The 72,089-nt window shown below is 46.5% G+C and overlaps 1 protein-coding gene across 3 annotated transcripts; it reads left to right on the top strand.

Annotated features, from left to right (window-relative positions):
- The first annotated feature begins 30,292 nt into the window (after nucleotides 1-30,292).
- On the top strand, nucleotides 30,293-57,641 carry LOC144142727 (uncharacterized). 3 transcript variants are annotated; one of them, XM_077674402.1, is made up of 9 exons: nucleotides 30,293-30,552; nucleotides 38,747-38,866; nucleotides 38,947-39,058; nucleotides 39,307-39,976; nucleotides 41,561-41,795; nucleotides 45,503-45,569; nucleotides 49,874-50,036; nucleotides 54,693-54,816; nucleotides 57,489-57,641. In XM_077674402.1, the coding sequence occupies exons 2-9, from the start codon at nucleotides 38,747-38,749 to the stop codon at nucleotides 57,498-57,500; spliced, it is 1,503 nt and encodes a 500-aa protein (XP_077530528.1). In that variant the 5' UTR covers nucleotides 30,293-30,552; the 3' UTR covers nucleotides 57,501-57,641. The 3 variants fall into 3 exon arrangements, with proteins under 3 accessions (XP_077530528.1, XP_077530527.1, XP_077530529.1); XM_077674401.1 differs by lacking the exon at nucleotides 30,293-30,552 and having other exon boundaries at nucleotides 37,474-38,866; XM_077674403.1 differs by lacking the exons at nucleotides 30,293-30,552; nucleotides 49,874-50,036; nucleotides 57,489-57,641 and having other exon boundaries at nucleotides 37,476-38,866; nucleotides 54,693-54,802.
- Nucleotides 57,642-72,089: the final 14,448 nt, after the last annotated feature.

Genomic DNA, 72,089 nt, shown 5'->3' with positions numbered 1-72,089 from the left:
AAGGTGGCCTCGATCCCATGCATTGTCAAAGTGTGTGCGTCCGTGAATTCCTCAGTCAATTGAGAGATAGTCACGTCCTTACATAATGCCAGGACTGCAAACGGCCTTATCGGACGTGACTTACCAGGCAGCGAGTTCACGATACTCCAAATTGGAGGCCCTGATGTGAATGCGCTTAAGGAAGAGCAAAAACCTACTCATTCAGAGCGCCCTAATAGGATCGTACAAGGCCGGATAGGAAAGTTTAGTCAGTTGAAGGTGGTCTTCAGTATTAACCATTCTTTCTCGCCTAAGCTGCCGGTCGGCTTTTCCCCTCGGTGGCACACAGGTTCTCCAGCTTCACGTCTGGCGCTGGGAAATGGCACGGTATATAGCTTACCTAGCGTTGTTGCCTTTTCTTTGCTCTGTGAGAACAGATCGCCTGATACGACACTCATCTCACGTCTGCACCGGTCGCAGATGACAACACGAGCAATTGTTAATTCGCTGTGGTGAAAGCCGGCAGCGTTAATGAAGATTGAGAAGTGATCTATGCAAATGCGGTCGGGTGCTGTGCAACACTCGGGTTGTATATCCCTGTAAGATCAACAGTGCTTGCCGACGCAGGCAGCCATTAAAAAGTAGGAGCCCAAACATTTGCAACACACAGGTTCGCACTGTCGGTGATGTTTATCAGATGCTTTCCCCTGGCATCTGCCTTTTTGACGCCCCATAGAGAAGGATTGGCAGTGAAATCTCCACAGATGTTCCTAGGGGCGGGAAAGCGATTACAGAGCTCTTCCAACAGAATTCTGATTTCGATTGTTTTTTCTGGATACATGTAGATAAACCGATGCGACGATGAGCTTGGGCCTGCCCAGTTGGATGCTTACCGCAACCTTCCGCTGCGTTCGATCAAAGATCCCTGACGGGAAAAGATACATGAGTGACCTCACGCCGGGTGAACAGTGCGGCACTGTCATGCGGCAATGTTTGGAGACTTGGATTTTTGTGAGCCCTGTAGCCAGATATTGACGTTCTAGCTAGTAGTCGCGTTTCCTACAAAGCCGGAATAGGGATAGGGGTCTTTTTAACAAATCGGTTAGTTTATGAGAGGCGACATGCTATACTAGCGCAGTTATTGAATGATTAGGGGCTATTTTCGTCGTAGTCTTGTACAGTTACAGCTTGAGAAGGCCATGTTACTGTGGCAGGGAGGGAACCAAGGATCCTAAAACAGTCGGCTCTATTTCAAGGATGATCTTGGTAGTGCGAGGAGCCATTCACGCGAAGTGCGACTCCAAGGCTGCTTAAAGGGGGCAACTTTCAACGCAGTTTCTGCTTTGGCCTCTTGTTTATCATGGCGCTCTTTCAAGATTTGAGACTAGTGGGGGCATCTACGCTGCCTTGTCTCTATATCCCTAGGAGGCTCTTCGGCGGATTCCATCGCGCTGGGAGGAACTGGCGACGTTGGTAATGCTGAGCATGTTGAGTCTCGTGCACTTACCCTTACATTTGGCGGTTCTATAGGGGCAACGCTGGGAATCGTTGTTCATCTGATAGCTTCAGAGCTTGTGGAGGGGATTTCGGCCGAGATGTGAAGCCTTTCGTAGATGTAAATGCACTGAAATGAAGCGGGAATCTACTGCAGCTTGCCGGGAGATCCCCACCATAGTTTGCACAGGCAACCTTTTCTTTTCAGTTCATAAAATCGTGTGAACCTCCGCAACGTTTTCAGCGCTGCTCACCTGCTCACCTCTGCAGAACATGGCAACATGGCCATAGCGTTGGCACTTAAAACAGCGCGGAGGTGACTCCGTTTATTCGGCAACATCTTGCCGTGTGAAACCATGGGTTGATCTACCCCGGACGTTTGGAGTATGGAGCATATGTTAGCACAACCGCGTCCCCCGGCACGACGTGCCACTTATCCCGCGAAGAATGGTCTCAACGCTCAATGCGCCTCACATGGAGGTCCCTCTGTGGCTTTAGACCAGCCGCTTTGACTCAATGGCTAAGGCGTTGTGCTGCTGAGCACGAGGTCGGGGGTTCGATTCCCGGCCGCGGCGGCCGCTTTTCTTATGGAGGCGAAAAGCAAAAACGCCCGTGCATACGAGATTACGGTTCACGTTAAAGATCCCCATGTGGTCAAAATTAATCCGGAGCCTTCCACTACGGCGTGCCTCATCGCCTGCGTCGCGTCGGCGTGTTAAACCCAACAATAAATCAAACCAATCTGTGGCTTTACGAAGTTTAGGAGCTCCTCGTACGTGTGCCACTTGGGGACGCCTCTAATGACGCACGAGTTCTGCACATAAGAGTGCGGTAATCTGGCAGATAGAGCAACGCCGCCCAACTATTATAGCTGCATCGCCAAACGACGTTTGTTTGTTTGTTTATTGATCTTTTGACAATCAGAAATTGTCAAGGTGCTGAGGGAAAAGGCCACTAGTCGCCTGATAGGCCCCTAGCACCTGACAGCGCAAGCGACAGGTAAAGAAGCAGCTATACATGCCTAAATAAATACAAACATGCATGCACACTTTTAGCATAATGACAAAAATAATACATACTAAAAAGAGATATAACTGAAGAGAGATACACGCTTTACTTGCGTAACAAAATTAAAATAAAATTACCATGCAATCGCTCCACTTTTGCAAAAAAAGATGGCGTAAAGATATACACAAAATAACACAAAATTACAAGAAAGTCTTACACGTCACGTAAAAGATGCATTTTCGTTTTCCTTTGAAATGTGACAACCGAGGGAGTGTGTTCAATCATGCCAAACACTACAGGGTGACCGTTCCGGAGATTAGGAATTTACCATTTAAGTGTTTGAGTGCCACAATTCGGTCTAGTTTGTATTTTTATAAAGTTTTTCTGCAGGAGATTATATGCCACTTCAGTGTTAGTGTAATCTGAAAAAGTTCTGGGTCAGTTTTCAACTCCACGAAAATCGTTCCAGCCAGTCGTTTATTATACAAAGGATGAACATCAACTATACAGTCTTGTTGAAAGTATAGAAATGTGTTGACACAGTTTAAGAGATTATGGATGAACCACAGACCCTTCTTTTGCATGCGAAGCAAGCCTGGCTTTAGCGATCCCAATGCAACTCCCCATACAGGAAGGAAGAATGTAGAAGAAAGGCAGCCTAGTTTGCTATCCTGCACGTGGGAAAGGGGAAATGGGCAAAAAAGAGAGAGGAAAAAAAGAGGACAAGTTGGACCAGACACGTATGCCCAGCACAGAGGCACTGACAGTGATTGACACTGGAGGCTCTCAGTCTATAGCCTATAGTGTTCAAGTTCGTCGCCCGTAGAAAACGTAATAGTTCCTTAGTCGCCTTCTGAGCGGCTGACTGAGAAGGCCAGTGGCACTGAATCTTTCCCTCCGAAAATGGCCGCCGAAAGTCCAGGTTCTTTAGCGCTGACGACAGCTTTTTTCTTTCAGCCGAGTAGCGTGGGCACTCGCATAAAACGTGGCGTATCGTCTCCGATGTGCCGCACGTTTCGCACTCCGCCCTTGCTGCCATTCCTATTAAGTACGAGTAAGCATTTGTGAATGCCACCCCCAGCCAGAGACGGCAAAGAAGAGTTGTGTCAGACCGTGGGAGGCCTAGTGGAAGGGGACGTTGCAGGTGCGGGTCAAAGGCACCAATGCGTGCGCATGTGAAATCTTCTGGAGACCATTGGGAGATAGCTGTTTCCCGGGCACGAATGCGGAGGACCCTAGCTGCGTCCGTCCTAGACAATGGGATGAGTACAGTTGTCGCTGTTTGATGCGCCAGCCGGGCGGCAGCGTCCGCACTTTCGTTGCCGACAATGCCGCAGTGGCTAGGAAGCCACTGTAGGGTGACATCATGACCCGCCTGAGCAGCACGGTCGTATACCATTCTTATTTCTGTCAGGAGCTGTTCGTGAGGTCACCGGGACAGCGCTGACTGGAGTGACTGAAGTGCAGGCTTCGAATCACAGAAGATAGCCCATCTGCGGCACGAACTTTGCTCGATGGTGTGAAGAGCGCTACGGATGGCCGTAAGTTCTGTAGCCGTGGATGTCGTAAGATTGGCTATCTTGAATTTGCTGCACAGTGGCAGTCGTGGTATAACAACAGCTCCGGCAGAACCCGACGATGTTACCGAGCCATCAGTGTATACATGGGTTCGGTCACTGCATGTCTCGTGCATGTACGTCAAAGCGAGCTGTTGCAGGGCCGGAATGGGAAGATCACGTTTTTTTGTCACTCCTGGGATATCTAGGCACACTCGGGGCTGCATCACACACCACAGCGGAACGAGCGGTCTCATCGCCGGCGTGTAGTTCGAAGGAACGCTGGTGTTGTGGGCTGCTACTATACCCTTGCGAATGACGCCCGGGGACGGGTCGCTGGTATTCCCGCGAGGTTATCAGGTAGACGGGCGAGGTGCCTGATATGTGTCCTGAGTATTTCGACGTCCACAAAGGTTGCCAAAGAGTGATTTCGAGCCAGGGCAATGGTCGCTGCTGTGGACGTACATCGTGGTAGGTCAAGACAGGTTCGCAGGGCCTGAGCTTGAATATCCTGAAGTGACCGAGTAGTTGTGCGGCACGCTCCAGAAAGGACAGGGGCACTGTATCACAGATAGCCCAAGAGCAGCACGTTGTAGAGCTGTAACATCGACTTCAGTGGTGTTACCCACGTCTTGCCGCCGATGAGTTTGAGCACATGCACCACTGCAGAGAGCCTCTTCTTTAGAACGTTAACATGAGCGCGCCAAGTAAGGCCTCTGTCGACAACTATGCCGAGAAACTTGTGATTTCTCACATAAGACACCCTTTCATCATTAATGTACAAAGGGTATCCATACATAGCCTTTCATGTAAACGGAAGCACGGCGCATTTGCTGCTGGATAGTTCCAACCCTTGTCCGTGCAGATATGAGGTCGTCAAGTCTGCGGCATTTTGCAATCGGGCGCGCACATGCCGACGAGTCACGCCATCTGCCCAAACACAAATATCGTCGGCGTATATCGACACATGAACCCTCCTTGGAAGGCGAGAAATCAGGCCAATTAGTGTAGGTTGAACAGTGTAGGGCTCGGGACGCCTACTTGGGGAATACCACGGTGAGTATAGTGAGCTGATGTCGGCCCATCTGCAGCCATAACAAAGAATGACCTCTCTGTTAGGTAGTTCCGTATCCACTGGTAGACTCGGCCACCGAGCCCCACAGCCTGCAGTACTTTGAGAATTGCATCGTGCTCCACGTTATCGTAGGCCCCTTTAACGTCGAGGAACAACGTGGCACATATCCGCTTCGCACTTTTCCGCTGCTGCACAAAAGTCACCAAATCAATAACGCAGTCAATGGATGAGCGTCCACGACGGAATCCAGCCATGACACCAGGGTAGACATTGTAACGCTCCAGGAACCACTCCAGACGTGCGAGAATGATTCGCTCCATCAGCTTTCCAACGCAACTTGCTAGTGCATTTGGTCGGTATGCCATTGGATCCAGCATAGATTTTCCAGGCTTCAGGAGCGGAACGAGGCGGCTGGTCTTCCATTTTTGAGGAACGGAACCATCACACCATAGGTCGTTGAAATATTCCAGCAAGACGTGTCGGGAATCCTTGCCAAGGTGACGGAGAGCAGCGTATGTGACTCTATCAGGCCCAGGAGACGAAGATCGCTTGCATGCAGCCAATGCCGCCCGCAGTTCTTCCATGCTAAATGGAACGTCCATCCTTGAATCCCGCGATGCAGGGATGTCACTGGCGAGCAGTAGTCCAGGAGGGCCTGCTCCACTGGCTATCCTCACGCAGAAGTCCTCGGCCACTTCGAGCTCTCGGCGATTCTGGTGAATAGCCAGGGCCTTAAATTGGGAGCGCTGCTGTACAGGAGTCATTAGCACTTGCAAAGTTTTCCATATCCTCGACAAAGGCTTGCGAGGGTCCAGCGTGTCACAAAAAGATTTCCAACGTTGTGCTTGCACTTGGGCAATGCGTCCCTGGATCTTCTTTTGCGTTCGTCTGCAAATGTAACCGTGATTGTACGTAGGCAAAATAAAGTTGCTTTTTTATTCTCGTGGGCAAAAAGGCTCTGAATTTACTCGACATGCCAATGTATTGCGCAATATTACGCGTTATAGACATCCCCAACGAAGGTTCTCACGAAATACTACCTAAAAGCTTGTGTTCAAAAACTCGTTTCGATTCAAAAGCAAGTGTATTAGTAAGAGTAACAATTTTGTAAATAGAGCAAAAACTATATAGGTACACCGCTTTAATAATGTACAGCTGAAGATGATTCGGACTGAGCCATCGCGATAGGCTGTCGAGCCATGAATTCGTCAAGGAAACAAAAGATTATACGTTCCGCGATGAAAAGAAGACATTTGTGTCATCTGCGTAAAGCACAATTTTCGGTGTGTGTTGGATAGTAACTATGTCAGTGATGTACAAAAGAAAAAATATTGGTCCTAGTATTGATTGATTGATTGATTGATTGATTGATTGTAGGGTTTAACGCGCCGACGCAACGCAGGCGATGAGGCGCGCCGTAATGGAGGGCTCCGGATTAATTTTGACCCCCTGGGGATCTTTAACGTGCGCCGAAATCCCGTACAAACGGGCGTTTTTGCTTTTCGCCTCTATTTCACTCAGGGGCGGATCCAGGATTTTTCTGAGAGGGGGGTCAGCTCTTATCAGTGATGATGATAATGATGAGCAAGAGGAGGAGGAGGAGTCTTATTTACTCACTGAAATTTCGAGAAAGCAAAAACACAAGGAATACAACAAGTCATCAATTCACTTTTTTCTGCGACCTGAGTGGTCTTCTTGGAGGTTTAAATTAAAAAATTAAGGGAGGGGTCAGGACATCCGGACCCCCCCTCTGGATCCGCCAATGATTTCACTCGTCATTGTTGCGTTTCACGCAGCCTAACCACTGCTCTGGCACTTGGGAACGTGGGTGACCAATGTAACAAGGTGCCATGCTTCAGTAAGAGTTCAAATAATGGATGTGGTTTCTGTTGCTATGTCTAGGGAACGCATTTGCCATTCCGAAAACAACAGAAATTAAACTGGTGCGTTATTTCGCTTTTCGGCTCCATCATTGGTCCTAATACTGACGCCTGCGGAACACCAAATATCATGCATTCAGTCTCTTAAAGACATTCTGAAGAACTACAAACTGCTTCCGATTAGTGAAGAACAAACTGTAAGGCGCCTTGAGCTGTGAACCGACTGCGGCTGGGTGCCTTGCTCAGCAAAACCAGATCAGCAGAAAAATTAGCAGGTACGAGGGCGCCGCTGTTTTCCCCAGCAAAATCGCTGCTGATGGGCAATGAGAGGCAGAAGATTTTATTTCGACTATATAAAGGTACATTTATTGTATACAATCAGCAATCAAGTAGTTAATCCCTGTCAATATGCATAATGCATTTCTTGGGTTCTTCTCCCCTGTTCTAATGCTTCTGGTGTTGATGAGGCTGCCACGGTTCCATGTCGTAGATCGCGCCGAGTTCAGGTAGAGGTATAAAGTTTTCCGGTAAAGGTCTCGTGTCTTTGAAGCGCGAAGTTTTCTAGTGCGAGACGTTGGAAAACGAGTGTCCCGGTGTTTTAGTTCCGTGAGTCCGTGACTACACGAGACGACGACAGCCCGAGCCCCTGAGGTCCGTCGCCCTTAACGGGGCAATTGTATTTTCCCGCCTCAAAACTTTGCCAGTTTCCACGAGAGGTGACAGAACGGGTATGCCAGTTGTCTGCTTCTGATGGCTCACAACCGTAAAGCCCTCCTGGGCTTTAAGGTTGTGAGACCGGGGGTTAAAAAAAGGTCCCCTTCACCCCGAGTATAGTCGGAGTGGCGCTGGCTACCACCCCCAACCGCAGGAAACAATTACCTAAACATAAATGCCCGAGAAAGTGGAGGGCAGCACAGCCCCACCAATAACGTAGTGGTCACCGCACCATACCTGTAATTTGGAGGTCGGGAGGCAGGATGCCGCCTTAATTTCTTACGGCAGATTTAAGGAACTAGCATTACCTGCACGCGATGTAACAGGGAAGCAGTCTTTGATGAGTATTGCCATGGCAGGCATAATATTTTTTTTTTGAAGCACGCAAACAGTCTTAAGTGCCTAGAGATATTTTATGCTGCCACGAAGCATGTTCTTTTAAACATTTGTTTATGTTTTTTTGCCCGCTCGAGGCCACCACAGGGCTATATTGGCATTGTTTGAGAACGGAACGTGCACTTGTTCCTACGTCAGGCCGCACTCGGCTGCCTGGTTTGAGAGTAAGACATTGAATTTAGCTCTTTACTCGCAGGGACCATTCGTAATGGATCGCCGCCGCTTCCGATCTGATTTGGTGGACGCCTTCATACATGCCCTGCCAAGGAATTGGCCAACGAGCATATATTGAAAGGGTTCGCAGCTCGCCTGCACCTTCTGCTCGCATCCACACACACACAAAAAAAACCTTCTACTAAATTGTCAAATAATGGCTTACACGGGACAGAACGTAGCCTCGATGATCCCTTCGACAAATTTCCCTTCGATGTGCAACGAACCGTACAACCAGCGAGCCTGACGAAGCTGTTCGCCCAAAATAAGATTTACTTCTATGTAAGCCGTCATTCGAACCTGCAAGAGATTCTCTTTCGCTCACACCTCTGGAGCATCGCAGAACGATAGTCATTTTCAGCGGTGTGCAGTGCTGTGCACGTACGCGTTAACACTACTATTACAACAGGGTAACAGTCCCTAAGTGTCTCTAAACGTTTGACCGCGCACCATCATCGGAAAAATAGGGGTGCCCAGATCCCCAACGCTTTCTAAACCCGTATGGCAGGCGAGCGAGTTTTTCAGCACATAGTTGGGCAGACGTTCACGCTGATCCTCTAGCGGGACCCCCTCTTGTCCGTGTTCCCGGCGTTTACCTGTCTCTTTCTCGAGAAAAGGGTTGATGCCTTTCTTTGGCCGCATCGTCATCGCCTCTTCAGGAGGCGGCGTCGGCGAGAAGAGCCATCGCAAACGACGACGTCGCCCTCCCGCGACGTACGCCACCTTCCTCTTTGAAGTGTTCCTACCTGTCTAAGGTGGCGACGCCTCGCTCATGTCTTCCACGTAAACGAGCAGCATCGCAGCGTGGGGCTGACGCCGCCAGACCAACGTCCTGCGGGGATGCGCGGTTTCCGAGTCCTTCCGCGAACCGTAGATCGGGCAGAAGAAAGGAAGTTACAAGACCCCCGAGAGCGCGAGAGCGGTGTTCAAAGGGTTCCGATGCGTGTACGCGCGGGGCGTGGTCGAAAAACAAATGTTTGTCGTCGCCCCGGTGAGCAAAGCTTGACGCCGCGTACTGCCAGTTCGTGCGCGCGAAGAGGGCCCTATTTCAAAGCCTGGAGACGTACTGACGCCCGTTAGTGTGGAGAGACCGCTGCTTTGTGCTTCTGGGGGAGATGTTGGGATGCAAAGTAACGGGGATATGCTCGATGAAGTATACGAAGGATTGGACCAGAGCGATAGAAGTGTACGTAAGGCAGTGGCGGTCCCAAGGGGGGGGGGGGGGGGGGGGGGCGAAGGGGGCGGTCGCCCCCCCCAAAGAGGTCCTCAGTTTCTTATTTTTAGTTTTTTAAGCATTCCACTTGCGCGAAGTTAAATCCCAGCGGGTTGCACCGCATACGCGCACACGCCTCCATGGTTATCACCACCTCCGCAGAATTGGCGCAAGGAGGGGAGCGATTCTTAATTCGCCTGCCCCCCCCCCCCTCCAAAAAAAAATCGCCCCCCCCCCCCCCAAAACCGATCTCTGGGACCGCTACTGACGTAAGGCAACAGCAACAGCCCCTTTTCCGTCTTCTTCATGATCATTCTTTTATCTAACTTTGTTAGATAAGTAAAATAAAATAGTAAAATAAATACAATAATAGGAAGGCAAGCAGAAAATATTCAGCACGTTTCAAAGCTTCAGTTGCTCTTCAGTTGCTTGAGATGAAAAATTTTTTTGGTTGCGAGAAAATATTTCTTTTCATCCAAATAGGTTTAAATGAAAACAACATTCTGAATCTAATTTAAATGAGGCAGGCACATTCTTTTATTTCGATATCACTGCGCAGGCGAAATAATTTCGTTGAACGCAGTTCCGCCTGCTTTAAACGGAGAAATAAAGCAAGTCCTGATTAATGAGAAAGTAAAGGGATTGGCTGGGGTGTGTATATGCAGTTTCAAGGGAGTGGTTCAACTTGGGTGTGGAAGACAAGAAGCGGTAAATGGCGTTTTCTTTGTGGCCGCTTAGTTAACACGTATTCATTGCACCCCATGCTTCCTTCCTGTCAGATTTCATGTGCTTCTGACGCATTGGGAGGAAAGCAAGCTCCTGCCTTTCTCACAACCGTTTAAAACACCGACCACAAGCTTGAAGACAGACAGACAGACAGACAGACAGACAGACAGACAGACAGACAGACAGACAGACAGACAGACAGACAGACAGACAGACAGACAGACAGACAGACAGACACCCTCACGCCCCATCAAGGTAAGAAGTTCACTGGGTACAAAATTCTAAAAAAAGAAGCCTTGAGAACATCGATTTTTATCAGCAACACAAATTGAACAAAGGTTCGTTTAATATAGGAGTTACGTTCGGCCCAAAAGAAGAGGAAAGAAAACGTGCATTGTGAGTAGTAGTGTGTTCGGTTGGGCCATATAAACGCGTTTCCCCCGGTTCATTCATAGCGTAAACTATTTTAAAGGGGTTAAATTGTTTCCGCACTGGTGAGTGAGTGAGTGAGTGAGTGAGTGAGTGAGTGAGTGAGTGAGTGAGTGAGTGAGTGAGTGAGTGAGTGAGTGAGTGAGTGAGTGAGTGAGTGAGTGAGTGAGGGAGGGAGGGAGGGAGGGAGGGAGGGAGCGAGCGAGCGGGACTCTTGATTGTCGTGGGTAAACCAAAGCAACTATATAGATGTTATTCAACTGACTAGCATCAAGCAGTCAGTTAATTTCTTGCTCCCATACAAGGATGTATCCTGTGTATAAGAGGGAGCTATTAACTGACTGCTTGATGATAGTCAGATAGGTAACATTGTATATCTGGTTTGTTTTACCGATGAAATTCTGAAATGGCCACATCTAACTGCATAACTGTAAAATTATCCGGCTAAACCGGCATTCCAAAGGGTCAAATACCCTTCTCACGCAAGATACATCGACTAAATAACCCCATTGACCGAACAGTTTAGATGGCCACTAGTGTAGATATAAAGAGTTCACGCACTAACACAGCACGGAATAATGGACGTCGTGTTACGCACAAATATCTCGTTAACGATATTCACAACGCCGCCACTTTCCTCTCACCCTGCCGCAAGGTTTGAAGCCAAACCGTGTGCGCTAGTACGCACCAGGACCGCGCCATGTGCACCTGTGAAAGCCGCCCAAAACCCAGCTCGCTTCCGCCGCTTCCCTAAGGAGCAGAAAGAGGATTAGAAAACAAAAGCAAGAAAGAATGAATAAGCAGTGAAACAAGCAAGCGGGGCGGCCACTGACGATGAATGAATTAATTGCTAGCCGCCTCCAGAGATACTCCAGCTTCCCGCGCGGTCACACCGGATGTAGCAGACGAGCTTAGCCGAGCGAGACATCTTGCCAAGGAAGCGGGGTAAGACGGTAGACCCTGCGGGGTGATAAAGAGAAGACGCAGCGCTCTGGAATATAGAGTATACGACGTCCGGCAGAAAAACGCGCCAAAGGGCAGAGCACACGTATTCTGCTGAGGCTTGTGGACGTTACAAGCGCCTCTCGGCGGCGAGAGATCTTTTACGGGCTTGAGCAGACGACTCCTTTTCCGCGGCAGGTGCGTCGTCTGCAACGAACCTCCTTGTGTGCCCCTTCACGGTCGCCCTACATTGTGGGGAAGGGGGCAGAGAGTTTTGTTTATGGGCTGATAGAGATCACATGCTTTACTGTACAAGTAGTGGACCCCCTTTGGTTGCTGTGAACGGAAACGCCGGACCGCGTTGGTTGAGGTATACGTGAGCTGAGATAGAGAGAATAGTGTTATGTGGGTTTTAGCTGCCCCAGCGACAACCAAACAGGTGGACAAACAAACAAACAAACAAACAAACAAACAAACAAACAAACAAACAAACAAACAAACAAACAAACAAACAAACAAACAAACGAACGAACGAACGAACGAACGAACGAACGAACGAACGAACGAACGAACGAACGAACGAACGAACGAACGAACGAACGAACGAACGAACAAACGAACGAACGAACAAACAACAAACACAAACGAACGAATGAACGAACGAGCGAACGCCAGACAGACAGACAGACAGACAGACAGACAGACAGATAGACAAGCAAGCAAGAACACACTAAAAATCAGGTGGCCATGCAATTCGCGTAAACTTTTATCGTGTACATTGACCTGAGCACATATGTGGTTGCTCAATGCATTGCCAATGAAGCGGTTGGTCCCTTGCATACCGCATATGTGTCGTGAAAAGCTGTAATTCCTCCCCTGAAGTTAGCTGTAAAATACCTTCTCGGGCGATCAAACATGAAAATCGTTTTACTTGAGATCTGATGCGACCAAAAACTAAAATTCGTAAAAAGAACGCCGCACCTTTTGTTGTTATCAGCTTCTTGTTACTTTACGCCAGAACCGGAATATTCCCGGCTAATGTCGGTGACTAAAACAAGGGTCTCATTGCTACTACTTTAATTGCGGCACACAGCCATTACTTCCACATCCTCTTTGAGTGCCGATGGGGGCACTTATATGCGCAAATGGCGGTATATATCCATGATAGGAACTTTCATACATCTGTTATGAAAAAGAGGATGTTTATATCCAAGCCTCGTTTCCTATCTGCAGTCTGTCTGAATCGGTAAATTGTGTGTTACTCCCGGTTGCGGTGCACATGATATTCCTACAACTATTAAATGAGGAGGCATAAGAAGAGGGTCCCAAGTGCGATCATCTGACAGGAGACGGGCGCTATGAAATCTGGGAACACATAACTGGTATCGCACAAAAAAAAAGCCAGCGTTGAATGTCATGATTGATTGATTGTAGGGTTTAACACGCCGACGCAACGCAGGCGATGAGGCGCGCCGTAGTGGAGGGCTCCGGATTAATTTTGACCACCTGGGGATCTTTAACGTGCGCCGAAATCTCGTACACACGGGTGTTTTTGCTTTTCGCCTCCATCAGAAAAGCGGCCGCCGCGGTCGGGAATCGAACCCGCGACCTCGTGCTCAGCAGTTGAATGTGATGATTACTATTGACAACTGTGCAGCCCTCTGTGGGGACACCCTCAATAACCAAGTTGCCGCATCCGTTAGTGCGCATTGAAATGTCGAGTATTTAGTCTCACTCGTCTGACCCGGAGCATAGTCTATAAAAGCTGCTTAAAAGAGCTTAAAAAGAATTCTTGGACGGGTTCTCAATGCACGCAAGAATTTATTAGCTCAGACGCAAAAAAAAAAAATAAGTTCTCCGCGCATGTTCGTTTAATGTCTTGTTTCAAAAAAGGTGCTTTCCACTATATATGACTACGACTAGTTTATTCTCGAATGCCGTGCTTTTTAAAAGTTTCACGGGAAGATAAACCACATAGCAGCCGGATTTGTAATCGAAACAATCACTAAAATTCCGCTTCCACGAATGTTTATTGCCGGTCAGAGAATCCCTCTGATTAAGTCTGAAACCATCCAACTACTGTTTGTGCTCCATACACATCATTTTTTTTGCAGCGCGCTAATTACCAGAATTTAATTGGTATGTGCAAACTTAACTGCCGGTGTGTATACCGAGTGACAGAGCCGCTCTTCCGACAGTTAGTTCTTTAGCAGGCTACATGCCGAATTTTATTTCGTCATGCTAAATGTATCGTCACTGTGTAGACCATTAAAGAAGCCTCTGATGCACCAGATGTTTTTGTTCAGTATGTTTAACACACCCGCCGCGGTGGCTCAGTGCATGGCTATGGTGTTCTGCTGCTGAGCACGAGGACGCGGGTTCGATTCCCGGCCGCGGCTGCCGCTTTTCTGATGGAGGCCAAAAGCAAAAACGCCCGTGTGTTCGAGATTTCAGTGCACGTGAAAGATCCCCAGGTGGACAAAATTAACCCGGAGTCCTCCACTACGGCGCGCCTCATCGCCTGCGTCAGCGCGTTAAGTAAACCCGAGAAACAAAGTATGTTGAGCACAAAATATTGATTTTCATATGCTTACTGCATCACCACTTTGCGTACAAAAACAAACACTGCCTAATGTCGATCCGTAGATTGGCTTTACTGTTGGTGTGTTTATTAAGTAACTGAAATATGAGCACACTTCATTAGGGTTGCGCCAACAGGAACCGGTTTAACGCAAGGAATCCCACAAGGCGCGCAATGTGTAAGGCGTGCTATATAAGCAAGAAAACACACGACAAACGAAGGGGCGGTCAACAGCTGTTGTCCGTCGCCGTCCTCTTCGTCCAAGCCACCGCTGTGCTCCGCGAAGCGTCACGGCCCTTATCGGAAGGCCGCTCGCGTAAGTTCGCGTCGCACCCCTCTTCCTGCGGGCCCTCCGCGTGGAACCACCGTAGAGAAAAAAACAAAAAAAGGTATTTAGTATCAGAACGAAAAATAACTGTGACAAAAGAATAAAAGAAGCTGAATATCCCAGGCATCACGTACGCGATGAGATGGATGGCCGAACACACCGAGACAGCCGAGCCGTGGAGTAAGCAAGCCGACGCCACACTTTGTCTTAGCGTACGTACGGGTACTTTGGTCGAGTTCTGTGCAGAACAGCGAAACCACTAGCAGTTATTTTTTTCTCCTTCCTTTAGTTGGCTCGTGCAATATATCTGCGTACATAGACAAAGAACTGCAAGTGCTGTCGGGACGTTCATAACACCCTGTACTACAATGTATCGGAATTCAAGGCCCCAACCAAGTACTCCTCAAGACTAACCGCCAACCGATGAAGAATGGGAGGCCAGCTTATGCTTATGCTGGCAACCCGGTCAAGACGACCAGCAGAGGAAACAACCCATCTACGCACTAGAAGACAATGCCTAATCGTTACATAAAGTTTCCTCCGATCGTATATGCGTACAGCTGGGTCGTATTTACGGAAAAAGTGTGAAGAGAAAGAGCGAGCGAGAGAGAGAGAGAGAGAGAGAGAGAGAGAGAGAGAGAGAGAGAGAGAGAGAGAGAGAGAGAGAGAGAGTAAATTTAATAGAAATACAGTAATGTTAGCCGCGCCCTGCGGAAAAGTGAAGCTGTATTTGGCCCTCGCTGCCGCAAGAAACCACTAAATGCCTGCTTGGATAGACCTTTCTGCTTCCTCCTTTTTTAAACAATTAGAAGCCATTCTATTCTGTCAAGGTGCATGACCAGCGATGTTTTTTAGCACAGGACATACAATTGGCAAAAAACTTAGACGAAAAGTATACGACCAAATTTTATTTCTGTCGAGCGTTAACGGCGCGTATCCCTAAGGAAGAGTTTTGCTTCTCGGATACAATACACACGTACGCGACCGCAGTGAAAATTGTTGCCGTGGTTGAATGTGTTTAAACCAAGATTGTCGGGCGGAAGCTCGGCTTTCGGGCGAGAGCGTATAGTCAAAGGGCACAAAATGGCACGCCAAGACAAAAAAGCTGGACGCTGCTCGGCACAGTCGCCACCGTATATAGGCACGAACACGCAGTGATCTTTGATTCAGCCTGCGCCTCCGTGTATTATTTTGAGACGGCATGCGCCCTTACTCTTTCCCCTTGTTCCACTGCACCGTCCCCTCGCTGCCCCCAGTATTCATCGGAAAGACACTTGTTGGCCGCCGGGGTCAGCCGATTGGACAATCAGCCCTTCACAGTAGAGATAATCTTAGGACGCATCTAACCCTCCCATGGACGTTACGGAAGGCAACAAAAGCCCTTCTACGCTTGTTAAAGAACACAAGCATATATGAACGGCTTTAGGACTAAAGGCTTTAGGACAAAATGACTAGGAACGGCTTTAGGACAAAAGGACTAAAGTATGTGCGCCTCCTCGCTCCTGTGCGCTTCTCTCCTCTTATGTGCGCGTCCTCACTCCTGTGCACACGTCCCCGCTCCTGTGCTTGTCTCTGGTTCTATGTGCGTGTCCCCGGCCGTATGTGTGCCCCCCGCTCGTATGTGCGAGCCCCCGCTCCTGTGCGCACGGTTCCGCTCCTGTGCGCGTACCCGCTCCTATGTGCGCGCCCCCGCTCCTGTGCGCATGGTTCTGCTCCTGTGCGCGTACCCGCTCCTATGTGCGCGCCCCCGCTCCTGTGCGCATGGTTCCGCTCCTGTGCGCATGGTTCCGCTCCTGTGCGCGTACCCGCTCCTATGTGCGCGCCCCCGCTCCTGTGCGCACGGTTCCGCTCCTGTGCGCGTACCCGCTCCTATGTGCGCGCCCCCGCTCCTGTGCGCATGGTTCTGCTCCTGTGCGCGTACCCGCTCCTATGTGCGCGCTCCCGCTCCTGTGCGCATGGTTCCGCTCCTGTGCGCATGGTTCCGCTCCTGTGCGCGTACCCGCTCCTATGTGCGCGCCCCCGCTCCTGTGCGCACGGTTCCGCTCCTGTGCGCGTACCCGCTCCTATGTGCGCGCCCCCGCTCCTGTGCGCATGGTTCCGCTCCTGTGCGTGTACCAGCTCCTATGTGCGCGCCCCCGCTCCTGTGCACATGGTTCCGCTCCTGTGCGCGTTTTTGTCCATATGTGCGCGTCCCTGCTCCTGCAGGAGCAAGGAAGCCCGTCTCCGATCCTAGGTGCACGTCGACGCTCCTTTTCGCCTCCCCTCTCTTTCATCCCCTGGACACCCAGCTCCCATTGTGCCAAGTAGCAAACCGGGCTCTACGTCTGGACTGGATATATCCTCTCGACCTTCGCATCCGTTTTTCCTTCCTTCCTCCTGTTTCTCAACCTTTCAGAAAGAACTAGTGATTAGAAGCTTTCACTGCGGGAGCGCACGAAACGCTGGCTTGATTTTGGCTGAGATTGCCCTTATTCTTTCCAGTATCCCATTATCCGCAACCGTCCCCTTGGATCGAATGAGCGATTAAAATTGCTGAAGCCGTCGGCGCCGCGAATTGGTTCTGTCAGTGGCGGAGGAGTGGTCGGTAGCGTTTCCACCGTTTCCGCGAAACCGCACGAGACTTTGCTTGAACTTAGCTAAACTTGAAGGTCACAGGGACCAGGCATTTCATGGGTTTGTACAATAAGCTTGTCTTAAAGGAGTTGGGTGTTTCGGTGTTGCGTTTCGACCATTGCAAATCCCGCGTAAAAGAACAGGCTCACTAAGTCTCCCCACATCACGAAGTAAACGCCTCAAACCTCAAAGCCCGCAATTCGATATGAGAGAACATAATTCGAGGAAGTCTGGAAAATATGGCGCTTTCATATGGACGACCTTGCTTACCAGTTACACCACTCGCCACCATTAGGGATATTCTGTGAAATCGCTAGCCCTTTTCTGATTGCTTTTGTTGCCTACATTGGTATGGCACCCATCTCCACAGCATCGTCTGTAGATCCACGTCATTTTCGTAAATAAAATAGGAAAACTGTGTATAAGTATCCGTTTACACTTGCGGTCTACCGCTATTTCGACAGCACTCGCAACCGGTGCTATCCGCCGTATAATGCCTTCACTTCTGCAGCCCTTGCTATTTTGACGGAAGCAACTGGCGCCAGTACTGCCGCAACTCTGTGGCAGGGCACAAGATAAAGGTTGCACGATGGTTGATCGCTCCAGACACATCGTAGATGCTGGAGTCACGGCCCAGGGGTTAAAAAGAAGGTCCCCTTCACCCCGAGTTGCTGGAGCGGTGCTGGCCACCACAACCAATCGTAAGAAACAATTACCTTAACTTAAATACACAGGAAAGTGTAGGGCAGGACAGCCTTCTGCTTAGCCTAGTGGGCATCGCATCGGACCGGTATTCCAAAGGTCGTGGGTTCAGGTCCCACCCCGAGAGCATATTTCTCTCCACTTTCTTTCATTTCAAAAGACAAATGTTCTTCAATGCGTAAAAAGAATTAACTCCTTCCCCCTTGCCATCGTTGGCGTACTTGACAGCTAGCCTTCCTTTCTGTGCATATATAAAGGCTAACTATAATATATTGCGTACCTACTCGAACTTGTTAGGAGCGCAGCTAGTTCCCATCAGAATGCACTTCAGCCGGTCCCATAACTGCTCACATTATTAAAAGCCCTGACGGTTTCATCTGGAACTGATCGTTGAACAGGGCCAGAACTTCAAAATGTTACGTACTGCCGAAATACAATGTGCTGTACTGTAATACACCCACTTCCTTTTTTATTAAATCCTTAGGATTTTTAAATTCTAAATGGCCATATGATCCCGACGATGATATCGCCGCGTAAGGCATGACTGCTCAGTGGTCGCTCTCTCTCCACCAAACGTAAGTATTTGACACCTGTCCTCTCTGTAAGTGTGACTTAATGTAACGTTTGCACTCGCACGAATCTTACGTTAGGCTGCTACGTGCTAATATGATGTATCTCGCCCAATGCCCTAGTGAATATTCCTTGCTGTTCATGTTTTTGCATGTACCTTCATGCTGGCAAGAGTACGAGCCCTCAATGCCCGGCACTTGGGCGCACGGTGAACCGAGCCGAAAACGATACCCTCAGCACTCCGGCCACGGTGAAAACTAGAGCAGCCGTCAGCGTTGCAGGCCAGGACGAGACAAACCGAAAAGAGAGAAAAAGCGCCAAAAAATCGAAGCACGCGTCGACTATGTCGACAAGGACGGGGAGGGCTAGGGCTGAAAGACAACACCTCCATGCAGCTCTCGGGGCGGGCCGGGTAACCGAATCCGAATCGCGTTAGCCCCGAGTCGACGGGCGTCGGGCGTGACGCCTGGATCCCCCCTCCGAGAGAGTGTCACGCGATCTGTCATCCGATCCTCCCCTGTCCGCCGGTAGGGGGCGTGCGCGAACATTCCGGAGCGCGTGCGCTGAAGGGGCTCACTGACAGCCGAGCGACGGCAGCGCTGCCTGGTGTCCATTGAGCGAGGCGCTGGCTTCCGCGGTGCGTCGTCGACGGCGTGGGATCATTGATCACGCCGCGCCTGGAGCCGCGACTGTGGGTTTCACACGAGGCGTGTGACACGGCGCACCGGAGTGCGGAACAGACACCTGACAGGGCTGCGTAGGGAGAGGGGAAAGTCTCCCTCGCCAAGAAAAAAAAGGGAGAAACACAGAATAAGCCAAACGTAGTTTACTTTTAACACGAAAGTGTTTTATTCCCGGATACACAAACATTTGAGTGACGTCACATCCGTCGAGGAAGTGACGCCAGTACAACGAAGCAAGCGGCCTGTAAAGGGTGCACCCCTGCACACAAGGTCTTCTTGCGGGGAAGCGGCTTTTAGTACATAAGAGTACGTTATAAGGGTTGTTCGTTTTCAGGTTTTATATTTTAACACGAAAGTGTTTTATGCCGCGGTACTCCAAGATTTCACTAACGTTATATCCGTCCCGGAAATGACGCCAGTGCACCTTTGCAGAAGCGACCCGCCAGCAGCACGTCGCTCGCCAAGCCCACCCACAAGACAGCCGCCGACCCGCAAATCATGCTCAGCTGCAGATTTCGCTGCACATTTCACATTCGTGTTTTACCGATTCCTATGACATAGGAATCAACCAGTTCTTTTTTTTTAATTTCCCGCACAATGAACGAACCTTGAACTTGCCGCAGAAATATGTCGTATGGGTGCCAAGTAAGTCTAGCTGATGATGGTCGTGCTTACACCTCTGTTTCATCCCTTTCAAAGCGGACGCGGCTACGCTACCGCTACAGACTTTCCGATATTCGCATATCGGCAAGCATACGTTCAATATTGATGGGGAAGAAATTCTCACTAAAGGCAGATAATGTACTCACAAGACAAAGAGAAAAATGCGCTCAGCTTTCTGCGTCGGCAGCCATGTCTGTTTTGATGTCTCGCACTGTGGCAGCGGCAGGCTGTTGTCACCTCGACCTGTTGTCACCTCGCAGCAAACTCGTTCCGGCGCATTCCATAATTTGAAAACACTGCATTTTGCGTCACTTTGCAAATTGGCTGGCGGTGGTGTGGAAAGTTTCTATTATGTTTTTATTATGTTCATGAGCATTATTGTAAAACTTTTGCCCCACAACTTGCTTGCGTTGTTTGTGCTCAAAACTTTTTCGCAAAAAACTTATCCCGCGTAATGAACGCACCCTTAAAAAGGCATCAAGTTAAAGAAACGGGCGATCATTACTCGAGCAAATATAGTACTTTGAGGCGCCCTCCATCGCAGGTGACATAAAAAAATAAAAGTGCGTGGCTTTGCAGTCTTCTTGGTGTTGCGATGCCTACAAACCAGCTGTTGAAATTTGGTTTCGCTGTCCACAGGTATTCCTTGGCTATGTTTTACACGCACTTTCAATGGTGGCGGTAATGCTCTAGTAAATATTAAGCGTTTTTTTTTACAATGTAGATAATGTAAAGGACTAGTGGTTAGGTACCTGCTCACAGGCATCTGACTAGCGCGTACGTGAGAACCCTGCCGGAATGCTATCCTATAGTACACACCAATGGCCTTCTGGAAACTCCAGGCAGCACCAGGGGGTAAACATGAAGCTGGCTACAGTTCACTAAGGCCTTAATGAAACACCAACCGCCAGTGTTGGAGTGATTGGTTAACTCATCCCAAACGGAAGTATACCGCCCTCCGACGAGGGAGTGCATTAGAGATCAAGCTGAACCCTTCCCCTAGGGCTATTTCCGACAAGCGTGTACCGACCTTTCATTGTGTATATGTCCTGGCATAGTCCTGGCCATCTGTGCCTCACAAAAGCAAAGAAGCCGGTTGAAGCAATTAGCCCCAAAAGGCGATTCAGTAATTGTGAAGAAAGAGGCGCACATTTGCGATGTTGATTGTAGGGTTTAACGCGCCGACGCAACGCAGGCGATGAGGCGCGCCGTAGTGGAGGGCTCCGGATTAATTTTGACCACCTGGGGATCTTTATCGTGCGCCGAAATCTCGTACACACGGGCGTTTTTGCTTTTCGCCTCCATCAGAAAAGCGACCGCCGCGGCCGGGAATCGAACCCGCGACCTCGTGCACATTTGCGATGTTACAGCGAGGTTATTAATAATCACCGACAGGCTGTCGCCTTCAAAGCATGTAAGCAGACTTTAGGACCCCGAGACTTTTCTTTCTTTCTTTGTTCATCTCGTTTCTATAGCACAATTGAATTGCCTTACAAATACCACCCACGGTGGGTGTTCACCACACACCACCACATCGAAATCTCATCTACCGATATTCCCGCTGAAGCGAACGACGGTCTTCTTCGGGAACAAGCCAGATCGCAGTGCACGAACCCATTCCCTAATATACAGGACCGCACCCAAAGCCGCGAGGCCACCGTTAACAGAAGCCGCAGAGCACTTTAGCCTTAACGCAGATCTAAACCAAACAGCTCTTCCGTTCGATCGACTCGGCGTCAGAAACATCAAAAGCTTCCGCGTTCAATGCGGCATCAAGCACGCGCCACGGCGCCTTTAGTGGCGGTCAGGAGAGAGCCTTATGCGACCACAGCGACACCACGCGGCCGAGCATCGCGGGTCAAAAGCGATGCCCGGGAACGGAAAAGCGCCGGGAAGTCCGAATGGGAAGCAGCGAAACGAATACGCGGTAACATTAGGGCTTAAAGAAGTATTTGTAACGCACACGAGCGGCTCAAAGCCACCCGATGAAGCGCTGAACAAACAGACCCGATGGCGACCGACCGGCAGGGGGGGAGTGTTCGCCGACGCGAGACTTGCGCACGCTCCCGTCGAAATCGAGGCGTCCCTCCTCCCACCCTCAACGGTGACAGAAAAGCCGTTCTCACGCGTTTGACTCGCTCCGCTGAAGAGCGAAAGCTTTTACGCCGCAGTCAGAGATGGAAAACCCGCCGGCGTGCATGCACTCAGTGAGAATCGCCCGAGTTTGCTTTTCCACCGTCACGTTTGTTGCGGTGAAAGGACACACAATGGAACGGAGGAGAGTGGCGATCCCTTCACTTCTCCCTGCTTCTTCCGTCCCTCTCCTCCTGCTCTTCCTCTCCTCCTCCTACTCCTCGCATGTTCCCCTGAACTGCGCTCACTCTGCTGGTTCTATCGGTCCACGTAAAAAAAGAAAGAATAAACGGGGCTAGAACGAACGACATCGAAAACGGAGACTGAGAAGCATTCGGGAGCTTCTACACCCAAACCTGTAGAGGGGGGAAGATGAGGCGAGGGGGTTGGGAAGCGACATGGAGTTGGGTCTATTACATGTGACGTATGTTTTTTCCCTCCTTTCCTTTCAATGAACCCGCTTTTTGTTGGGGGAGTACAATTGAAAAGGACATTTGTCGGAGGCCTGAACAGCGTCCATGGTCTCGTGCGCACTGGAGGGAGCCGGGTGGGGTTGGGCGGAGAGAGGGGGATTCCCGAGAGCTTAATCCATCGTTAGGAGACGCTGACGTGGAGGGTTTGAGCTTGAGGACACGTGTCGGAGATAAAGTGGCTCGCTGAAGCCGAAGCGAAGTCATCAGGAACCTGAACGTTTTTTTGCACGTGCCCTAAAGGGCCTAGCGTTAAAAAAATGAGCTTTCTTTTCTGTGTTTTTTGCTTCCGCACGTAATTATAGACGCTAACGTTGCGTTAGCCGGAAAATGGGCAACCAAACCCACGCGTTTCAGAGAGGGAAGAAAATGTGGAAGCAAGATCTTTTTGAGGACTTCAAGAACAACTGTTAGTTCTTCAGGCAAGATCCCCTTGGAAGGCGTTTTTGGTGAAACAACATTTAAGGCGAAAAAATGGTACGCATAAGAAGGAAAAGAAAAAAAGAATGGGAAAACTCCAAAACCGCGAAAACACAGTGTACACCGACGCCGAGATGAATGAGAGTATGAAGGCAACAATTGTCTTGTGGACTATCCTGGCAGCCTTTGCGACTGCATGACCCTGCTATCATACGGGAACGGAAGAAGCGGGCATCGGAGCCACCCTCTTGGAAATACAACTAGCGGAACAATCGAAAAATAGCATCAAAGACTCTCATAGGGCCATTAGACTGTTGGATGCAGGCAGAATACCTTACGTTCCGGAAAACTGTTCCCATCAACAATGAAGAAAGTTTACATCACATGTGGACACCCGGACACGAGTGTCTAGAAAGGAGTAGGGCAGGCTACCAAGGATCCCGCGGACTCACAAATACCGTACTCCTTGTGACCACGGCTACCACACTTCCTTCCTTGAAAAATATGAAGAATGTCTCCTCATCACACGATCGTTCCCCGTGCCACAACTGGCATAACGGGCGATGAATCCCTGCGCAGGATAACCCAACACGTGCTCGGTGGGAAACATCCAACATTAACTTAAAAATGTGTAGAGCGCGGGGGAACATTCACACTGTTCCACGTAACCAGGCAATGCCCAAACGTATGCACGGTGGGGAAAAGAACTCAAACATTGCCTATTCCACTTCTATCGAAACATGGAATGCAGCTTTGACCTGCTCGTTACACCAAGATCAGTTTGAGCTTATTTAGAAGGCAAGGAGAATAATTGCTGCATCTGGGGCCATTCACTTCGGGTTGCACCCTGCCATTTGTTTTACCCCTTTTCCGAAAATCCCACTTCTTGCTCAACAAAGGTATCCTCTACTTCACTTTTGCAGCATAAAGACGTCATCTCTCTCTCTCTCTCTCTCTCTCTCTCTCTCTCTCTCTCTCTCTCTCTCTCTCTCTCTCTCTCTCTCTCTCTATCTATCTATCTATCTATCTATCTATCTATCTATCTATCTATCTATCTATCTATCTATCTATCTATCTATCTTATCTTATCTTATCTTATCTCTCGCTCTCCCTCAGCGAAAACCGGAACTTTGAGTACCGCCACCACACTAGAATTAAACAATTTGAAGCACTGGAACTGTCGCCTCCTGGCTCAAACTCACCAACACTTGCAACCACAACCATTCACACCCACATCTTGACCCACGCAAGCGTAGACGGCTTCTGTTTTTCCTGTGCCACGGTGATTAAAAACGGATACGGCAACTCTTCCTCTCTCCGCTGTCCTTCAAAACGCTCTCTAAATGTCGAAGTAAAGCTATCGCGTCGTACATTTAAGACCTATACAAACGTAGATGCCACCGCGACGTTTTTTTTTATTCTCCCTTTTAGACGAATTCAAGTCCCGCGACATGAAGCAACGACAAGGACCATTAGAGGCAACATGCGCGCACCCGTCTGTCACGCTCTCCTCATTTTAGAGGGTGAAGACAGCCTGTGACATACGGCCTTTATTATAAATTTTAACGACCTTGTTTACCAGCGCAAGCGAGGAACATTAACCGCCCTTGACACGGTGTGGCCGTCGTCTGCTACCTGTCCGTCATGCTTTCTGTCGTCTGCGCCGCACCGTAGATCGTCTGCCAGCTGCGCGTTATACGCGAATGCTCGCGTAGACAGAACGCGGGGACCAGTCTCGGCACGACGACAAGCAGAGCGTTTAGACGTAGCGAGTATACGGCCCTCATCTGCGACATGGGAGCTTGCGTCTGTTCCGACGGCAGCGCTCGAGCGGTCGCCGCCCGGGCGCAGGGAGCGTGACCCGCGAAATTCGTCAGCGCCAGTCAGCCGTGCCTAATGGCCCGTTTAGCGCGTTGCGCAACCCCATGATTCACGCCGCCGGCGGCGTCGCGGTTCGAACCCAAACAATCGCCTGCTGAGCGTTCCCGCGGCCTGCCGTGCGGGCGCCGCATTTCGCCGCCATTTTTTTTTAATAAGGTAGTCCTTCTTGGGCTATTTTATAATTTTGGTCTGTCTGTCTGTCCCTCAATTAAGCCGGACAAAAGATAAAATGAATTCTTGAACGAGAGGTTTATATAGGCAAAACGTTTGCAAACCACTAAATCTGAAAACCCCCTTGATGCTGAGAACTTCTTACTGGGCTAGTTGAAGAATAGTTACCATGATTTGAAGCACAACAAAAAATACAGACGAAGAAACAGAGTAGACGAGACAGGCGCTAGACGCTAGACAGACGCTACAGGCGCTACAGGCGCTACAGGCATGCGCTAGACAGGCGCTAGACAGGCGCTAGAGGGGACATGTCCCCTCGCACGCGAATGTGTGCAGCAGACCTTCAATGAGTCATAAAACCGAACAGTATTAGTGCATTATGGCGTCAGAAGGCCATCCAAGTCATTATCCTAAATCAACACGCCACCAGAGAACTAATTCTAGGGTGCCCCGTAGCCGGAGCTCAGTGACGACATATTTACGAAGCTAAAAGCAATCACGCCATTAACAACCATCACAGCGAGCGGCTTTTGCGACGAATAGCCAACAATTAGTACAAGAGCCATAGTGGCGCTCACCCCGGTAAGCCCCGCAAATGGCGCAAGTAGTGCGAGTGCACTCGTGAGTGGTGAACGGAGCTCACGGCGAGTGGCTCTCGCACTCGCGAGTGGTGAGCGGGGCTCACTGCGCATGGGGCCCGCACTCACTCGTACTCGCACTCGCCAGTCCGAAACGATTGCGAAACTCACTCAACACTCATGCGTGGTGAGTCGTAGGTGTGTGAGTGCACTCGTGAGTTAGCCCGCAGGCTCATGGCCGCAGGTGCATAGCTGCTTTAAGGGGCCATGGAGATAAAAATACACGTTTCGTTCATTACAACGACTGCTTTGTCCCGATAACAACGATATCGACTTTCAAACCTTGAACATATAATGAGAAATGACAGAAAACAGACGAAGCACTGTTGACGCTCCAGCCATGTTACGGCGATGTTTCTATGACGTCACAAAATCTTGTTTGTGCGATTGGCCGCCGCCGACAAAATGGCAAGGCAATTGTAGCGGGGCCATTTGTTCATTTTGCTAGTGATACCTGAGTGCTAACGTACAGTAACGTACTGATCTCAACGTTGGACTGCAGCGCTAAATTTGAAGGTTTGTAAAAATGTCTTCGTTCTTTCGGTTAAAAAGCTCCTTTCGTCACACGTAATGGAGCCCAGTTATTTACCGACGTCTAGCGCTTTCAAACTGACCAAGGTTGTATTTTGTCTTCACGGCCATTCTAAAACACGATGTGTTCATGTCTGCTTCGTACAGTATCGCCTGCAGGAGACCCCGGTTCGTGGTTACAGTCCACTTTATCGATCGGATTAATACAACACAACTCATAAACCAAGAGAGAGAGAGAATGCTCTTTAATGTGAACTGGTGAGGTCAGCCCTGCTATGGACAAGGCTTGCTACATTAGATGGGGGTGACTGGGTTGATGAGTGATGAATATCAGACATTAGGGTTACAGCAGGAAGAAGACAAACATGAAACGTTAAAAAAGAGGACAAGAAAAACAAGAGAATGCTGCCAGCAGAGTCAGGACATATAAAATACAATTGAAAAGAAAACCGTAAATGGAAACGCTACCAAAGACTCGCACTGCTTGAACCCGAACAGAAGCACTGAAAAGCACGCACTTAACAGTAAAATCTAACTAGAATTTCAGCAAGATTTGTTGACGGGCTAGTTGGTCTGATACTTTAAAAGCCATGAGGATTGCGCGGAACGACGACACGAAAAGGAGACAACAGGACGAGTGCACGATGCGCTCGTCCTGTTGACTCCTCTTCGTGTCGTCGTTCCGCGCAATGCTCAGGAATAAATAGAATACAAACTTGGGCTAGTTGGTACATTACGAAAAGGTACTTGGTACTTTTGGTACTTGGGCCGTTGGTACTTGGGATAGTTGGCACATTACGAAAAGGTACTTGGTACCTTTGGTACTTGGGATAGTTGGTACTTGGGCTAGTTTTTACATTACTTTACTTGCCTTGTGTCAAGTTCCCTGCTCCCCGTGTTGCGCTCTGTTTTTTCGCTGTGTTTTTGGTTCTTCTTTTGTTGTTTATCTTCGTTCTGTGCCCTAGGTTATCGTGCATGCGTAGAACGTATTTTGTTCTTAATGTGTTTTTTTACTGAACTAAAAAATCAGTTGCTAGTCTACGCCCTGTATGTCTAGTCGTCTTCTCTTGGGCCCTCGTTTTACGCGCAGTTTTCCTTTTCGTAAAATCTAAAAATTAGTGGTGATACGGTTGGACCATTGAGGAGCCTTGTATAACTGCTGAAGCTTTACGCTGTGACGTCACCTGCCACGTGACATCGGGGCGTCTCCGCACGTCAGAGAATTGCGTATTCATAAATGCAGCGTCGCCACTTCGTGCGGGACGGTGCATATGCAAACGACAAGCTTACATAGCAGGCAGCAACAAAGCGCAAAGCTCGCGATCCGTCGCAGTGAAGCATTACATTTAATTAGCAATTCAAGTTCGTCCTCAAGCTTGCTTGCCGTTCAGCTTGAGCGCCCGTGGTAATAAACAATGGAACGAGACTCTACAGAACTCCACGTGTATACACTCCCCTTGCCTGATGCTCCACAGAACGTTCGTATAAATAGGTGTGTTGATACAATGTTTGGTTCTTACTGGGCCTGATCAGGGTGGTACTCTCCTGTTTGTTCGTTTTGAAAACGTCCATTTTGCGTCCGTTTTATTGTGACGTACTTCCAGGTGTTGGCGGGCATTGGGTTGGCTTTTGCGCAACTGTTCTTGTACACACATTATAAACGAGTAAACCTATTTTAAACTATCTTTTATGTGTTTATTGTTCCGCCAGCGAACCAACAACAATGCGACGAAAAATCTTCTGCTTCAAACCGTCTGCTCCGTGAAGCCGAGGGTCATAGCTCCGCCGTGCTTGAATGGTGTCACATCCGGGTGTTCGCTTTTAGCCGATGAGGGCTTGCTCAAAACGGGCACTTTTGAAACGGACACAAAACGGACAAAACACGAGAATACAGCCCCAGGATGATCAGGATACGATGCAGCTAGAGGCCCTGCCACAGACCTGCTTCACTTGCAAATTGTTTTCTTGAAGCATTTCTTGCCCTGGTTCTACCAGCTCTTCTGGAAGTAGTCCGGATAGGGAAAGATGTGGTGTGAAAGACAGAGTACCTGGTTTCCAGTGCTTTTGTCTCACTGCTTCCTCTTTCTGCTCTTTTGGCAATAATCACGAGAAGTCTAAGGCTCTTATGAAGACTCCAAGGGCGTTATTCTCGTGTTTTGTACGTTTTGTGTCCGTTTCAAAATTGTCCGTTTTGAGCAAGCCCTCATCGGCTAAAAGCGAACACCGGATGTGACGCCATGCAAGCACGGCGGAGCTATGAGCCTCGGCTTCACGGAGCAGACGATTTGGAGCAGACGATTTTTCGTCGCAATGTTATTGGTTCACTAGCGGAACAATAAACACATAAAGGATAGTTTAAAATAGGTTCAGTCGTTCAAAATACGTGTACAAGAACAGTCGCGCAAAAGTCAACCCAAAGCCCGCCTGCAACTGGAAGTACGTCACAAGTTACGAGAATACCGTCCCAGGTGCGGTTCGCAGTCAGATAAGCGTCATATCATCCCCCTTCCCACAAATCTATTTCTTCACGCTGCCCAAGTGTTTTTTGCAGTAACCGGTTCAGTGCACCGATGCATCGTCGAAGTGCCTCCTTGTATATATATATATATATATATATATATATATATATATATATATATATATATATATATATATATATATATATATATATATATATATATATATATATATATAATATATATATATATATATATATGGTGGTGGTAGTGGTGGTGTATATTGTGGTTGCGCAGTATGCTGCCCGAATAATTCCGCGAGCGTGAAATCCTTCATTGCCCTCATGGCTGCATTTCCTTTATGTTCATTAGCTATACGATCCTACTCTAATTTTAGCAAAACAATGTATGTGGCCTAAACTACGCTGTGAGGAACAAATAATTTAAAATCCGTTGGTGGATCTTTAAGAATGCGTGAATATCTCTTACTTCTTCGCGAACCTGAGGTTCATCCCGATTAACGCGCCTTGCACCTACTTCATAAGTATGCAACTTCGCGCGGCGTTTCTGGCATGCGCATCGTATATCATATTTGCACTATTCTATAACGCTTCCCAGGTTGTAACGCGCAGCTAAGTTTACGTAGAAAAAAATGAAAAAAGAAATACTTCGCGCTAATTCTACCGCGCAGATTTAGAATGGGATTTTGGGAGGAATTCGTGTCCATGGTGACACTGCTGGCCGCTTCGAAGCCGATTTCGGCTTTCAGCTATAGTTGTAACGCGCACACAAATTTGAAGGCGAATTTTGGCAAAAAAAAAAAAAGGGTGCGCGTTAGAATTGGGCAAATACGGTGCAGCGTACCAACCGTGCTTAGCTCTCTGTCTCAGTGGTTCCGTTTTATCGCTTTCATTATAGCACCGGCACTGGCTGCCTGTCACTCCTTTTGTTGCCCACCAGTACCGGCGTTTCGTCGCCGTCATTCCCAATGGCTTCTTCTTTTTCCGCCATGCTTTGGTTGTACACGCCATTTTACAACACGTACAAGCGGTGGCGGGAGTCACGGGACCTGTCGAGACGGCCAGCGTGTCGGCAGAGTCACGTGACGAGCAGTGTTTCGACCTGGGGCGGTATTCTCATGTTTTGTCCGTTTTGTGTCCCTTTCAAAAGTGTCCGTTTTGAGCAAGCCCTGATTGGCTGAAAGCGCACACTCAGATGTGACGCCATGCGAGCACGGCGCGCATATGAGCCGCGGCTTCTCGGAGCAGACGATTTGGAGCAGACGATTTTCCGTCGCCTTGTTGGTTCGCTGGCGGAACAATAACCAAACAAAATATAGTTTAAAATAGGCTTAGTCGTTTAATATGTGTTTAAAAGAACAGTTGCGTGAAAGTCCAGCCAAAGCCCGCCTACAACTGGAAGTACGTCACAATAAAACGGACGCAAAACGGACGTTTTCAAAACGGACAAACATGAGAATACCGCCCCTGATGTCTCTCACGTGGGCAGCGGAGCGAATGCAGCGCCACCTCAGCCACGCAGGTCTTCGGTCGCTGTTCTTTCGCTCTGGCTGCGAATCGAGGGCAAAAAGTTTCGCTGTTATTTCACATATTCACTGTTAGAAAAAACCGTAAAATTACAGCGAACTTTACGCCACTGGAGCCGTAAACGCGCCGTAGGCGCTGCGAAACCGTACGTTCCCGCTTACGGTACCTGTACCGTATCTTCAAAATACGGACGTTCAGGCCTTCCGGCACCTTATTTCTGCTTCATTCAATTATTAGCAGACATTGCAATAGCGTATAAGCAACGTACCCACATTTTCACTTTATTTCGGCAACATTCTCATCAAATTTCTCGTCTCTACGTTTCTTCTCGGCGCAACGTGACCGGAGCACCAAGCGGGAACCGCGCGGCTGATCGCGGAGCGAGACACGCATGCGCAGACAGCCCAACGAAAAAGTTTTTCGCGCCGTCCGTGCCGTTCGGAAGCTTGCGGCCTCCATGACTTCAAGTTCGTCAACGGCGCATAGTTTCGATATTTGTTTGACCGCTGCCAACGCTGGAGCAACGATACTGCTTCCACGGTAAGAAGTCTCCCGTGAACGTGGATGATTTAGAATTGTTTGGCTGGTGTTGTCCATGTCGCGAGCGTTTTAAATGCCGCCGAACCGTTGACTGAAGGTCGCGAGCTAACCCTCGCGCAGGCAGCTTGGAGATGCGAGATAAGACTACATGTGGTCGCATCGCGTCCCTTGAGATAAGGAGCTGGGCGTTATAGTAAATAAGGTATACGCGGTCGCATTGCGTCTCTTGAGATAAAGAGCAGGGTGTTACTGTAAATAAGGTATACGCAGCGTGTAAACAGCCAGTTGGCAACGAACAAAAGGCAGCTTAGTTTACTCGCGAGTGTAGCCTCTGCGAGGAGAAATTAATTTAAAAATTGCGTTGTGGGCAGTTCTAATGCAGTAGTATGATATATAGCGCGTTCTGTATTGCAGAAATATGCCATGCACTTTACTCAAGCTGCACGTTTCGTTCCCCTTGCTGCGTCCTGACTCAGCCTTCACCGCTAGGCATCTAGTTTATGCGGGAAAGCTGTAGCTGGGTTTGACGCAACAAAAATAAGAGCGTAGGATGTTATGGGGCTTATTTTTTTTTTGCCTGGTGTTTAAGATTATTTTAAACTACGCAATTTTTATCTAGACCTATTTCCCCCCACAGGCCAGAGTGCCATCCCTTTTATAATAAATTTATTCATTCATTATTCATCTAGACCAACTTCACGAAATAGATGCAACTTCAAAAAAAACTTTGAAAAATTTTTGAACAATGTCATTTCTGCTGGTAAGTATATAGTAGTGTTGGATAACATTAATGTGTGTGATAATTTTATTACAGTGCTTGTTTTTCAGTGTTGGCTTTATGATTTTTATCACGCAATAATTGTTTATGGAACATGTAATTCTACTCGGGCAAAAAGTATGGCTCAGGAGCCAAGACGTTCGCCGCGTCGCTATATTGGTTCTTAGCGGCGCAGCTCTTTTTGGGATACAAGTGTGGAATAAAAATACCTGTCTTGAAATCTCGCTCACGTTAAAGATCCCCACCCCAATCATTAATTTGCTGCCCTCTATTACTATGCAGCCATAGCTTAGTTACTTTAACGTATACAATCTCAACAATGAAACCTACTTACGTAAAAAGCAAATAGGATACCTTATGTAAAGCTTAATGCGACTTTGCAATTTCTAAATGGGCAAGTTATATTTGCAGTTCAGAATATTTTTGTAAGGATGGTGTACACAGCGTGACGACAGATGGGGACAAGTGGAAAGACAAAAAGCATGCTATTATGTCTATTTATGATTTTATGAAAAGATCATACCCCTAAGTTTATTGTAAAAATCCCACAACCAGAATGTAGCTGACCACTCAAAAAATAATCTAGAAACCCAGGCCTGCTTCAGAGCAGTGTTAATCTGCATCGCAATCCCAAGCCGCATATTTCCTGATGACGACTTAAGATTTTGGTTCTTTTATGGCAGAATGCAAGGAGCACTTATTCATTTGTTATTGTCTATCTCTGTTTATTTCTGAAGCATGCTTGGGTTTCTAAGTTACATATTATTTTCCTGTGACAGTGCATGTGCTAAAAACACGATCTCTGAAATATATATAGGTGTGTGATCTTTTTATGATAACATTTTCAAGTCAGACCGTGTTCATGGTTGAAATACGCAGCGCGTGAAGATTGAGATGGCGTTAAAGAGACCTCTTTCACTGAGCCTTTGTCATTTTTCTGCATATTTCATTCATTTGACCCCTTGCCCCCGTGTCTAGTGTAGATTGGTAGTTGTCTTTATTTTTTCCCCTATTGCACTGTATGCATCCATGTTTACACATACCCCAGTACAGGTACCCATGTGCAAGTCATGCTTATGAAATTTGTTCTCACTTTTATGTAGTATATTTGGTAATGGTAGCCGTTCTTTATTGTCTCTTGCTGTTCCTTAATGTGGCATTACAGTGTTGTGAATACAAATCGCTACTCACAGCAGCAGCTGCTGCTTTTTAATCATGAAACTTCAAAAGTGTTCGGGCAGGTATACCTGCCCATTACATGCACTTTCCCGAACTACAATTTCTAACATGAAAATTGCAAATTCATAGTTAAATGAGAGAGGTGAAGCTTGCCTAAGCATTTTTGGAGAACAGCCGCTGCAGCAGGAACGTGTAAGTGTACAGTAAATGGGCCTGGAAGCAGCATGGATTGTAGGTGGTCCAGTTGGTACATATCAGAGCGATTAACAGCACAGAAAAACAAGATGACAGGAGGGCACACAGGCGCACTCAGAGCTTCTTCCAGTGCTGTGTCTGTGTGCCCCCTTTTTGTATTGTTTTCCCACGTTGTTCATCGCTCTGGCACAAACGGGCACAAAATTAAGGCCAGGATAAATGAAGCGAACTTTTGATAAGCTTGCATGGCTGAAAATCTTCCACGACAGTACACCGTATGTTCGTCGGGCTGAGCTTTGCGGAGCGAAGGCAGCGCCCAACGCAGCGGCGCTACAGCATTCAATAAGCAGACCCAGGGAAGAAGCTTCCCGCTTCTATTCACGTCCTTCAACTATTAAGTGCGAATCAAAGGCCTTTCTTTTGCTGAAATATTTCTTTTCAGTTCTGAAAAGCGCCAATGGCAGTAGGAAAAAAAATGCGCCTGGGGAGAATCGAACCAGTTACCTTCTTCACATGAAGACAGCATTTTACCTCTCATCTACTATCAACAGATGGCGCCTTTGTGAAACATAGAGCATGTCAAACTAGGCCATCGATACATACAGCTTGCTGCTTCTAGTTCTTGTCGTATTTGAGAGGCCCTCTCTGTAATGTCACCGGTTCCTTACTCGCCGATCTTGCAGAGGGGCCCCATATTGCTGTTAATACAAGTAATGTAGCCAGATCGCCTTTATTTATCGTATTGCACATGTCTGTCTCGGCGACACAAGCCACGGAATTTGGGCAGAGACCGCGTTGCACTTTCTAATTGAGCTATAAGAATCGCGCGGACTTCACTTGTTGCAACCTCATTTTTTTCGGAAGATCTCTGATCTACTACCCAAGCGCATGGTGATCAAACTCAAAGGCTCCCAAAGCGGCCATTTGAAATCGGTCTGTACACGATATGGAGGGGAAATTAGAAGACGTGATTGGCACCATCAGTTTGCCGCTTCACTGAAGACACTTTTCTGGCCCAGCTAGATCGGCAGTGGACGACCTTTTTTCTGCCGCCCCGTGTCTGCCGGGCGCGGCCGGTTGTTGTTCATCAACTTTTCATTGCACATTCGCTCGATGCAGTCTATTCAAACCTTTAGTTAGCAAACATAAAATGTAATGCTTGAGTATGGCAATGTTTCAGTGGTGATTTGGTTGAAATGTTTTGGTTGAAGCGTGCAATTCATTATGGGTGAATTATTCCAGGCCCTTATTGCAGTAGTGTACAAAAGTTGAGGCTTGTGAATAGCCCGTTATTTACAGCCTTCAGAACAGCCCAGGAATTTGTGTAGTATTCATATCAGCTTCCCTGCCTTTTTTCTTTCCATTTGGGATTCCTTAGATGAGACATCACTGCAAAAAATGTGGGGCCACATTCCCATCATTGGACACTTTCTTCAAGCACACCTTATACCATGAAGGATCAAAAGGCCTTCCATGCAGCATTGTAGGCTGCGAAGCTACCTTCAAAAACTACAGTTCGTCGCGAAGCCATGTCACAAGATGCCATTCTCAGGATACACGACGTAGCAAGTGCCATTCCAGTACTACACAGAGGACATGTACTGTTAGCAGTTGCAGTGAAAAGATGAGCACAGAAACTGCTTTCATTCAGCACCTCAAGGCACATCTTACAGAGCACCCACTCACTACTGTAGCTTGCCCCTTTGATGGCTGCAGTAGCCAACTTTCGACGTGGGGATCTTTGAAGACCCACTTGTCAAGTTACCATGGAAACAGACAGAGGAATGAACCAGATGCCACCGAACCAATAGATCCTGAGCCAGTTCCATGCTGCAGTAAAGATCTCAGCCCCCAGTGTGAAGTTGAACAACCTGGATTTCAAGATGAGCCGTCTGTCTTCCAAGAAGTGAACTCAGCTCTCTTCAACTATGACTCTTTCTGTGAAAGCTTAGCGCTGTTTTCATTGAAACTTGAGTCAAAAAATATAATTCCGAGTTCAACAGTCCAAAATATTTTTGAAGGTATCAACAGAGTACACAGTATCTCGCAGGAGAAACTCAAGTCTGATTTAAAAGAGCATCTTGCCCATGGCATGTCAAAAGAACAAATTGATCAGACCATTGAGCACTTAGTCAATGCAAACCCTCTATCTGCTACACTTTCACGGGATGGAGCTCTTCGCTCAGCCTACAAAAGAAATATGTACTATACCAAAGAGTTTCATCTAAACAAGCCAGTTCAATTGTCTCTAGGGTTAGACCACAGTAATGAAATGCGGCATTATAGCTATGTTCCCATAAAGCAAACGCTTGGTGCCCTACTTTCTAACCCTGATGTGGTCGAAAGACTGTCCTTCGGTGTGGAGCCAAGCAAGGATGGAGTGTATCGTGAGTTTACAGATGGCCAGGTCATTCATGATAGAATGTTCTCTCGTGAAAAGGTTGTTCAGGTCATCTTGTACCAAGATGCTTTTCAAATTGCAAATCCCCTTGGATCAGCTCGAGGAAGATTCAACATGCTGGCTGTATACTTTACTCTTGGAAACCTACCACATCATCTCAGGACCCTGGTTGATCCTCAACAGCTTGTCCTCCTTTGTCATGAGACAGATTTCAAGTGTTTTGGAGGCAACAAGCTTTTTGAGAGGCTCATCAGTGACCTACAGGATCTTGAAGATGGCGTTGTAGTTGCTGGACAGCTTTACATGGTGCGGCTTGCCTTCATATGTGGTGACAACCTTGGAAGCCATTGCATTGGAGGCTTTGTGGAGAATTTCAGCAAGGCGTCATACATATGTCGGTACTGTGTGACAACGATGCAAGATTTTGATGAGAACACACCGGCAGAGCTTCGCACCATTTCATCATACAATGAGGCAGTCATCCGTGCGAGTGAGAGCTGCGATAATGGAGGCTATAAGGGCGTGAAGCATGATTCACCATTCAATAGGCTTTCCTCGTTTCATGTATGCCTTTCAGGACTTCCGCCCTGTCTAGGACATGACCTTTTTGAAGGGGTTGTTGATTATGACTGTGCACTGATGCTAAGGCACTTTGTGATGACACTGGACTGGTTCTCTTATCCCCACCTCAATGCAACAATAAAGTCAAAATTTAAGTATAATACAAGTGATCAAAAAAACAAGCCAGCTCCGGTGAATCCAAAGGGGAAAAGGCTTGGAGGTCATGCAATGCAAAACTACACACTTTTGTTGCTGCTGCCCATAATGGTAGGTGTGAAAGTCGTGGATCCAACTAACGAAGTTTGGCAGCTTCTTTTGACCTTGCAAGAGATTGTGGAGCTTGTTATGGCACCTGCCATATCAGACGAACAAGTGTCATATTTGGCACTACTTGTCCCACAATACCTGTATGAAAGGAAAAGGCTGTTCCCAGCAGTGCCACTCCGCCCGAAGCACCACTACTTGTTCCATTACCCAGAACTGATAAAGCAGTTTGGCCCGCTGGTAAAGGTTTGGACTCTCCGTTTTGAAAGCAAGCACAGTTACTTCAAGCGTTGCATCAGAGCATCTGGCAACTTCATCAACGTGACCCGGTCACTGGCAGAGAAGCATCAGCAACTGCAGTGCTACTTGCAAAAGGAAGGCTTGTTTACGTCTGATACGCAGTACAGCGACCTGACGCCTGCTTCAGATGCTGTCAACATCGACCAGAGATCATGGAATGCTATCCAGAAAAAGCTTACGACTGTTTCTGGTTGCCTAATGGCTGCTGCTTCTGTGACACTGTGTGGCACACACTACAAGCCAGGCTGCTATGTTGTTCTTGGTGGGGACCGGTACAACCTAACCTTTGGGAAGCTGCTGCACATTGTTGTGCAACCTGAACATGAGGCAACGCCACAGTTTCTTGTCAGGAAAATAGCGTCCACATTTTTACCGGATTTTCGTCTCTACAAATTGCTGGCTGCACAAGTGGAGGATTTGCTCGTGGTGACGGCCACTCAACTAAAAGACACGCATGCATATGCTCCTTACAAGCTTCTGGGCCACTCTGTCATCAGACTGCACTCTTCACATGTATATGAAGATTTTCAAGGTGCGCTACCAATGCCTCAAAGTACCTGTTTAGCATTTAAAATGCTTTTGTCAAAACCATGTTAACATCTTTAAGTGAATACTTAGTGAAGTTTTTTTAGTGCGTTTGTCACCCAGAAATAGTTTCATTCATAGTGACAAAAATATAACCAGTTGTAACTTGGGTGGCTTTTTCATAATGAAGTTATGCGTTATAGCTACAAACCCATATACCAAATATACAATTCAACAGATGTACAAAAATGAACTACCAAATGACAAGATCCTTGGCCCATACCAAGACAATGCCAGTAATGCAGACTTCATTCTCAGGTTGTGCTTCAAAGGGCAAGTGCTAATTGTCAATTTCACTTTAACCCTTGCCATCATTAAGGGCACAACTGAAAAATGCCTTGAGCCTGCCTCAGAAACATCCCAAACCATTCACTGAAGCCTACACAACAGTTGAGATACTCGGAGGCATGCAGTTGAGCAGAGCTATTATAAACATTAATTTTTTTCTGATCCATTTCGAGTGTGCTGATAAATGAAATAAGTGCTAAATGCCTGCGTCTGATTTCGGCTTCAAAAGTTGTCGTGTTGGCAAAGCGAGAATTCTCGCTCCCTTAAACCTGTTTTTAAGTCTTAACTTTCTCCCCAGATTAAAAGAAATGTTTTTGGTTATGGCTGCATGCGCACCTGGGCCTCAAGGCACGTTATAGTGGATGGCTTCAGATTAATTTTGGTCACATGGGAATTTAGCCTGCCATGAATTTCAACGCAGGGCACTATTACGTTTCTTCCTCCATCAGGAAAATTGCCACTGCAGGCCAGATAGAAATCGCATCCTAATGGGCAGCAGCAGCTAGAATACCTGAGCCAGTACTGAGCAGCCAGAGTAGGCAAATCAGGCCCAAAAGCTTGTTGTGTGAGGAGCAGAACCCAAGTTTAGGGCTCAGGATCAATATCTGAGAGAATTAAGTTACTTAGTTACTTTAAACTTTCACAAAGCCCTCAGGATTGTAAATTTCGGCTAACATCAATAATAATTCCTCCATTGGGCTAAGGCCATACGTAATGCCAGCTGAACATACAGCACCAGCACAGCACTTAATTGCGACACGAAGTTGGCAAATAATTCAGTGACACCGGTATATTGTTTTAGTTAAGCCAGAAAAAAAGAAATAGAATATCAATGCCCTGTTGTGAAATGCGTGGATGTATGTTGGAGCAATTCAGGCAACACCTTAACATCTGTATCTATTGAAATGAAAATCTTTTCTGTTGCTCCTGTGCTCCTGAAATATAAAGGAAAGCTAGCAGTATATAATGTCAAGGAGGGAATAGGAAAAGTAGTTCATTTTTATGCGTGGAAGGGGATGTTTTCTTTATTTTATTGAAAATGGTGGAAAACACGCCCTTTTCGAGGTGGAACCCGTATTCATGACTTTGGGATTTTGCGACCAATGCCTTTACCAACCCTGCTACCATGAAGGCTGCGTGCCCCTGCATTTTCTTTGATATTGACATGAATGTAATTGCTGCCTACATTTTGTGGCGGTCCCTTTCGCCCCGAGTTCTTAAGGTGATCGACGCTGGAGTGGTCGAGTGGTTGGCAGCGGAGTTGGTGCATCGGGTGCATAATCCTGAGTTCAAGGATCTGAGTCCTGCCCTGATTGAAAAAAGATCGACTTCTACACAAAAAATGAACTACTTTCCCTATTTCCTGCCTAAAGTTTACATTACTAGGTTTAACAAGCTTCTCAATATGTTTTTTTATTGACGGCTTGTTTTAAATAAGCCAGCATCTGTAAGGACTATTAAATGGTTAAGGATGAGTCATGAAGCAGAACAGCTTCGTGGTTTTCCAAGGCTGCCATCATGCCTTTTCTTGAAGCTATTCTTGAAGCTTTTTGCAAGTGCAGAAATGCCCCATGTTCACATTGAAATGTGCAGCTTATAATGCTTTATAACAAATGCTGTTGTGTGTTCCTTTTCTTGACAAGATGATTGTGAAGATATGGAGTGATGACCGGAAGACGAAAAGACTAGCTGCAGTTGACTCGCTAGATGCACTAAAGCAAAAGGCTATTGATCTTGCCATCTGCAGTGATGGGGACGTAAAGGTGTGTAAATCATGCTAAAGCTTGAGGTTTCATTTGCATTAGCAGTCTGCAATCATGATATTTAACTACAAAATTTACAGGTGTACATGCTTGACGGTACAGAGATTGACGAGGAAGGCTTTGATTGTCTTGCTGCAGCGGCAGGACTGGAAACACCCACTTTGATTGCAACCACTAACAGTTTGTGGAAAGGTAAGGCCAAAGAGTTTCAGTTTTATAATTTATGAATGTTATGTTTTACCCGTATGTGGGTTGCATGCATGTATTATGTCACCACAACACTATTTTACACTAGCCAAGACAGTAGGTTGAATGAATTGGTACAGCTTTATTATTAAGTATCAAGAAGAGAGAGGTTATCCCATATTTTTGCTACTTTCATAATTAAACTGGACTTTACACTTACTGTAGTCAGTGAATCATTTGTTCTTCGTTTTCAGGTCAAGGAGAAGCAGCGTCAAACTGCCCGGCTCCCACCTCAGATTTTGTGTCGCGGGTGGTGTTTCAATGGAGCAGCCTAAGCGAGCCGATCATAACAGCACTAGAAGCCGGGGAATCTCTTAATGCACCCCAGAGACGGGAAGTTGTTAGAATGGTGGCAACAGCATCCTACAAAGTTAATAAGCGCCGACCTTCAAAAAAAGAAATCGAGGCCGTTGCCAGCCATATCGTGATGAAGTATCCTGGCTCTCTTGCTGACCCGACTTCCTCAAAGTCTGCTCATTCAATTTCTTCAAGGGGCCTTGCATACAGCATTGAGAATCGAGTGGAAAATAGTCAGAGGGGCTCAAAGCCTCTCATGGAGGCTGTTGTAGGCGGAAAACTCAAGCGTCAAACGTCTGTGTCAGCATATGGCTGTGTTGACTGGCAGCCAGCGTGTGACAAATCCATGGTGCCCGAGCTCCAGTCAGCAAAAAAAACTCTCATGACTGAGGCACTGAAGGCACCCTGCGAACAAAATGTGTCACTTCAAAAACAAGCCATGCATATTTGTTATCCGGAAATCAGGGGGTATATTAACTCGTCACAGCCAGCTCATGCAGCTTCAGATGTGAAGGAAGCCTGGCCTTTATTGTTTAAAGAAGAACATCTTCTGGATCACTTTCAAAGGTACAGGTTTTCATATTTTTAGCATGTTTTTTTAATTGTAAGCCTCATGCAGAAATGCACATGAATTAATTGACTCTGAAGCAAACAAGCAAAATATGAACTCTTAGCTGAAACATTTCGTTCAAATACTCTAAAAGCCCTATAGAAACATTCAGGTCAGCCATTTATGGGTTGTAACTTGTTGACAGTTAACGTAAACTTTGAAATATATGCTTAATTATTGTAATGTTTGGCACAAGTTAAAACTTTGTTATTGACTCGTAAAAGGTGCGACAAATTTACTGTGATGTTCTTTCCCCATACTCTTGGTCACACTGAAGTTGGAAATAATTTGACAATAAGTACAGTAACACCAATTTTAGCAAGTCTAGGGAAACTCGCCTAGTGTTACAGCACGTACACTGTCTTCATTAGTTTGTGCTAGTACAGGAAGAAAAATAAATTAGCGGGAATAGTGTTTTTATCTCAGCATGGTTGCTGATCCCTTAGACCATCTTAGTAACTTGATATCACGCTACAGTACTCGCAGAAATTAAAAACACATTCTAAGAAAAAGAAATCTCAACAGTAGCAAGAGACGTGAGCGCGAATGCCGTGGCTCAGAATTTAACAATTGCGCGCTTGCTAAGCGCCACCTTCTGAACGCAAAACGAACGTTCTTGCGCCGTAAAAACATTCCTGCTTGCGAACAAAGCACATAACGTAAACGTACTCCACACTCCTTCCCTGCTCTTTGTTGCTATGGCTGGTTTTGGCGGCGTGCGAACAAAGCACTCAACGTACTCTACACTCCTCAGCTCTTGAGCTTCCGCGACTTCGCCATCACGCTCGTGGTTTTGTTGCTCAGCTGTGTTCCGACCTTTTTTTGTGTTCCTAGTGCGTGACGTACGATGGGCCAGTACATGAGCTACACAGCCGGATTTAAACTGAAGCTGGTGGAGCATGCGTTGATGCACATAGAAACCGCGCGGCTAGGCGGCACTTCGTGTATGCTTCGGGCAAAAATGAGGTTGTTGGGTGGGGAACAGGGGGATCGCCGTGTGTTTCGTGGGTCTAAAGAAGGGAAGTTTCCCGGTGTCGGAAAAGAAGTTTTGGAGTGCCTTGATAGCACAGCACGCAAGACGGTGCGCTGTGGGCCGACAGCAAATGTGAGGCGGCAAGCAACTTTACTAAGGAGGGTATAGCTCCATGGCGAGTACGGACACACTAGCATGTTGCGAATAAAAAAGAAATTTGATTACATAATTACCTACGTGTTTCCACGAAAATGGCAAAGGCTCTGACAGTGCTTCTCTGAGCAACTTTATTGTATGAAATTTCGACCTTTAAAACTGTGGCAATTTTGTCCTGCATAATCAACCCTCCCCCCAAATTCATGCCGAATTTTCTGGAAAAAAAGTGGGTTCATTACGCGAGTAAGTACGGTATGCTCTATCACCTAAGAACAAAGGTTTTGTATAGTTCGAGTGGGTAAGCTCAAGCTAGGCATAAATGCCTTGCGTGTGAAAAAAAAAAAACTCCAATGGTAAATGCAATTTTTGTGTTATTGAATGTTGGTGCCATGTTATTATATGAACTCTTTAGGCTCACAGGTGTCAGCCTCAGGGGGAAGCTCTGCGGCGTGCCAAAAGAGGAAGTGGCCGAGCTGGTGTTGTTCATTCGGTCCTCCTCCAAGAGCGAGTGCGTTCTGGAGTGGGCCCTGAAGATGGAACAGGCTGGAACTAAGCTTGGCAAGGAAAATGCTGATTCAATCTGCCTGATCCCACTGCTGGTGTCCTACTTTGGTGACGACCTGGAGAAGATAATGCAGCTGCACGAGGTAAGAGTGCTCCCATGTCTTGTATTGTAGCTGTATATCTGTGTGCAGTGATGGTTCAGCTATACAAAACAAAGAAGGCAATGTATAGTACTTTTTTAAGTGTAACCTTTTAATCATATTTATCTGTTACAGCTAAAAGAGGGTGGAAGTGAGATGGGAGAAATTTCTTCTCCCAACTTTGGGTGTGAGGATTCCAATTAGCACAGCCGGTAAATAGTGGTACCTTCTGCTGCACCCTCCACGACAATCGAGAAAATTTTAATAAGTGCCAATCCATCAGGAATGCTTGGTAATTGTTTTAAGTAAATGAGTAAAACATTCTTTACAGTAGAGTACTCTTTGTTTTCAGATCCACATTCATTCGGAGAGGTAAAAGTTGTTTTTCTAACCAGTTTGTGGGCATTCTTTTTGCTCACCAAAATGGATGGGAAGGTGGGAATTGGGATTTCGGAGCTTCAGTTCCTTAGCCAATAACTGCACTTCGATATTGAAGCACTTGGGGTGATCTATACCAAGTACAAATATTGCTATTGGTTCCTGTTGCATTGACGCAAGGCAAAAGCGCCTTGAATACTCTTCAGCTTGTTTTCTCCTGCATGCACAGAAAAATGCTGTTACAGCAATAACAAAAAGATTTTCCATGTTTCTGTGTTAATACTGTCAGATAACTTTTGAAGTTTGTGAAATGCTGCAGCCAAGATGGTGTGGCAGAAAATCATTTCAACATAGGTGTTATAGATTCTACACTCTGGCATTCAACCAGGCTCGTAGCAGCATCTGACAGGTTGGCTTTAAGCAAAATGCTATGTGTTGCTGACGTCATGCCATAAAACACCTCCCACTTTCTTTTCTGTCATGCTGTGCACTAGTGGCGTAGGCAGACCAATATTTCAGAGGTATTATACACCAACAGGAAAAAAAAGGTGACTGCTCTGGTTGCCCAAACAATATACGTCATTTTTCTCTATGCATAAATTTTGGGGAGTATTCTGACATCACAACAGCTGCCCCCCCCCCCCCCCAGGCTACACCCCTACTGGGCACTGTTTTAGATGAAACAGAAAAATGTGGGGGCTGATATCATGTAAGAAGTATAGGCATGTCTTGAAAAGCTGGGATGACTGAAATGCACCAGTCCTTGGGCACAAAAGTGAGATGTAGAGAAGAGAAGAATAATTCTGGTACAAGAAGGAGTGGTTGATAAACGTTAACAAGCCTTCGAATGTTTGGAATGTGGCTAGCTGAATCCTCCAATGACCACATGCGGGCCTTTTCTTCACTCCCAAAACTTCAAGACTCCAGTAACACTAAAGAGAGGCCATGCGTTTCCACCTTAGCCAGGACCTAGGAACTGTTTCTTGGCTGCATGAAACCTCAGTACGACCATTGCTTACCTGTCCACCATTAGGACATTTGAGCCGACTCGGTCACTAGCAATAACCAACAACCTTGACCAGGCAACACTCTCACTCCAGGCCCTCATCTAAGCTTGCACAATGTACATCCCACAGATTGTGTAGTGGGAACTGTTAAAAGCTTTAGTCAAACTTGTTATTTGTTAGTCTACTTGTTATTTGACATTTTAGGATGAAAGCTTTAGATATCTCTGTACCAAGCGCACACGGCGTGAAGTGCCAAAAAGTAATGGTACAAAAAAGTGGAAGCTGTGGGCAGAGCAAGTGCAAGCTGGTGATCACATACCAGAAAAGGGAAATAGCAGCGCAGGAGGAGGTTTGAAGGAGGGCTGGGAGAAGGTGGAATTGAACGCGCCTCAAGAAAGTGGAACACCGAAGGAGTGTGGGGGGGCTGCCACACGTTCTATACAAGCCGCCTTGAAGGGTAAATGTATGGACGGGGACAAACAAGGAGGCTTCTGGCAATAGAGAGCGAGTGGAATGAGCTTTTGAAGATGCAATACATGTGACAGGGTGCAGCCGCAAATTTCAACAACAGTTCAACAAAAGGCCCAAGTAGGCTTTCACATTCTTAAAAAGTTCACCCAATAATTTTTTCTGTGGCTTGTGAAGAATTCATGTAGTTCGGCTCTCCCAATGTGTGGCTACTGCATTGCAGTCATATACAGTTACAAGTAGCAAGGACTTTCCTGCAGGACAGGGGCTATAACGTGTCACCGAAACATTATGCACAGGGATTGTAATTAATTTTTCTGCTTCCGGATGGGCTAACATCAACATTGCGTGAAATGTGGTGTGTGCGTTCTCACCTCTTACATGCATGACAATTGGTGGACCACCTGGAGTAAATTATAAGATGTCTGCATATCACCCAATCTTTTGGCAGTGCTACACATGCTGCCTGCAATAATACGTACATAAATATACAGGTACATACAGTCTATGCTCGTTACAGCGGATCCGGCAACAACAGACTTTCGGTTACGACAGTTCATTTCTGTTGGTTTGTCTGGTCCCCATGCATTTTAAATGGAGTCCACTCCGCTGATAATGGACCCGGCTAGAGCAGAGGCGAAAATTTTTCGACTGTATGTTTAAAGCGGACTTCCGTGAGGTCGGCATGCTTTTTCTTTGTTTAGTTTGGCGAGAAAACATATGTCTGGCAACATTGTTGGCAGCCGGGTATTTGGCGTAGCGAAGTTAAACCAGTGCCAGTAGCCTTGTCTTTTTTTTGTGTCTGTGCGAACAGCAGCATGAGTGGCAGGGTAGCTGATTTCACTGTCGGATAAATTAAGCCCATTTAGCGCTGTCAAACATTGGGAAAAACAGGCCGACATCACGAGAAGTACAGGCCTGTCTAAGCAGACTGTCTGCTCGACCATCAAGAATGAGGCCGCTGCCGATAAACGCGATTCCGGTGAGATTGAACAACAGTGCTACGAGTGCGCGAAGTGGTGCACCTGGAGTTAAGTCTTCCCTTCGTCACAGTTTTTTTTTTATGTAATTAAGAACCTGGGTTCAGTGAAGGTCAGTATTTATTATTCCCATGCATGCATCAATCCCGTTTCGTTCGGTGAAAAAGGTAAGAAATGCCTCGGGGGGGTTGGTTCCCGTACATTGTATGCAATCTTCCGGTGGCCGTGCACAGTCCAACTGGTCTAACTTTCGATTTCACAGCTGTCCGTCGTCAGATTATTTCGTATCAGCTGTTTCAATGACCTGACTAAAATCATAAAAACTGTGGAAGCTGCTTTGGGGGAACGTCAGGCAGCGGTTTGATTTGTCTGACGAATGGTTTCTGGAATTCTGTCTTGTCACGAAGGGATTCAAAGAGCCCAGCTAATTCTGATGGGCACAACTGATTTTTGTAGCTGGTTAGTAATTGCTCCTAGTTATATTCTTGCTTCATTTGTTCTGCTTATCATGCATCTTTACAGACTTGACCGCATGCACTAGGCCTTTTCTAAGTGCTGGTGCTAAGCTTTGGAAATGATGTTTAGGCGATTCTTTGCCCGTGCGCAAACACTAAGGTGCTGCAGGCGTGTAAAAACAACAGTGTTTGTACTATGTATATGCAATATCGGTCAAAGTACCCAATTTTGCACTCATAACCCCTCCCCTTCCCCTCCCGTGTCTGATACTGTATACTTCGGCTACCGCAGACGTTTTTCTGAGGATTAAGAAGGTCCGCTGTAACTGTAAAATAACAGAATAGATGAAAGGCCTCTAGATATTTGGAGACATCTTTAAAATTTGTTCTTATTGCCCTTCTATTTTTTCATTGTGTATTAGGCATCAACAGAACTTACAGAAGAATTCCGGACCAGACTTCCTGAATCGCCAATTATTGTAGCGCTGGGTAAGTTTTCCCAATTCATTTCCTTTAATCCCCTTCTTTATTTTTTTTGAAGGATTTTGATAATTAGTTTTAAACTTGTTGAAACTTTGTATAAAATGTGACACATTTCAAGCCTCCAAGTTTGGCACAGGAAATTGCGGCATTAGAAATGGCTGGCCTGAATTACATATATTGGCCAAGCATATACTCAGTTAGGTTGTAGGTTAGCCACCCGTCAATCAAAAAGAGGTTCAGGTAAATATTATGGCCACCTTGATTGTTAAGAGTATCATATCGTGATCATCAATTTCAAAAAGAACAATGTGGGCATGCAGCACGATTGTTTTCATTGATTCAACTGGTGTTTGTATTCTGCCAGAAAAACGTCTTTTCTCTTTGCCAGATTGCTCATTAAATTTTTTTTTGTGTGTAGTAATACACTACTGATTTTCTGATAAAACACCATATTTCCCCACGCATATAACCCGTCCCTGCATATAATCAGCACCTCCACTTTCAGATGCCGAAAAAGAAAAAAATATCCTCGCGTATTTCCCGGACATTTGATTCCTGGACTACTAAAGAAAACGCGTATATTTAGCAAGTACAATACACTGACTGCAAGCCAAAAGTCACAATTCGCCATCCTTGTGTTTTCTTCCTTGTATGTTTTGTGTAATCGAAGGCTTAGCCTGTGTTACACCACGCACATTGCCGTGAAACTGCACTAAAGGGAAAACCCCATGCATTATCTGCACCCTACTTTGCCAATAGAATTTGGGCATTTTTGGTGCGGGTTATACGTGCGAAAGAACGGTATCTATTTCAAATGTATTCTTTGCTTCCATCTGTTTTTGCTCTGTAAGGTAACCTACACATTAAGGTAAAAGAAAAAAGCTTATGTGTACCTTTTCTCAAACTTTTCTAGGCCAATCCTAAGCCCTCTCGACCACAAACAATTCAAAGAATCGGCTTTACCTTTAAATGTGACAAACATATTTTATAACAGTAAGAAAGAAAGGTGTCTTGTCTATATATCCGACAAAATATTTCAGCCTCACCCGGGACACAAGCTTGTAAATTTTTTTGCAGCCTGTACACTTTTGGCTTGGCCTAGAAAATTTGGCAAAGGCTGTGTGCTTCTGTTCTGTGAAATCTGCCTGACATTTCCTTTGCGCTGCACAATGTGGACATGTATGAGCCATGGTAGCAGTTCTAGTAGTTTTGAACGGTCTGGCCAATATATATATATGTGTTAAAGCAAAGCATTTTTCCACCCGGTTTGTATTCTTCGATCCCTTAAGGCGTGGTCACACTTGGCTGACACGGCAGTGATGACGATGCGACGGCAACGCCTACGAGTCGCTGAACCATTGGCCAACTGCTGAGTTGCCAGACTACGTTGTTATACTACGCTGACGGCGACAAACATGTTGGCCGATGGAAAGTGCGCGTAGTGTAGCTGGCTTGCCGACCGAAGCCGCCAACAAAACCGTTTGCCCGACCAGTCGCCTGACGTGTCGTCGAGAATAGACCGAGAAGCGAAAACTGCGCCCTTACAACATTCGTGACGCAATGAATGCAGCTCTGTTTGGTTAGTTTCTGGAGTGTAATAAACTCAGTAACGTCCATGAAGCTCATGCAACTCAACACTAGCGCTAATGCGATCCCTAGTTTGGCTTTAGACGCTTCGGACGTGTTCTTCGGCGACACCGCTCCCCCGAACTGCAAACTGCACATGTGTGTGCTATCGGCTCGCCTGTACAAAAAAAAAAAATCAGTTTCATGCAGAAAAAAAGTTACGTAGGGTAATTTGGGTAATAAGGGATAAATATTGGCCAAGGTTTTTATCGTAAAACGCAAAATCAAAGTACGGCAAGCACTATCCCTGCAGTGTGAAATCGCAGTCGCAGCCGGGCACACATATTTTCGCGAGCGCTTTCGCGAAGCAGTGGAGTTGATGGCGATAAGCTATTGTGGGGGCTTCAGGGAACATTGCTGTGCAGCCGCTATTTAAGAAATTTCAGTTTACCAGCCAGGAGTTCTGTAAACCAGCTAGTAAACACCGATGTACTACACGAAGGATGGACCTCCATCTAGTACACAGGCTAATTGGCAGCTGGTCAGCATTTGTGTTGGGGCACAGTGGTGTCACGCGTCGCGCCCGCTCGCTCGCTCGACGTTGCGGGTTCAATTCCTGATGGGGTGGGTTGTTTTTTTTTTGGTGGTTTTTTAAGGAGCATGGTCTGTGTATCCAATTTTCTAATCGTTTTCTGCATGATTTTGAGAAGCAACTACCTTTGTTATGGAAAATTTCCTTCGAAACAGCGAGTGGCGTCTGGAGCCACAATTAAGCTTACTTTTCTTGCACCGCGTTTCTCAAAAATGCGGTACCATGGTGCACTGTAAAGCCTTCTCTATTAGAGGAGGTTAAATTTCCGCTGACGTACGTACTAATTTAGATGCATATTCTACGTGCTACAGAGGTCTTTTTTGCCGGGGTTCATCCATAAAATCCGTATTATTACTGCCACGGCAGCAGCGAACACAGCTGTTTTATCTTTGTTTGTGATCTAACAAAAAGTTGAGAAGTACACACAGTACAAGCAGCGCACACGCGAGTAGACACGAACGGCTTATGTCGCGGCAGTTGTGACACGATACTCTAAGTTTGACTAAAGAAAGAAAGAGATCCCCAGCGGAGAGGGTCGCCGTGCGGTCGTCGGCATGGTGTGACAAGCGCGTCGGCCGACATCGTGCAGACACCGAGGCCCCGCCGATTTCTCGCTGACGCAGACGATAGGCTAACGGTCGGTGTCGACGCGGTGTGACATGGCCGCTGACAGCTCGCCGACATGGTGTTGGCCGATCAAATCGTCCAATGGTCAGGGTAGTGTGACTGCGCCTTTAACCATTTTGTTTGTTGCCAGTTTGCCAGTTTTCAACCTACCGAGTTAAAAAATGCTTTCACATTAAAACAAGACAACTCCAAGTGCACTCGACTCTTTTACAGTCTGTGAAGACAGATCAACCAGAGAGCTAGCTTGCCTTTAGTACCTGATGGCAACAGAAACAGTAATGCTTTATTTGCGTGCTTAGCAAATTAGCATCCTAGAATTAGCATGGAGAGGTACTGGCACCTTATTTTGCTATTACAACTCTGAGCCCAGAACTCTGATTCAGCGGATTTTGTTTTGTTTTTTTCTTTCTTTCAAAGTTCTCCATTATGATAAATGAAGTGTGAAGAGACTGCTCTACCACAAAAAATGTGTAGAATGCTTGGGTCATGTTTTCAGTTTTTCAACTGATTTACATGCAATTTTAGCAGAAGTGTATGCTAAAGTGCTACTTCCCTTGCACAATCCTCTGAAATCGTTCTCACATTGGCTTGGACAACATGTTAGCAAGCCTGTGTGGCTGAGTATGGCCAACTAGTTTTAACCTTTTGAAACTGTGCATAAAATAGCACGAACAGGGTACAGAACTTGGTTTTAGGAAGCAGATGCGACAGATACAAGTGCCAAATTGACAATACCTGTTTACCTTATCAGAAAGCAAGATATCCTGGTGTAAGTGTTTTTGCCACGCCATGCTCAAGAGTGTGTCGATTGACTTGACCACCCCTTTTCTGGCTGCCTGAGGCAGTTCACTCCTCCTCTTGTCCTTGCAGCCCGCGATGCTTAATTTATCCTCCTTCCTTCTGTTTCAAAGCAAGACTGCCTGGCTGTCGTGGCACTGGGCTAGCTGAGCTCAGAACAATTGGAACCTTGAGAAATGGTTTTCTATGTCCACCTAATTTCAATAATTAAAATCAAATTAGATTCTTGAGTGTATAGTTAACTTCACATTCGCAAGGAAAATATAACTAGGTGCATGAATCACGTACGTGATGGTGGCAGAGAAGGAGCCGAAACGTTTGAGAAAAAAAAAAGAAAACACTTCATATAAATGCGTGTAACATATACAGTAGACTCTCGTTGAGACGAACTTGGTTATGACGAATTTTATGGGTAAAATGTCCACCTCTTTTGCTCTCTTGCCACATGCACAAAATTAGGCAAGCGTCTGCTTAAGACAAATTTTTAATAATACGAACAAATATTCATGGTTCCTTCGAATTCGCCGAAATGGGAGTTTGCTGGATATCGGGGGACCGTCTGAATTGTAATGTAGCATTTGGTATTCAGATGTATTCCAATAACACTTGTCTGGGGGATGTTCATGGAGACTATCTGAGCGATTTAAACAAAAGAAAAAAGCTGCTTCAAGCACTTTTGTTTTATATATTTCCAGCTGTACAATTATGACTTCTTTGTCTTTCTCAGGCCAGACACTCTTTGACTGCAGCTGCCACGTGTTTGTCGACCGGGCACTTGTCGTGGAAAATATAAGCTTCCTGCTTGGGGTGGAGCTTCTTTTCGCTTTGTACTTCTGCCTGAACATCAAGTATCCCAGAGGGGTTGCTTCGACAATGGAGTTCATTCAAAGGTAGGTTGTTTTCTGTTTAGTTTAATACTCTGCTTATTGTTGGTGTAGTAGCTTCTGGTGGATCTGCCTTGCAGATAACAGCTGTATTTTGTTAAACTTGGCATCCTCATAAGCAGTGGTGCTGAGCAACATAGTCGTGATACCACCTATTAACATCTGATGCGGCCAATCAACTTAAACTGTGAAGACAAAATGCAACTGTGGGGAATTCAAATTATGTACTGCATTGACCCAATCACTACGAGGCCAATTTTAATGCAAACTTCCAACAACTAAGCTGAATAATAATGGCAAGAGATGTAGTAGTGGTAAGTCACCTGCCACTTTCTTGCCGAGTCCTTATGACATCTTGTTAGTGCCACTAGCGGCTGCAGTCTAAAGCCATTACCATGAAGCATGACTGTGGGATAGTAGTTGTGCGTCAGTTGTGTTGCAAGACATCATTCGAGTTGTAATGTGCAATTAGCACACCATTACCTCAATTTATAGTATTACTGCTATTACATCACTTCTGTGGTTTGTAACCGGAAATTTTAAGATCTTTCACTATTTTTATCATTCTTCAGTTAAAAAAAACATCTTTCAAGGATGGAATGTAGTTGAGCGAGCAACCTAAGGCTAGTTCTTTCTGACCCCTTTAAGCAGCACTGTAGAAGGGCATGCGGTGTCTGAATGAAATATTTTATGCCACAAAATCAAGGACAAAGTCAGTTTATTGCAGCGACTTGAAGAGAAAAAACGACAACTGCAGAAAAAAAGTGCAGATTCAGCAGGTGTGTCTGTTACCGTATAATGCGGGATAGAGATCGAACTGGAATATAAGTCGACCTCCTGACCTTGTAGCCGAAAAATGCAAAAAAAAAAGAATTGGTACACGCTATTGGTTTATTGAGGCTACAACCTGTTTCGTCTCAGATTACTCTTTGGGGTTGTCATCCATGGTGCTGACCAGGGAATTGCTTATGCAGCACTTCTTAAACACTCACAAGGCCGTCTCATCGTGAAGCGAGCGCAAAGCATGGGAAAATCGTGTGCACACCGTACTGATAGCCAGTCTGTGCAGGTGGCTAGCAAGTATCTCAGGGTATCCATTCATAGAGATGTCACACGGCGCTTGCAGACAAAAGTCGCCACTTTGTACAGAAGCACAAGTGCACATAGCAGCGCTCGTGAAATGAGGTCTTACGAGCATCGCATACAAAGAACTGCCCCTTCAGCTAACACCAGTAGCACACTGTAGATGGCCTTCAGCGACACCAAACTGGCGCAAGCCAGACACATCATGAAAAACTTCCAAATTTTTGTTTAAATGCTGCTGTGAAATGGCACCACGTGCTTAAACTTATTTTGAGCGAGAAGGAAATGTATGCACACATTCACTGACAGCCAGAGAAGCAACAAAACAAAGATTGTGGTGCGTCCGAGTTGTTGAAGAAAAGTACTGTAGAAGTGCAGCTTGCTGGGCTAGTTGGTGCGTATCGAAAGAACGGGAACCAGCAAAAAAGACGCAAAACACGGGGAGGGACGAGACAACAACGCTGGACTAGCAACTGAAATTTAATAGAAGAAACCGACACACTCTGTGAACAACCAAGTCAACGCATGCGCCAACACGTACGTGTGAAACAAATGAAGATGCTGTTGTTACTAACTACCTCTACTTTCGTATCAACACCACTCAAGTTCGAACGAAGCCGATTCCTTTATCGCTGAGGATAATAGACGGTGCGCTAATGCAGTTGCCTTCCTGCTGTTGTGTTATGAAGAACGCCTCCAGTATTTCCCTCTCATTCTTAGTCCTGCCTTTTCCAAGGATCGTTACACTATCAAATAATGGTTCGCACTTGCACTGTCGACAGTGAAAGGCAAAGTGTCCAGCTCCTTGAGAACTAACTAACGCGCAATGCTCCTCCAGCCGCTCATTGACACATCGGCCGGTTTGGCCAATGTAAACCTTCCCACACCTCAGCGGAATTTCATAGATGACACTGTGCTCACACTTAACGAATTTCTTGGCATGGTGTGTCTTACACGCGCATTTCTCTTTTCCCATATTTCCAAAGCACGCGCACAGTCTGGAGAGTTTACACGGTGCGGAAAATACCACTTGAACCCCGTGCTGCGAAGCAATTTTCTTTATGTTGTACAACACTTTATGTATATACGGCATTACTTCAACCTTTCTTTTTTCCTTCTTTTCATCTGGTCCCTGTGACCTTGCAATTTGCTTTTTAAGCTTTACGTGGAGGGACTCGGCGATAGACGTGAGCACTGTAGGCGGGAAACCCGCTGCAGTTAGCCTTTGATCCTGACGCTCAAGGCTTTCCTGCATTGCGTGGACGCAGCTTTTTTCTAACGCGCTGCGGAAACATAGTGTGGCTATGCCTCTTTTTACTAATTTCGAGTGGCTTGACTCGAATGGGAGCAACGCCTTTTTAGTTTTAGGAGAGTAAATCCAGCAAACATGGCCGTCGTCTTTAAATGTTAGTGTTAAATCTAAAAACCTTAGGGTTTTGTTCTCAGCCAGTTCAAAGGTAAAAATTGAGAGAACCTGAGCACGTGTTAAAATGTCTTCAGCCACCTGTTCCGGGCACTCAGAAGGTAAAAGCTTTAAAACTAAAAAATCATCAATGTAAGACAACGTAAGTGTGTAAGACAAACCATGCCAAGAAATTCGTTAAGTGTGAGCACAGTGTCATCTATAAAATTGCGCTGAGGTGTGGGAAGGTTTACATCGGCCAAACCGGCCGATGTGTCAATGAGCGGCTGGAGGAGCATTGCGCGTTAGTTAGTTCTCAAGGAGCTGGACACCTTGCCTTTCACTGTCGACAGTGCAAGTGCGAACCATTATTTGATAGTGTAACGTTCCTTGGAAAAGGCAGGACTAAGAATGAGAGGGAAGTACTGGAGGCGTTCTTCATAAGACAACAGCAGGAAGGCAACTGCATTAGCGCACTGTCTATCACCCTCAGCGACAAAGAAATCGGCTTCCTTCAAACTTGAGAGGTGCTGATACGAAAGTGGAGGTAGTTAGTAACAATAGCATTTTCATTCGTGCACACGTACGTGTTGGCGCATGCGTTGACTTGGCTGTTCAGAGTGTGTCGGTTTCTTCAATTAAGTTTCAGCTGCTAGTCCAGCGTTGTGTTGTCTCGTCTCTCGTCGTGTTTTTCGTCCTTTTTCGCTGGTTTCCGTTCCTTCGTTGAAGAAAAACCACCGGTAGTATAAAAAAATTAGAATATACAATTTGTAGGGAAGCATTTCAAAACGTGCCCTAGAAAAAATGTCGACTTACGTGGAGCAGTTTGTCAGATATATAAAAAATTTTAGTTTGCATTGTGCTCTTGCCATGCAGTGAAGCCCAACCTCCATTTCAAAATGTGCAATTTCTGGCGGTTCCCTGGAAGAAATCTGGTGGTTTGACAATAGCAGAGGCAGCAATTTGCCCCCACGTAACATAAAAACATCTTGTCAATGACCGACTTAGCATTTCCGGCCAGCAGAGTATTTTGGGCAAGCGCGCGATGCGGAAAAACATGCATGATGTTGAAAACAAAATGAAGTTGATGCTTGTTGACGCTCTCCGTCAGTTATGATGTTCTGACTCGCTAATGTAGCCTTGCTTGCAGCAGTGAGGTGCAATGCGCTAGAATCGTGCCCTGCAAACTTTTGCTGTTGTGTGATAAAAAAAGATCAGCGTTTCCAGCCTCCTCCATTGCAGTGCACCTAAAATTTTTGAAAAGAAACAGTACGAAACGTATTGGAGACTGTCCGAATAGAGGGTTCAACTAAGAAACAACTCTACACTCTGAAGATAGCCTCGTATGAAAACGAAACTGGCAGGCAGTGTGTAAGGCGGTTTGAAGCACTCTCCTCGTCGAAACTGATATCTGGTGACTGGGTGCTATCGTTTGACTTGCCTGGGAAGTTCTCATCACAGAAATTGGGTTAGGGTGGGTGAAATCAGGATAACGGCAGGCTTTTTTCAAGGATTAGTAGCGGATGCTCAAGGCTTGAAGTTGGGTAACTGCATAGTAGCGCCTATATGAATTTCGCCATGCAGAAATGAAAACAAAACAGTTGTAAACTGTTCGTTAATGGTCCTGTGGTAAGTGAAACTACAACACACCTTAGAACAACGTACACAGAGGGAATAAAACTACCTAAACAGACACTGCTTGACATTTTCCGCCAATTTCTGAGATTATTACTGTCAGAGTGCAAGCCTGACGATGGAAAATCGGCTTCTGATTCACCATTATAAAGAAAAACAAACGCTGATGCAGACTAATTACCAGTGGCACGTATTCTTCTTCAGTAGCGTTGACCACGCCCCTTTTCCACACCCAGGTAATGCAAACGCTTGTGAAAAATCACATTTTCATTGCAAAAATGAAAACGAAATGGATTTTGAAAGGGCATTTTCTGAGCTAACTCCAGATCGTTCCAGAAACGGCTGGAATGCTGTGAAAAGGGGCTCCCAAGGTATCTTTGAAATTGAACAGTTTTGAATAGGTGCGGTAACGAAAGAATTAAGTCGCTGTGGTTAAGTCACTTAAGAAAGAGGCGTCACTGTGGTAATAAAAGAACAGGCTAAGCCAGCAAGGAATTTAATGTGTTGGCTGGACTGACTGTTATCTGTTTATTTTGTTTTAGGTACCTTGTTGGCATCACACCAAGTGAAGGTACCAAACAGGAGGCAGCGCGGTCCAAAGGAGCGAAGTCAAAGGCCATGAAAGCTGCCGCAGAGCTTGAGACATTCAAGAAGAAATGGAGCAATGTGAGTTGCAGGCCTTTATAAGTTGTGTGGTGAACTGTATGCGTCTGTTCTGGAACTTATGCACCCCCCCTCCCCCCCCCCCCCCCAAAAAAAAAAAGACTCCACAACCACGAGAACCCCACCCAGGGGGATATACACAGCCTCCCAAGAGGATACACAATATGAGGGGTTGTCGTTCTCCTCAGGGACAACCCCCTCAGGAGGATTTCGATGCCCCCTCAAAATCAAAACTCTGGATAAACCCCTGCGTCTGTTCATATGACTGAAAGTACTACACCCAATAAGTATTCTTTTAATCTGGGTATATTTTAAAGGAGCCATGAAGAGAAAACACAAGTTTGGTTCATTCAAAAGATTGCCTCGTTAGAATCATACTGACACCACTGCTAACGTAAACTTCGCTCAAATAAGCTATATATTTAGGAAAAAAGGGAATGGCCATGCGACTCACTAGCTCATTTCCTGCAGCAGAACCTATGACGTCACATGTTACAGTTCTGGGATTGGCGGAGGGCGGCAAAAGAAAACGCAAATTAGACAGAGCTTACAAGCTTGCCGAACGAGCTATTTGTGCTTAAATTTAGGGCAAATTCTTTTCAAAGCCGTAAGAATGGTGGGACAAACAGTGGAAGTTTCGGAAGCACACATAAACAGAAGTGCCGATGTGTACTGCTGTTGGTACTGCGCGCACTATGCTTGGTTTAGCTGCACAGGACTGCAGGGCTTTGGGGTTGTCTCAGACTACACTTGCCGACTGACGCAAGGAACGGTGTTTTACGTGAGCATATTTGTAGAGCGAGCACTATGTTTCACGAAGCAATTATTTTCTTCCTAAACAAAACCAAGCCAGGTTTAAATACGGTCAAAAACAAACCCAAGGCCACGGAGAAAGAAATTCTTGCTCCGCGCCAAAGGCAGAAAACGGTATGCTACGGTATGGTGGCGCCATCTAGGTTCACTAACGGCAAACAAGGCCTCCCAATTGGCTGCAGAGCTATGGTCCCTAGAAATATCTTTCTAGGGACCATAGAAGAGCGCTCAATTCCTGTGAAGTCATTGTAGACCACGAGAACACTCGATTTAGTTGGAAAATTAAACTTAAATTAATCAATTTCTCAGTGAATAAAACATCGTTTGCATTTGGACAAGCGCTGGGGGCACTATAAAACATTAAATCTTTCGAATAACACAAACCTGTATTTTGTCTTCATGGCTCCTTTAGGGGAGACATGGATGGGTCTTAAAACTATTTCTTTTATTTTTAAGTAAACTCTGTTAAACTTGTCACTCTTGCTGCTTCTTTTCCACTGATTTCAAACATTCCGTTAATTTTTTAGTTTGTCAATTAGTTCCCGAGATAATTAGAGGCAATTAACCATTTTTGGAGGAACAAGGGACAAAGCAGTGTTGGTCATAAAACTGTAATTTTTACATTTTCCAACACTATGAACCCTGGTGAGTGCAATAAGAGAATCAGTTTTTCGATGCATCGCTTGGAACTAATTTTAAAGCCCATTAAACTTCAGTGTTTGAAATGGGCACTCAAAATGGTTCCTTGCCACTGGTGCCACCGCCAAGGTGTAAAGAAATCAGTGGGGGAAAAGCACCAAGTCTTAAAAATTTCACAAAGTTTACTTAAAAATTTAAAAAGTTTTTTTTAAGAGCAGTGTCCCCCCTTAAAGATATATCCTGTACTGTACTAATCTGACTTGTCAAGACTTACTTATCATAAATTTGACTTACCCGTACGTTCTTACAGGTAAATCTGGCATATAATTTGAAATTCCACTTGCTTTTTGCCCCAGTCATTTGGGCCTAACTTGCTTTCCCTTGGTTTAGAATTGCTCCTTAGGGTGTTTTACTCCACATAGTAATGAGCAATTCTTGCCATTTTCAGCAAACTGCATACAAATTACAGTATCCCTTTTCACAATGTAACATGTCACAGTGTAACATGGCACACTGATAATGGAAAAGACAAAAGCAGCAGGTACTGTCAATATTTGGATATATTACAGGACACGAATACATTGATAAGAATGGCCATTGAAGAATCTCAAAGGCGAATGTCAAAGGTGATTCTCAAAGGCAAGACAGGCACACTCAAGTTAATCTTTATACCATAATTACATGGTATAAAGATGCTGCACCCTTACAACTGAGAATCTTCTTTCCCTGCTTCCTGTCACCTCCGCGTGCCGTCACGCCGAGGTTCTCATTATGCACGCGCTATCTCTCGCAGACGGGCGGCAATTTCAATACATTTCGAAAACAGAGCAACAATGTACTCATACAATTATTAGCCCAAGCCGTTCACAAGGTAGTGTCTACTTTTCTGTGAGAGACTAATCAATCCTTTTTGGTGGTAATGATGGTAAATTACTGGAAGCTATCATTTGTAAGTACGGTGGCCTCTGCACTAAAAAAATGCAGACACGTCTGGTAGCTTGTTATAATCAAAGGTATGTTTTAAAGGTATATCAGCTTTTTTCTGGCCTTATTTTTTATGTACCATTTCATGGTCATCCTCAAATATACAAAATAGGTCTACGGCATGCATTTTCACCCTGTTAATGAAGTATGAAATTAATATTTTATTGGTAATGGCTTTGGTAATTGTCCAGGCTTTGGTAATCTCCCAAATAAAAATACTTTCTTGTTTTTGTTTTCAGCTGCTCTGCTAAACCAGTTTCTGGACCGTCCACTGGACAACTGGACAATCTGATCCAAAAATGTTCGTCATGCAAGCCCGTCAAGTGATACGAGACAAGTTGCAAGTTGCAAGTCCAGAATGATGTATTATACAGTTCTCAATACAGCCTCAAAAGTACCCTTGTTGCTGTCAGTCTTGCCAATTTATGTCGATTTGTGTCATAAACAACACAGATTCTGTACACCAAATATGTTTCATTGCAGCAAAGTGGTGGGTGGAAATTGTTAACAGATTCAGTGCGCATGCTTGAAGTTACATGCTAACTGCAGAATTTCTTCTCTTCTCTATTGTGTTTTAGTAGCGTATTCAAAAATAGTACCACATGTGCCTCTAAGAGTTAATTGCACTGAGAAAGCTAAATGAATCTGGAACAAAGTCAAACGGGTCAAGAAAATACAGTATTTATTAAGGGTACCAGTGATTGTGATTAAACTTCCAACCATTAATGAAATACTAAACAGATTAACGATGATAAATGAGCATCTCTTTAAAAGTTTTTTCTGAACTTCTGCACTGCTGTGCTTGTGCTCTAAGTTTACGCAAAGGTCACATTATGTAGTCTATCTTGTTTGACAGTAAGAATGCCAGTGGTACCTGCTTATTTAGAAAATGAAACAATTTTGCCTATGAGAAACTGTAGCCATTTCAAATGGCCGTGGCTAACTAGTGACATTCCCAAAGGCAAATTTTTTTTGTTTTCTATATAAGCAGGTTTTGTGTCAAACAGAATAGACCGCATAATGTGACTATCGCGTAAGGTTAGAGTGCAAATGCAGAAGTGGTTTGTTCAAAAAAACTTTTATAGGCGCTCATTTTTTGCCGTAACCCTGCTACTGCTGCGACAGTTGCGATACAGTTAGCATGCTTTACGGTTCAAATTCATCCAGTAAATGCCGTATTGATCTTTTACAGTTACACTCTTGTGAAAGTGCATGACGGCGTCAAACCGTAACGGAAAATAATGGTTTGTTTTCCATAAAAATGCAGTACGGTTTTGCATCATCAAACAAAACTTACGGTTTCTGCACTGCACAAGTGTGCTACAGTTCCTGTTCCGTTGAACAGAACTTACGGTTTCTGCACTGCACAAGTGTGCTACAGTTTCTGTTCCGTTGAACAGAACTTACGGTTTCTGCACTGCACAAGTGTGCTACAGTTCCTGTTCCGTTGGACAAAACTTACGGTTTCTGCACTGCACAAGTGTGCTACAGTTCCTGTTCCGTTGGACAAAACTTACGGTTTCTGCACTGCACAAGTGTGCTACAGTTCCTGTTCCGTTGGACAAAATTACGGTTTCTGTTGCGTATTCTGGGCTAACAGTGAAAATGCCGTAAAAGGAAGGAACGGTTAAATTAGCGCAACGCATAAATACGAATACATGCCGGCATCAAGAGTTAGCGGTCATTATTACCGTAGATTTACGGGAAAATTTTTAACAGTGTTCATTTATTCACAATACTGTAAAGCCCTGTCGGGCTGTTACAGAGTGGGAACTAACTACATCATACAATGACTATTCTAATTTAGCAACAAAATATTCAACTGTGTCGGCATTTTCAAAGAAATCTGCGGCAAGGCAGTTCCGCTCGACAATCGTTCTGACTAGAAAAGTTTTTTTAAATGTGTCAATTCTTGGTGTGTAGGGCATAACAACGTGGGGGTGATTGGTTCGTGCTGAAAATCTTCCTGGGGGATGCAAATAGAGATTAGGGCTTTAATTGAGCTGATTGTTGTAAAGCTGGTACAAAAATTTTAGTCGCGCGATTTCTCGACGAATTTCAAGTTGAGGGAGTTTAACCACTGTGAGCAGGGTTGTTATTGACTGCCTACTCTCATAAACGGAAAAAAATAAATCGCGCTGCTAGCCTCTGAACACGACCCAAATTACACTAGCGTATTCTAAGGTAGGTCGAACAATAGTTTTGCATACGCCTAAGGTTTAACCTCAGGAGGAGCACCTCTTAATTTACGTCTCAGTAGTCCAAGTTTGAGCTGAGCTGATGCGAAGATATTGTCGATATGTGCATTCTAATATCGTGTATCTATAATTGTCATACCAAGGTATTTAATTTGGGTGGGTCTTTTAATTTGGTTCGCGTAGTCAAACATCAAAGGCGTTTGCTTGTTTGAGACTGCCATGCAGGCACACTTCTTAGGGTTGATTTCCATATCCCATTGTGCACACCAATTGTAAATAATGTTTAAGGCATCATTTAAACAAGTTTGGTCAGAGACAGTCTTGACACGTATAAACAAAAGACACTTCAAAACAAAAGACATAACATATACGGGGAGTTGTAGGCTCATAACTATGATTGGCTGATGGCCTCAACGCTGATTGGTCAGTGATCTCAACGCCGGGCGCGCCGAAACGCCGAAAGGCGGGAAACACGATACGCTACACATTTGACCATAGCTGCACTGAAACTCATGAGAATTTTCGTTGCCAGGTGTGTGTGTGTGTGGGGGGGGGGGGGGGGCGAAAATATATGTATGATGAAGTGTGAAGCGAATAGCGTTGGAATCGCGAACGTTTAACATATGTGATTGTTTAGAAATTTTCCGCAATAGTCTTTTTGCACTTCGTATTCCTTGTCTTGCGTTTATCGTGCAAGTGACACAACTGTTCCTTCCTATTCCTACTCCTAACAGCACTATAATACAATGGCTTCGTATGTTTATTGTTTGACCTAAACATACCGAACCTTTCCGCATCTACCATGCACAACCCACTGCCGGTGGCATTGCAAGGTGAGGGTTAGAGTCGTTTTCGCGAACTCAGGACACAAAACCATTGACCTGCCGACAAAAGCACCGCATCAAACATGTCAGATGTGCCACCTAAAGTGCAAGACAGCAGCTCTAACTCCACACCGCGTGACGGTCAGAACGAACGCCTGTTTAATGATACTCTTTCAATATAGCATTCGGAGGTTCCCCACCGCCATCGTGATTTTGATAAACGTCCTTCAGCAGCTTGTTGACCCAGCCTTTATGAAGGCCCTGTTATTTCTTTTTACGGCACTACCTTCTTGGCCCACACGAAACTACCTCCTATACAAACAGCACCCAAGTTAGCTGCGCTCCCGGACTGACCCAACGGACCCGACGGTGCCATTGTATACACACAAAGCTGCGAGTTAGTCGCGCTCTTTCCTCTACTTCTATAGGACCACATGCGGAGCACGTGATTGTAGACTACGTTCGCCCTTTAATAAAATCGACGCCTCGCCACGATACGAGGAACCCCGGCTCTGCCCCGACACCGCCGAACCCGCACCCTGATAACGTGTATGCGGACGTATGCACGCACCCTCCGCCGTTACGCGCCGACTCCGCCGTTTAATCCACCCGGGGAAACGTGTTGGGCAATCCGGAAGTCTCCAGGACGTCCTTCAGTGTAGAGAAACACGGAGGGAGAGGGGGATGCTACACCAAAGAAAAAAGAACAACAACAAAAAAAAAAGTCGGCGGGCTTTGCTGCTTGCTATGCATGCGTGCCCAGAGCAAATGGCAGAGTGCGCGTGTGAGTCTCCTCGGCCACCAACGTCTACCGCGAGAGGAGTCCTCTCCACCTCCAGCTTCGCGTCCCTTGCGCAGCGGCGACAACGTCAACGAAGAAACACAAGAAGAAAAGTAGAGGCGACGGTAGCCGTTGCTCGCGCAGTCCCGCGCGGTCTCCCCAGCAAGTGTTTTTCCCCCTAGCCCCGCGGCCAAATCACGAAAAACAATGGGTCGTTAGCGCTAACCCTAGTGCACACGCGGCCGGCTCCTCTCCGCCCCGACTGTGCCTCTCGGGGCTTGCGAGACGCGCGCGTCGCAAGCCTTCTAGTATGATCACGGCTGCAGCATGCGAAATCCTCCCCCCTCCGTCCAGTCCCGCCTACCGTCCCGTGGCTCGAGCACGAAGAAGCGAACGCAGGCTGGCGGGAACGGCCAACCGCCGCCCCAGTGGGACCCCCCCAGGCCTGGAGGCCCGTGCGTCAACGGCGCGCCGAGCTAAGCCTAACCGCCAACCCCGGTGTTTAGCGCTTACGAGCTACCGCGACGTTTATTGCCGTCGGCGGGCTTCGGCTTGCATCAGCGGCGCGCAGGCGGTATTGATGACCGGTTGACTCGTTCGTCGATCGCTTTCGATTGGCTCACGCTCAATGGGACAAGGGTGCTCCCCCCACCCCTTTCCTGTTTTCAATTGGCTTCACCGTGGCGCCCCCTTCCTGCGGCCTTTTGTTTTTGTCTTTCGACGGCTTCTTCTTTGTCTCGTTTTGGATTTCTAGTAGTCCCCACAAGCATTCTGCATTCTGCGCCTCAGGTCATCCGCGGTGGAGGTACTTGTGGCCTGGTTGCGGTCCTCGAACGATGATTACTCGCGTCGGAATTGTGGTTTCCAAACGCTGTGCCAGAGTCTAAGAAGTAACGCCCTCCTTATGCACTTAGACTCTTTATATGTCTAGATGCAGCCTCTTTTCCTATCCCATCGACTGTATACGACTAGTGACTCTTGGATACATACGCGTAGGTAACAAATGCGTCTTCGAGAGGCGTTCGCGAACTCGCTTGCGTTGACGTCTGTGGTATTCGCGTACATCAATCGGGAGAAGTTGTCATTACTCTTGCGTGCGCTGTCGCTACAACACACAGAAAACCTCGGAGCTGTCGAAGCAATGTTCTTCTTTCCTGGTTTTGTACGTTTCGTCGAGTGTTCATTCACCTTTTGTTCTCTGCGGGCAAGTGTACTTGAAGTGCCACATTGCGTAAAAATAAACACTTCAGTGATGGAAGACAAAGGCCGAGAAACAAATTGGACGCCTCTCCGCTTGCTTTGCAGCAGATGTCGCCGTAAGACGACAGTTTTCTGCCACCCTTGTTTCCCAACTCCCTCGCCTCTCCCCCCCTCCTGCTCCTCACGCTCTTTCCCTCTCCCCTCTAAATGATCCTCTTCCGGAGGATTAGTAACTCAAGCCGCAGAAATTATCCACATGTTTCACTGAGCCCTTTGCACGGAGTCGTTAAAAAACCATGGTTATAGCGAAAACCTCGAGCCAGAACGAAGTGGAATCGTTATAAGCGGTATTTTCTTACAAGTGGGTACATTTTTCTTTCGATGCAATGCAGCGGGGGATATAAAACGGTTCGCATAAATAGATGTTTCGAATAAAGCTATTTCGCAATAACGACAGTTTACTCAGTTTCAGCAGGGTATGGTGGCTGATGGGTGACGTACGGCAAAGTTCTGCGGTGCGTGAGTTAATTTGAAGTTTTTTGGCGAGAGTTAACAAATCACGTACATGAAGGCGTCATAAAACCGTTATGCGCGGGTTTTCAGGATAACTGCACTGTAAAATGATTTACTTCCTTTTTGTCTACTACTACCCTTACCGTCTACCAAAAAAAGAAAACAAAGGAATACACCCCTTGAAAGGGTGTAATTAACTATAAAACAACCTTTAAAAGTGTATATTCTTGTGTTTTTGCAAGGCTGAAAAGGTGTTATAATTTACAAGACACCCCTTACAAGGTATTTTTCTTTGTTGTTATTTTTTTTGCTATAATGTAAGGGTGTTAGTTATAGACAGTAAGGGTGCAAATAATTTACACCACAAATGCGGCATTGACTGTGTTCGGAAGGAATGGTGCAAATGTTGCGTGTGGTATCCAGGGAACGTTTCATGCGATTCCATGGCCTAATTTTAAGGTGCCTTGTATAGAAAACAAATAAATGAAAAGGGCGCCTGTTTGGCCCTGTTTAAAAGCGTTACGAAGCGCATGGTAAGTTTGCTCGCTGTACTGAGAGAACCAAGTGCCGCATATTGTTCAAATTTGTTGGAAGTATGGGGAATATTATAGCTTATGTACGGGAAAAGTTTTACGTGCGTGATCAGGTTATGGGAAACGAAAACAAAACACCAATGCAGGCGCTTCAAAGCTTTGTAAGGCATATTTTACAGAACGCGTTGACTTTATTTTTTTATATAGTTGAAGAACTAAATATGGCACAAAGCTTCCATAAGTCGATGGTAGCCATGTCGTGGGTTGTGTCACTATGGACCGGACACTTATAGGAGTTTTGGAGAGTTAGGGCCGTTTGCCAGAGATCGGAAGGAGAGGAGCTAACCGGAGTAACCGCTTCACTGGATCTTGGTCTTTTATTCTGCGAGGTCACACAAATCTGCTGTGACTTTTTTCCCCAGCATATTTTCAGCAAAAAAAAAACCTAATGAAACAAAAACAAGCAAACAGCTCTCAGCATCTGATAAAGTAGTTATCGTTTGACGCAGTTTGAGTTTTTGTTGCGCGCATTCATTTTTTGCTCTAAATGAAATTCGAAAAAATGCAGTCATAAGTCATCTCCGATAATAGTTTTAAATGTGAAAGCACTCTTTTGCTTCTAAATAAGTGCTTGCTGCGTTACGTAGGATTACATGGATTTTGCTAGAATTACTTGAATTTACCTGAAGCTGCGTAGAGTTTATTGATTTTTTTTCTCCTATGTTGAGTTTCTGATGTTATTAAAGGTACACTTGGCACCGCGCCTCGATGACATTTGGAAGCAAGTCAGAAGAGGACGTCTGGCCACCCGTTTCATTTACGCCAGGGAGTGGCCAGAACCACTGGAAATCGGGAACTTGACGGCACTGAATTCAGCCAAAGCATGGATTCAAATTTCCTGGCAGGAAGCAGAGTGCAGATTGTTTGATAACTGCTGATAAGTGAACCGGAGGCGTAGTGCAGCTTTAGTTGTTGGGACGTGCGAGGCGGTTTTAGCTTTCAATTAACTGGACATGCTGCCAAGAGACCGGCTGCCAACGCACCGTAAATGAAGCGGAGGCAGACCAAGGACTCGATGGAAGGAAGAACTACGTAAATTCTGGAGGAAGAATAGATTCGGAGGAAAGAATATACTCGGGAAGAGTACACACAATGGACATGGCTAGAAAACTTTGGGATAGGCCTCTGTTTCACAGCGGACACAAACGTGATGATAATGATGATTATGATGATGATGATGATACCAGATATGCGAAACGTTGTCTGTGCCAGCGAATGCTTCCTTTTTGTTGTTGTGCATTAAGCTGAGCAATGGAACGCATTCAACCATGCAAGACGTCGTCTGCCAGGACCTTCGTGCTGGCATATCGAGTTCACTCATACACACAAACATTACGAGGGAAAGGAGGGTGGACGGAGAGGGTACGGGGTTGTCTTAGTCGTCGGGACAACGACCGAAGCCAGTGAACCCAACGGCATCAGCCTTCGGCTGCGTCCCCACCGTACACATCTATCTAGCGCAGCCGCAGCACCGAGGAAGCTCGAGACCACGTGCTCCGCCTTCGCAAGTCCGTGCACGGCAGGCACAACGCCGTCACCTCGGACGCCCGACGAACGCACGGGGATCCCGGCCACCACCACCACCACCACCTTCTTGGCCAAGGGAAGTCATTAAAAACGCGGCGCAGAGCCTCTCGCACGCGAAGATAGGAAGAAAAGATGAAGAGGCAGCGTCGAAGAACAGCAAGAGCAGAACAGCGGCCCATTGTGTTCGGAGCGTGCACCCGCTCGCGCCTCGGTATTTTCTGCCCCAAAGTCTCCCAAGCGTGCAGAGTCTCCAGGGTTAGAGACAACAAGCCACCCCGTAGCACAGAGCGTGCACCAGCTCGCAGCCAAACACGGCGGGAAAGGGTGTCCCCCCATTAGATAGCGCCGCGTAATTTTCCTCGGCGCTGCTGCTGCTACCGCTGCTGCTACTTCAATGCGCAGCCCCCCTCCCCCCATTCTTCACTATAACTCCTTGGATATCTGGTCCCGCCGTAGGAGCCCAGCAGAAACAAAAGGCCGTGCTACCAGAAGAAATAAAAAGACAACGAAATCACCCACCCTCCTTCCACCTCGCCCTGTCCAGCCCGCCCTCTCGCCTGCCTTCCTGGAGCTCCCTCGGTTACACCGCAGAAGCCCGGCGCTGGGGTACAAAGCAAGATTAATTTTGGGAATTGTGAACTCGCATGCGCGCCAACTTCACGCATGCAGGAAAGAAGGGGAGGGGGGAGAGGTTGCATTGTGATGGGCTGTCGTGATATAAAGTTGGATGTGCACACGGAGACGCGCTTCCCTCTTCGGCCACTGTGTCCTCCTCGTCCGCTGTTTGCCAAAGCGTACGGAGGCTAGACTCCTCTTCCTACTCGGCACTTCCACGGTATATGAGACAGTGGCCGGCCGCGCCAGCAGCGACCACTTCCTGAATCATTAAGACTAATGTGCATTCCTCTCCCCAAGCCGTCTCACCCATTCTCGCAGCTTGCAGGGGAGCGCCTGGCCTCAAGCTGCCTGCAACAACACGGGGATGTGTATACGACGAGAAGCGGCGCGCGTGAATGCGATTCCGCGTGAAATTCGTGCATAAAGACGCGTTAGAGACGATGACGTGGGAGGGGCCACAAAGTGTTTTGTACAACGAATCGCATGGCATCGAGAATGAAACGCTGAAGTTGCACCCTCGTCGCCTGACTCGTCCTTCGGAGGATCTATCTGTCAATGGTTGAGATTGCTGTCATTCGTTCATGGCCGTGGGCGTTCCGCAACATCTATCTGGGGCGGTATTCTTGTAACTGTCCCTTTTGAAAACGTCCCTTTTGCGTCCCTTTCATCGTGACGTACTTCCGGTTAAGCAGTGTGCATTGGCAGTAGGTTTGCTGCGCTTGCGTTACGTCACTTCCGGTTATTTGCTTTTAGCCAATCAGGACTCGCCAAAAGGGACACTTTTGAAAGGGACGCAAAAGGGGCAAAACTCGAGAATATCGCCCCTGGTCTACACTCTTAAAACAAAGGTCGGGGCATTCACTAATGAAATACTAACAAATTACTTGTCCCAGTATACACCAGGTACTTAGTAACTGGAGGTAGTAAATTTAGTTACTAACTGAAGCAGGTAGTAAGCACCACTACCTCCACTAGTAAAGCCCTAGGCATAGCACTCTTCTGAGCTACATGCATTTACTAACTGGCCATGCATAACCTAGTCATAAGCACGACCTTAATTTAGTGCATACTACTTCCTACACTCAGTCAATTTCCTAACCATGCAGTTGCTAGTCGCAGAGCCTACGTACAAAACCGCGGGGTAGTAAGGTTTAGTAAGGAGTTAAGCCGTTACTACCTTTTTGCGACATTTTTTTATTAGGAGTGTACTATCCGGTCAGCCACTAAGAGAGTGGCGCAAGCCCATAAAAAGACAACGTTGACTCGAAATGTTCGTTTGCGGTGCGCGCCAAAATGTGTGCGGCTTCCGTCAGGTATTGCCGGCGTAAGCTACATGTTCGGCGTGACACTCCCCCACATTTATGCAGTCTTAGAAGCAGTACTTATGCTGGTGCATCGATGAAGGGTGTTTTTTTTATGCTCTCCCTGAATAATTTAAACTATGATACAGGTATCTTTCCGGGCCAGGAACGCTTTCGAGACTGGTATGGTGTAAAATCACCGGATACTTAATAAGCTACACCAGATAGATGCCACCAGAGGGGGGTGGTTCCCTGGGATCCGAAGAGCGTTCCCTCACCAGAACAAGACTGCCACTGCGGTGTAGTCTTCGGCTGAATCCCCCTCATTTCGGAAATGGTCTTCGTACTGTAGTATATATAGACATAAGTATAGTGGTTATGATGATGATGATGATGATTTTGATCTTGATGATAATCCGTTACACGGTAACAGTGGCGTAGCCAGAAATATATATATATATATATATATATATATTTTTTTTTTTTGGGGGGGGGGTGATACGACTCTCGCAAGATAATACCTAAAAGGAAAACGATAGCCTGTGTGCAAACATCACTTAATTTTTTATCGCCATATCTAATTTTCTTAGTTTGATTTTACCTCTTAATACACCGATGCTGAGTGTGAATAGCGTAGACAAAAAAAGGCCGAAATGAGAAGGAAACAGACGATGCGAATGCACCCGTCGGAAAGCGAAAAAGCCCGTGTGTTCGAGATTTCGGTGTACGTTAAAGATCCCCAGGTGGTCTAAATTGACCCGGAGCTTTCCACTACGGCGCGCCTCATCGCCTAGCGTCGACGCGTTAAACTCCATAATCAATCAGTATGATGAGGGTTAGGTGTATTTACACTGGGGCGAACGGTGTTTAATGAATCGTGGGTTTTTGCAATGTCTTGTTGCAATGCCTGACCGTGAAGTGTGATCTTATACACTAATCTTTCTTGCACCCTTTTTGGCCGAAAAGGGTGCAAGCATCTTGTAATGCATGGCTAACACCTCTAAAAGGTGTTTTGGCCAAAAAAAGGTGTAAGGATAAAAGAAGGGTGTTCGTGTGCTAAAATAAGGGTGTGGCCAGCGGAGCTACGCGCCACGGTGTGGATGGTCCGAAAGCGCAGCATGACATACAGACATATTCAACACGCACAAGTCCCACTTGACCATCAAATGAATTGAGCAAGAAAACCAACGGGATGCATGGGGACAGCGGTTACCTACTTACTTGAAAATACATCTGCTCTTCTTGCTTTTATAGCCAGCAGAGGAAAGTCCTCCGATAGAGTCGATGGCTTGTCGCAAAAATAAGATATTTTAGCGCTAATTTCGGAATTATGCATTTTAATGTGAGCATATACAAATCAGCATGCCGATTTGCAAAAAAAAATTAATTGTGAGGTAGCTATTATGTTCAATAGGTCATATAATTTTATTGAATACCAAACAAAACTTACCCGCCATTTCAACACCCTTCAAGAAGGGTGTTTATTATTTCAACACCCTTAGAATTTTATTAAATACCAAACGAAAATTCCTCGCCATTTCAATACCTTTTAAGAAGGGTGTTAATTCAAAAACCTTTTTCCCGAAAGGGTGTAAAGGTACAAATTAGGGTGTTGGAAACTAAGAAAAAGGGTGTAAAGAAAAAGGGCGTAAGAAAAGACCGCCAACTGAAAAAAAAAAGGTGTAAGAGACCTCCGTCTTTGCAGGGATTTCATACCCGTTTACACGGGTGGACAGAACATTTTCTACAAGCGGGGTGTGTTTTGTACCTTACCATGTACACAATATAAATTGGCACAATTTATTACAAGTGAAGCTGTTTAAGCTTGAACTAGGTTCGGTGGCGTTAGCAAAAAAGACAGGGAAAAAGAACTACATCCCCTGTAAAGGGTGCACCACCGCAGATAAGGTATTATAACAAAGAAGCCGGCTTTGTAGCCTGTTCGAGTGTGATCACCGAAGGCACAAGCGTATGCGCACCTCTTGCTATATCACTTCAAAGGTACTAGTCTTTTTTGGGATTCCAAAACACTAAAAACTGGCCTAACTTGCAATAGTGGTGCAAGCATAGCATAGCGTAACTGGCATAGCACAAGCTAGCCTAGCATAACCTAGCTTGTTTCCCCCCGAATCCGCTTGCAGTTTTGGGGGGCACACTGGGACAGCCGTGTAAAATCCGGTTAGACATGGCTTCACCCCTCGGCGCTAGCATGAACATCGCGAAGCCTAGAAAACGTAGCCAAACTTAGCAGCATTGGAAGAAACTAAATCGACCACCAGCTCCGCTGTCCTTTTTTTGGAACTGAGCACCTACTTCACACCGTTTCAACACCCTACAAAAAGCCAAGCGTGTTGGAGTCGGTCAACAGCGTTTTCGCCACACAACTATAGTATTTTTTTTAATTTTAAAGGGTCCAATTGATGTTTCACGCGCCAAAGCTAAACTTTGGGCATGAAGGGCATATGGAAACAAGCGATCATTGCAGACCAACAATATTTGTTTTTGCTTTTGAAGATTTCTTACGAGTACAGGAGGGTATGAGGGGGTTTCCTGTTCTTTACAGTGCAATTATACATGCATGCATGGCCTTATTCAATGAACACCTGAACACCTTTTCCACACCCTTTCAACACGCTGAACAAAACCAAGGGTGTTGAAGTTGATCAACACCCTTTTTTTCACACAAAAAGGGTGTGGAGCTACGAAAAGGGTGTTGAGATTCAAAAAAAAGGGTGTAAAGGCCTCCCAACACCCTTTTTCCACTTATGCTACACCCATTTTGGTCAAAAAAGATGTAAAAAAGTTTAATGTGTATCGCGCCCTGAAAGCGAGACATCCGTTTATTCCATCTGGCATTACACTTCTACCGGCTCTACCTTGTTGAATGCGGAGAGCACATAAGGCCTTCGTCACTCTCCTAGAGTGTTCTTGTTTGATTAGCCATCTCCTCGGCCTGTTTAGCTGTGTCTGGAAAAGTCTGTGCTCCCATATCTTCTCGCTCTGGGCAGGTGTGTCCGGAAAGGGCAGTTTTCCCAGATAAATGCGTGAAGACCGAACGCCACAGCATTCGATTCGCCGACATTTTACAGTGCACGTCGCTTTGCTGACTACTTCTGTTATGTTTGTGCGTTTCTTCTGATTTATAACGGAGCAAATGTTCACCCCAATAAGCGTTGATTATATTCAGAACCTTGCCTCGTATACCTGTCTTTGTGAAAATACATGACTGAACATGTGCAACCATATCAACAAGGCTCCAGTGGCACAAACAGCACTTCCTGACCAGAAAAAGATCTGGGCGCGCCCTGCTGTTGTATTTTTCCAAAGCCTATCAACTAATGGGACAAGCCTTCGCCCTGCAGTGGATACCAACGGCCTGCTGAGGCTGCAGCTGACGACGATGATGATAATCTTCACAGTATATTGTTAATCTGGATGGATAGCTATATTAGCCCGTGTAATCACACCTGGATGTTATCCCCTTTCCTGGAAGTTAAGTATAGATAAGTGCGCCCCCCTTCCCTCTTCTGTTTTTCTTACCGCTATAAATTGCACATAACTTGATGGTACAACTCGTCGGATAAGTACGACGCGTACCCTCTGATCACCTTGCGAAGCCCACCTTGGGAACTGTACCACACAGAAGCGAAATGCTCCACAGCAAAACGCACAGGAGACGTGACAAACTGCGTCGAAATAGCCTGAATTTCGTGGTATCCCGACCCCATCTGATTACCATACTTCCATCCGCCCCAAGACGGAAACACGGTGATCAGATTGAATCTCGACTAATACCCTTGATAGAACCCCTTACCCCTACGCGTGTTCCCCTTACCCCGCCCTCTCGTTTCCCATCGCTGATCGACTTGGCTTCAAACAAGAAAATAGCCAAGCACCGGTTGAAGCCCGGGATATACACCTGCAGTATACCCCTTTATTGCTCCCTCCTTCCTGGTAAAGCCATGGAGCGCGTAAGCCACCCACTCTAGACCATCTACTGTGGCCATCCACAGGCCAGCTCTTTTCATGGCCGGGAACAAAAAAAAAAGCACTTACTGTTAAAGAGCCATTGTTCGATTGACATTTGTGAGCACGCGACTCACACGAGCTCAAAACAAACAATGCTGACGCGTGCGCGCGAGCTTCCCCCGTTATCGCTACAACACTCCCCCACGCATCATCCGGATTGAATCTAACGAGCAGTGTAGCATCCATGCTCTTTTTTTCCCGAACAAAGGATGGAAGAAACAGCGGCTACGTCTTTGTATACTTCTTCGTGTTCTTCGATCGCTTTACGGCAACGAGAAGTGCCCGACTGCACTCTGCAAGAAAATGCCCATCGGAGGAAGGTCATCACTGATGTCTGAACGTGCCTTGAGCGTAAGTGCTTACAAGACCGAAGGCTTTTGAAGAGGAGAGAAGGAAAAAAAGAACGAGCAAACATACAGCCCGTTTCAGCGCGTGGCTTCGTGAGTCGGAGGCGAGAGAGACTGTTTTGTAACGGTGCACGAATCTCCGGGATTTTTGTCGTTTCCCCCTCTCAACCGTGCCCCTGAGTTCCCCATCCACTCCCCCCTCCGCCGTCTTTGGAATGGCCCACCGCGCCCGTGTACATAAATCACTCGGCTTCACGAGATAATCGTCATCGTCCGAGTGTGGCGTCTCAAACACAGGTATTACTGGCAAAACACGCGGCGCTCCGCTCTGGTCGGCTTGGCTTGACTCGCGTTGGCTCGATTCGGAGCTGCTGCTTCTGCTGCACGGTTGCACGGCTTGATGCGCTTCCTCCACACGACGAGCGGGACCCCGCAATGGTCTTCTCCTCGGCGATGGACAAACACGGGTGGTGGAGGGGGTGGGGAATCAGAACCTTTCTTATGGTTCCTAGATGGCGTGTCCTATTACAAGTTTTCCCCCTAATGGAATGGTCTTCGGAGGCACATAAGCGGGGCTGGCTGCAGTCTGGCTACTGTGGCCGCGTCTGCTGAATACGTGCAGTCCACGACCGCGAAGGTTACGCGCTTGGACACTGTGGGCCAGTCGTCACCGCGTTGTAGAGGTAGATTCGTAAGCTCAGCTGTTCCTCTGCACTCGTGTTCTCTTCTGTTTGCTATTTTGTACTGCCAAGAATGCTACAGAGAAGCTCTGTACTTTTTTGCCCATTGAATTTTCATGTGAGAGCAGTTCTGGGGCGGTGTTCTTGTGCTTTGTCCGTTTTGTGTGCGTTTCAAAAGTGTCCGTTTTGAGGAAGCCCTGATTGGCTAAAAGCGAACACCCGGATGTGA

Source organism: Haemaphysalis longicornis, unplaced genomic scaffold (genome assembly GCF_048455015.1).
Source record: "Haemaphysalis longicornis isolate Haplotype H1 unplaced genomic scaffold, Haemaphysalis longicornis Haplotype H1 scaffold_6, whole genome shotgun sequence".
Taxonomy (NCBI): domain Eukaryota; kingdom Metazoa; phylum Arthropoda; class Arachnida; order Ixodida; family Ixodidae; genus Haemaphysalis; species Haemaphysalis longicornis.
The sequence above is the reverse complement of the archived record's forward strand: the minus strand, read 5'-3'. Positions and strand labels throughout refer to the sequence as shown.

Bases quoted from the DNA above. Each gene is read 5' to 3' on its own strand.
- LOC144142727 (XM_077674401.1), top strand. From the start codon at position 38,717: ATGCTGTTGTGTGTTCCTTTTCTTGACAAGATGATTGTGAAGATATGG. The intron at 41,796-45,502 runs GTAAGAGTGCTC...ATTGTGTATTAG, and splicing joins AGATAATGCAGCTGCACGAG to GCATCAACAGAACTTACAGA. The intron at 50,037-54,692 runs GTAGGTTGTTTT...ATTTTGTTTTAG, and splicing joins ACAATGGAGTTCATTCAAAG to GTACCTTGTTGGCATCACAC.